The following is a 57,920-nucleotide window of genomic DNA, read 5'->3' as shown; positions in this document are numbered from 1 at the left end:
ATAAATAAATAAATAAAATTTTACATATATATATAAAAGTTTGAGAAATGTGATGAATTGCAGCTTCCAAAGATGGCCACAAGACTATCTCATGTCCCACAGGCTTTTCTATGATATATGACTTTGCCAATTTTCCCACGGAGGGAGGATAGGTATCCTGCAGCACCTCTGCCTGGGTCAGGGTGGGCTTCTGACTCATTAGTAACCAATGGAGTACAGCAGAAGTGAGACTGTGTCAGGAAAGGTTGCCCTCCGGTGACTTGGGATGGTCCTTTGGGAACTCTGAGCCGCTATGCGAGCAGCCATATTATGAGGAAGAGCAAGCCATCCAGAAAGTGTTCATGCCCACCGGTCCATGCAGCTGAGATCCCAGTCAACCGCCAGCACTGACTTACAGATGGACTTTTGAGTGAATAAGCCTCCAGATGATCCAGCCCCAAGCTTTCATATCAACTCCAACCACTGAGTCTTCCCAGCTAAGGCCCCTGACATTGAGAAGCAGAAACAAGCCATCTCTACTATACCCTATCTGCATTCCTCACTCATAGGATCCTTGAGCAAAAGGAAATGGTTATTTTAAGCTTCTAGGTTGGGAGTGATGTGCTAAACAACAATAGTGTGTAATGTGACTCCCTTCCTGAAATTCACTAGCAGCAGCCACTCCAGGGCAAACGGCACATCCTGGTGTGTGTCACACAGCTCTAGGCGCTTTATTGACACTCACCGTTTAGTTTTTCACTGTAATATTATCTAGTCTATGCAGTAGGGACCACAGTTACGCCTGATTTACCAACATAAAGAGAAAAGCAACAGTCTTCAGGAGATGCCGAGCCAAAAAAAAAAAAAAAAGATCTTGGACTTCTGGCCCTTAACCATTATGTTTTAAAGGAGTTTTAAAAAAATATTTTAATTAATTAGTTTGGCTGAGCTGAGTCTTAATTGTGGTACACAGAATCTACTTCCCTGACCAAGGATTGAACCAGGAATCCCTGCATTGGGAGCACAGGGTCTTAGCCACTGGACCACCATGTAAGTCCCTAAAGGATTTTTTAAAGGTGTAAATCCTCAGGGACAAAGAAAAGGAGAGAGAAGACAAGTTTAGGTGCTGAATACGTGGTAACTGAGACCCCAGAAATTGAATCCTAGGCCGGAGTTGGAAAAGTAGAGAAGAAACGCATTGAATTCAGAACTGCCGAACAGCCCAGCCCAGCCCAGGAATCCACGGCACCAGGTGCTTCTCCAGGACTAAAAATAGGAGGTTGAGAAGTGAGACCTGGGCAGAAAGAGAGCTACCTGGGGGCCTCAGCGACCTTTCCACCGAGGAGGAAAGAGAGGACTGGAGTAAAGGAAAGTTTCGGGCAAAATCTCCAAGAAAGTGAAACTGATGGAAAATGAGGTGCCTCTGAAAGTACTGAGGGCTTCCCCTGTGACTCAGAAGTAAAGAATCCTCCTGCAGTGAAGGAGACGCAGGAGACATGGGTTCGATCCCCAGGTCAGGAAGATCCCCTGGAGGAGGAAATGGCAACCCACTCCTGTATTCTCGCCTGGAAAACTCCACGGACAGAGAAGCCTGATGGGCTACAGTCCATGGGGTCGCAGAGTCGGACACGACTGAGCACACACGCACGCACAGAGAAAGCTAAACAAATGCAAAACAAGATGATCATTAATTCCAGGGAGAACATAAAGTTCTACACAAGGGAGAACCTTGACGCACACCACAGGGCTGGCTGGAGAATGGTGCCAACAGAGTCACACGAACGTGGACACTGAACACCGCTCTAGCCACAGTGGCTTAGTCCGTCTGCTGGTAAATGGGAAGAGGGACATGAACGCAGCAGCAGGGAGGAGGCGAGGGGAGGCAGGAGGGCTACATCCTCCTCCTCTTCGTGTGTGCCTGTTCAGTCGTTCAGTCGTGTCCGCCTCTCATCGAGCCCACGGACTGTAGCCCACCAGGCTTCTCTGTCCGTGGGATTTCCCAGGCAAGAATACTGGAGTGGGCTGCCGTTTCCTCCTCCAGGGGATCTTCTCCACCCAGGGACTAAACCAGTGTCCCCTGTGGCCCCTGAGTGGGAGTCAATATATAATGCCCCTACAGGAAGTCCAGAAGGAGCAATAAATAGATTATTTATTTATAATCTATTGTAAATAATGGATGGACCTAGGGAGTGATATACAAAGCGAAGAAAGAGAAAAACAAACATCATATGTTAGCACGTATACGAGGAATCTAGGAAAACGGTACAGGTGAACCTATTTGCAAAGCAGAAATAGAGACACAGATCTAGAGGACAAATGTGTGGACACCAAGTGGGCAAAGGGAGAGATTGGGAGAGAAATTGAGAGATTTGAGAGATTGGGACTGACATGTATACACTATTGATGCTATGTGTAAAACAGATAACCAACGAGAACCTACAGGATAGCACAGGGAACCCTACTCAGCGCTCCGTGGGGACCTAAATGGAAAGGAAATCCAAAAAAGAGGGGGTGTATGGAAACATAGAGCTGATTCACTATGCTGTACAGAGGCAACTAAGACATTTTAAAGCAACCAATTTTCGATAAAAATATAAGTAAATAGAGTAGCAATTGGCACACATCATATCCATATCCATTCAAATCATGTAAACATTTTAAAAAATTAAAAATCTTTAAAAAGAAATGAAGAGGCAGGTTTCACCAGGTTAGCTGAAGGGGCCCTAGGTTTTGGAGCCCTGGGCTTCCATGGAGGTAGTCTGGCTTCTCTAAGGATGCTTGGGCTTCCTAGGGAGGCTAAGTGCAGGTGGCCCAGATGATCCCAGCCTCTAGCACTAGACGTTGCCCAGACATCATGGACTAAGACAAGCCATTTCCATGTGCCCCATCCAAACTCTTGACCTACAGCAGCCAAGAGCACCACCCCACACACATACACAATGGTCATCTTAAGCTGCAAAGCTTTGGGGTAATCAGCTTCACAACCAAAGTAACTGGAACCCTGCGAAATGCAACAGCCACATTGCCATCCTGGATTGAGTCAAGAGTCTTTGACTAAGAAAGAAAGTGATAGGAATTCTCTGGCGGTCCAGTGATTAAGACTCGGAACTTTGACTGTGGAGATGGTGCAGTGAAGCCAAAAATAGAGATAAATAAATAAGGAAGGGAGGGAGGAAGTAAGGAAGAAAGAACGAACGAAAGATAATAGTGGATGGTCAACAGGTGCTCTCTGCTACAGTCGACCCCTTTGGCTATAATGAGATTCACATGGACTGTTTTTCCCCTACCCAGGCCTTTCACCTCCCTGTCCAGGGCAGACAAGTTTAAACTCCGTGTCCAGCACAGAGTCCAGGATTTTGGTGGAAGACATATTCCTCTTTGTCAAGCCCAGCTGAGTCTGGGCCCAGACACCCAATACACTAAGGTCCGGGAGGCTTCTTATTCAGAAACAGGGGAGCGTGGATACTTGCAGCAGACACTGGCCCATGGCATAGATCAAGCCCACTGGACATGAAGACCAAAGGCTGGCTCTGGTTCCTCCTCCAGGGAGGTTCTTCTTGTCTCCATTGCTCTCCAAGTCCTCTTCTGGGGATATTTAAAGTGAATATACATATGTGTGTGTGTGTGTGTGTGTGTGTGTTCAGTCGTGTCCGAATCTTTGCAGCCTCGTGGACTATAGCCCACCAGGTTCCTCTGTCCATGGGATTTTCTAGGCAAGAATACAGGAGTGGTTTACAACTTCCTACTCCAGGAGATCTTCCCTACCCAGGGATGGAACCCATGTCTCTTGCATCTCCTGCATTGGCGGGGGGATTCTCTACCACTAGTGCCGCTGAACTGTACATTAATTTTTTTAATTTACATTCTTCCACCCCTGCACGCCTGGCATGTGGGATCTTAGTTCCCCCAACCAGGGATGGAACCTGCATCCCAGGCATTGGGAGTGAGGAGTCTTATTTGCGAGACCACCAGGGAAGTCCAAACTGTATATTTAAAAAACCATTAATGACTCAGGGAACTCAAACCGAGGCTTCGTAACAACCTAGAGTGGTGGGATGCAGAGGGAGGTGGGAGGGAGGTTCAAGTGGGAGGGGACATGGGTAAACCTATGAGTGATTCATGTGATGTTTGGTAGAGGCCAACACAATACTGTAAAGCAATTATCCTTCAGTTAAAAATAAATACATTTTTAAAAAATGGTTGAAAGGGACGTCCCTGGTTAAGACTTTACCTTCCAATGCCGGGGCTGCTGGTTCAATCCCTAGTTGGGGAACTAAGATCCTGCAAGCTTAGCAGCCAGGAAAAAAAAAAAAAAACAAACAAACAGGTACATTCCATGGTTTTCTATTTTAACAGAATTTTTTTTTTAAATTGAAAGAACCCCCTTCAAAAAAACCCCAACTCATGAAATCATTAGTTCAAAAGGACACCTCTAATTCCAGTTCAGCATCATGGTGCATTTCTTTGGTCTGAATCTGTACCTGCCTCCATCCATGACATCCACAGGGCATTTCCTCCCCCCACTCTCGTCCAGACGCCCCCTCGTCTGGCACAGACACCTCCTCCCAGGTGGAGGAGGAGCTCCTCCCTTTATTCCTATCCTGAGGGTCAGCCTCTACTGAGCACCCTTCTCACGGTTTCCTTTTGATATCCCAGCTGATCCAGTCCTAGGGGAGCAGCGCCCCTCAGTTCCCTCCCCCTCCAACTATGACCGAAAATTCTCCTCCTTAGCAAGTGATTGGATTAGTACAACTCACTATCTTTATAAATAAAACTAAAAGGTATCCAATGGACTTAATTGCTTAAGGGTCAGATTTGGGAGCGTTCCCTGCATTCCCTGGAGGTCCAGTGGTTAAGACTTGGTTCTTTCACTGCCGAGGGTCCGAGGTCAGTTTCTGGTGGTGGAATAACATCTTGCAAGCAAGCGTGGCAGGGCTTTAAAAAAAGAAAAAGTCAGATTTTGAAAACATGTCACTTTCCTCATTGGTAAACTAATTTACAAAACCAAAGCAGCCCCTGAATTATCTTCACTGATATGAAGACTGACCTAAAGTCATCAAGAAGCTGACTTGGACAGAGCCTGGGATTGTCAATTGCTAAGACCACCATGGGTGCAATTAATATTTATTTTGTGCCCCAGTTATTTCTGAAGGAGAGGAAAGTCAGCATGCTCTGCCCACTGGGCATCCTTCTTTTATTTTCATGGCAAATGAACACGTTGGCTCCTAACTGCTGAGGAATGACGCTGTGTCATTCCCCTGTCACGGGGCAGGTGAAGGGGGTCAAGCTGCCTTGATTAAACCTTCACTGGGGTGGTGGTTGTCCAGGTTTGTATATTGTCAAGACTCAGGGAAGTATTCTATTAAAATCTGGGTAATTTATGAATGTGACATACAGCTTGGGAAAACAAAAACAAGTCTTGGGAAATAAGCACATTCACCACTTATTTGAAGTGAAGTGAAGTTGCTCAGTTGTGTATGACTCTTTGGACTCCTGGGAGAACTGTAGCCTACTAGGTTCCTCTGTCCATGGGATTTTCCAGGCAAGAGCACTGAAGTGGATTGCCATTTCCTACTCAGGGATCGAACCCGGGCCAGCCATATTGCAGGCAGACGCTTTACCATCTGAGCCACCAGGGAAGCCCAGCTTATTTAGAAATGAAAAAAAAAAAAAGTGTTCCCAAGTATATTATTCCAGAGCTGACAGAAGATAACATAAATGATTAAGAATGCATCCAGGGTGCCCATATCTGAGTTATGAGAAATGAACCAGCAATCAAACTGATAACAGATTGAATGCAAATATCTGACCAAACATCAAAAACAAGTCTGGACGTACAGGTCGGCAGCATGTGAAGAAACAGCCAGAGACAATGAAGAAATCAGGACGAAGATGAGCTACCAGGATTCACAGCAATGTGTGGAAGGAGGCCTACAAAGGGGACACGATTACGTATCAGAGTAATAGCACCCATCATTCTAGGAAACTCTCCACCCGAATAGATGCTGGTGTTACCACCTCAAACCCTACTATTCTCTCTAATTAAAATCACGATGTGGGGTGTCCTTGGCACACAGACCAGGTGCTGGCCCTACCCTTGCCATGAGGCCTTGGAGAAAGGCTGGCTCTCTCTAAGCCCATTTTGTTCTCTGCCAAATGGGGGTGCCTGCAGCCCCCACCTAAATGCAGCTGCCCACCCTTCCTACCTGAGACGCTTGCCACCCCCCACCCCCAGCTGTACCAACTGTGCGGTGATGGGGCTGGAGGGAGGCTGGCAGGCCTGAGAGGCTGAGGGCGGTGGGCCAGCTTCTGAGTTGTCTTTTCTCCACCCTAAGTCTCCCTTCTTGGATCTGCCCCGGCCTCTTCTCCCTCTGCTGGGTGGGGTACCAACTGGGAGGGTAGGTGGGGTGGGGAGAGGAACATGGAGTTGTGGGCTGCTAAGCTGCTAGAAGGGGTTTCTGCTCAGCTCCCCACCTCCCCTGTTCCCTGCCTTCCAGAACCTGATCTCGGGCGGCAATGGTTTGGAGCGGGGCTTGGGTTTCCAGCCAGAGACTGAAGCTGAAGTTGAGCACATCAGATCCTAGCCACGAGATCAGTGGTCAGTGACAAGGGCCCTGGCCCTTCGACTTTGCGGAAAAGAATTTCCACAAAGATGGAAAGTAGTGAAACAAGTAAAGTGTTTATTAAGAGGAAGAATACTACATGTATGGAAGGACACAAGGGCAGACTCAGAGAGAAAGTCCCTGATTGGCGCCCACATTGCATTTTGAGTCACTTATATGGGGCATTTCTGCTGGTTTTCCTTTGGCCAATCATTTTGATTTGCCAGGTTCACAGTCCATATTTGATAATCTCAGGATCCTTCGACGTGTGCGCACACATCTCTTGGTCAAGATGGATCCTACCACAAAGGCGTTTGGGTAGAGCATCCCTTGACATTGCTTCCCCATTGGCCTGCAAGGACCCTTTTCTGTGCATGCGTGGTTGGGGAGGTCTCCTGACCAGGAAGGAGAAATATCTGGTCTGAGCAGAGCCCAGCTTCCTCCCTTTATTGTCCTGCTATTCTCGTCTTGGAGTTTCAGTCAATAGAGAATGACTACTCTCCAATTGCTTTACCCTAGAGGGACCCATCTGCCTCTAGCCTCAAACCCTTTTCAGAATTCTCTTTCTCACCCCACCCTTCATACCTGCATTCCCCTCCTGGAGCCTTGGGCTGTGGGAACTGGAAATGGATCTGGGGTTCCCACGTTTTTATCTCCTTTGATCTGACTCTGGGTGGTCCTCTTCCCCCGCCCCCGTCCCTGGTCCTGAACACCAGGTGGGAGAGAAGAAGCAATTCTGGAAGGAGAGAGGCTCAAAGAGAAACAGACAGGAACACGTGAGACAGAGAGAGTGAGTCAGAGACAGGGGGAGACAGAGACACAGGACAGCCAGAGCGACTAGAGCATCCTGGAGACAGAATAAACCAGAAAGGAACTTCCAGAGATGAAGAAAGCCAGACACACGGTCCACGTGGTTCTGCTCAGCTGTGTTTCTTGGGCAAACTGCTTCTCCTTTCTGAGCCTCAGTTTCCTTATCTGTCAGATAAGGGTGATCAGTGGCCCTACGCTCTGTGGCCTGTCAGAGATCAGTGGTCACACCCACATGCAGACAAGCCCGAGGATTTGTCAGTGGCACTTCTCATTCTTTTCTTCTTTCTTTCTCCACATTTACTGAGCACTCACTCTGTGCCAGGCACTGCACTAGGCACCAAGGATACAGCTTTGACCACTGGGCAGAATATCCTGTCCCTCGTAGCCGCCTTTCCTATCATTATCCTTGTTGCCGTGGTTATTATTACATTACAGAAGCATCAACTGGAATTTCAGGGGAGACCCATCCTTAGCCCGAGGCAGCAGGTCCTAACCTGGAAGAGAGGCTGCAGAGTTTCAGCTCACACCTTCACCTCTCAGGACTCAGATTTTCCAAGATGAAATGGATGGGAGAGTCTTCTGTCTCCACCAGGCAGCAGGAAGGCAGGGCTGGAGGGATGGTGTCTCAACGAGCCTTCCATGCTGTGTGCTGTGCTGTTATGATGATTATTGTTAACTGTTCCTATCACTATTAGCTCAAAGGGGAGGGACCATACACCTGGGAATCCTCAGGATGGCAGGGGCATCAGAGGCCCTAGAGAGAGGGTGCTGGGCCAGCATGGCCTCAGGGCCAGGGTCTGTGCCAGCTGTGGGTGGTGGGTGTGGAAAGGGTGAGTCACCAGGGCCAGGCACACCCTGCTTTACTTAAGGTCCCAGCAGCCATACCCACCACCGCCACTGCCGTCCCGCTGTTCCAGCCATGGCCGGGAGCTTCGTGAGTGCTCAGCGGTGTGCGGGTTGGGGGGGTTTGGACCCAAGGCCGTGCTGGCAGAGGGGAGGGGCTGGGGCTTGGCTGAGGGCTCCTGTTTCAAGGAGAAAGTGGGTGTTCCGGGGTGCTGGGATGTTCTGGCTGTGGTTTCTGGGTTCATCCAACCCATCCCATGCTCTCAGCCCTCCCCCATTGGTGTCCCCTTCCTTTCTATCTTCCCATCCCTCTGAATGTCTTCCTGTTGGCTCTCTGTGTTCCTCTCTGGCCCTGGCTCTCTTTCCCGTGTCTCTGGGCCCCTTCTCTCTGATTCTGCTGCTCTGGGTCCTGGTCATGTTCTCCCCACAGCTGACCCACTTGTCTCTCTCCTCTGCCTCCCTGATCCACTCTGGCTGCTGCAGAACGTCCCCCACAGGACCTCGCTGCCCGAGGGCATCCGAGTGGGCACCGTGTTGAGAATTCGTGGTTTAGTCCCCGACAAGGCTGGCAGGTGAGACCACCCGAGCCTCAGCGCTAATGGGTGGGAGGTTTCCAGGCTTAGTGAACCCCACTTTTACAGCCCAGAGAACAAAGCCCCAGGCCAACTTTGCCCACCAGGATCTGAATCCTCAGGCTCTTCATGGCCTTCTGGAATCTGATGTCTTCACTTAACTGTCCCATGACTGTGTAGCTGGGGTCCCTACATCATTCTAAGAATCTGGGCATTCCAGGGCAATCATATGACTTCCAGTTTGAGTCCACGGCCACTCTGGAAATACGACCTGTGAATCAGAGGTGCCCTGGGCATATGGGAGGCCTAAGCAATCAATCCTACGACTACCTGGGTCGAATCTTCAGGATTTCTGAGACTCTACGGTGCCTGGGACTACTGGGGTGCCTCATCTTGTTCTCAGCCCTCTGGGAACTGGGAGCACCCTTGTCTTCAGGACCATGACTCTTTGGTCCTCTCAGGCTCTGGAAATGAGTAGGACCCAGGCCCTGGTCTAGGTGGATGTGTGTCCAGGTCCCCAGTTGGTTTTCAGGTGCCCTGCAGTCTGGGCCCCATGGCCTCCAGCCCACCACTTTTTCCCTGGTTGTGGCTCTCAGGTCCCTCTAAATATGCTCTTGGCAAAGGGTTAATTCTCTATCTGACGCCCCTCTCTTCCACCACCTGCCAGGTTCTATGTGAACCTGCTGTGCAGTGAGGAACCGGGCAGTGACGCCGCCCTGCATTTCAACCCCCGCCTCGACGAGTCCACGGTGGTCTTCAACTCCCTGGAGCGCGGCACCTGGGGCGCAGAGGAGCGGGGCTCAGGCATTCCCTTCCAGCGCGGGCAGCCCTTCGACGTGCTCCTCATCGCCACTGAAGACGGCTTCAAGGTGCGTCTCTTCCACAGGGGCGGGCTCCGACACCCACATCTCTTCCCTCGGCAAGGCCAGGAAGGCCCTTGGCAGAGGTTGAGAGCAAAGGCGTGGCCAAGGTGGGCAGGGCCTCCCCAGTCCCTCACCTCCCCCGGCGGGCGCGAGCGCACTAGAGTCAGAGAGCAGGCGCGTAGCAGTGCCAAGGACCAGAGAGGGAGAGCCAAGTGTCCCAAAGGTGGGTGTCCAGCCGGGAGGTGTAGACATCCTGGATCCTATTCCCTGTCCACTGACGACCGAGGTAGCGGCTCTGGGGCAAGAGAATGGATGGACTGGGAGACAGGGAAAGTGCAGGGTGTGGTCGCTGCAGTTCCTCTGCCTCCCAGGAAGTCTTCACGTGCAATCTGCAGGTCGAGGGAGGAATGAACCCGTGAAATGTGGCGACCACATCCACAGCTAAACCTTAAAAGCACTCAGGTGTCAACAATAAATTCATTAATCCTCAGAACAAGGGGTTACAGTGAACAGTAGCCATTTCCCCAAAGGGACCCTGGGGCCTGACGCGGTTCCCTGAGTGTCACGGTCACGCCACGTGGGTAGAGGCGGGAATGACCCAGCAGTTGCCTGGGGAACCTTAAGCCCTGTCCCCTTACAGGCGGTGATCGCAGACTCTGAATACCACCACTTCCGGTACCGGATTCCGCCAGGGCGCGTGCGCGCGTTGGAGGTGGGCGGGGACCTGCAGCTGGAGTTGGTGAAGATTTTCTGAGCCTTCCCAGGAGGGCGGGCGGAGACCCGGCGCAGGGGTCTTGGATGGAATAAAGTCTTCAGTCTCTCGTCTGTGCGCCTCCCTTGTGTCAGTGTCTCCTTCGTATAGACGAGAGTAGCAGGTTCAGAGAGGGGAAGACACTGATTAAAGGTCACACAGCAATGCCCTGGCGGGGGCGGCTCTGGTCCTAGATCTCCCAGAACAAGGCAGGTGCTTTCCCTAGAGCCTAGGGAGGGTCGCGATCTGGTGGGGGTGGGGCCTTGACTCGCCTTCCTGCTGCACTTTGCGGAGCAGCCAGGTGGGAGTGCGATGGGGGTGAGCTGATAGAGTTTAGAGGGTCCCTCCCTTATGGGCTTCCCTGATAACTCAGTAAAGAATTCGCCTCCAATGCAGGAAACCCCGGTTCGATTTCTGGGTCTGGAAGATCCACTGGAGAAGGAATAGGCTACCCACTGCAGTGTCCTTGGGCTTCCCTTGCGGCTCAGCTGGTGAAGAATCCGCCTGCAATGCGGGAGACCTGGGTTCGATCCCTGGGTTGGGAAGATCCCCTGGAGGAGGGAAATGCTACCCTCTTCAGTATACTTGCCTGGGATATCCCATGGACAGCTCGGACACGACCGAGCGATTGAGCACATACACACACCCATACACAAGCCTTCCCTTGGCGCCCTCCCCCGACCCCCAATCGGTTGGTCTGCAATCAGGTCCCTTGGGGACCTCGGGTGAGTGAATCTCAGGCTACCGCGCCGATCCCCAGCTTCCAGTCTGTCCCCAGCTTCCCCCACCTCCAGGCGGCTGCAGGTGGCTCGTGCGGGGAGGGGTTCGGAAGCAAATAGGACTTCTCCAGCCTCCCAGACTTCTGGCAGTCGGGTCGGGACAGGCTTCCGCCCTTCGTGCCCCGGGGCAGAAGCGCACTGGCGCGCCAGCCTCCCCGCGGAGGAGACGCGGGACGCGAAGGGCGGGTCTCCCACGTCGAGTAGGTCCACACACTTCGTCCTCCTGGGCTCACCCGAAGGCCGCGAGCGCCCCCATCTCCCCCCAACCAGGTCTTACCCTAGATTTTACGGGAAAGGGGGAGCTGGCTACCTGCAGACGCCCACTCTTCCCCCACTGCTCCCACCCAGCGACCTCCAGGTTGGGATTATCTGGATTCAGGGGTTCTCTGGGCCGCCACTGAAGGGCTCTGGTGGGAGGCGGGGGTAGCCAGGACCACACGATCACCCCCAACCCCCTCAGCGAGGCATTCGCAGCTGCCGGGGTTTTCACCTGCGGATGGAGCCGGGAGGGTGCGGCGTGCCAGCCGTGCGTGGAGGGCTGGGCCGGGTCCTGGGAAAGTCCGGGGCCGCGCCTCTGGCGGGATGCACCCAGCTTGGGTGTCCATGGAAGATGTAAGAGACGTGGGTTCTGATCCTTGGGTTGGGAAATTCCCCTGGCGTAGGAAATGGCAACCCACTCCAGTGTTCTTGCCTGGAAAATTCCATGTCGTCTGCAGAAGTTTAAAACTTGCTGAGCCTTGGCTTAAGAACAGAGGCTCAGCAAGCTGGGACTGGTTCCCGACTGAACCTGAAACATCTGGGGTGGTGGGAAGACCAAGCCCTGCCGCGCGGGGCTTAAGCCTTTTCTGGACCGATTTTTCTGCCCCTGAAGCCCTTCGGCTGAAGTCACCCAACCCCAGGTCCGGCTCTTGAGAGTGTGTCTCTGGATTAATCATGGAATGAAGGCTCCCATCTCCCAGTGGAAGACCCGGGAAAGTGTGAATTCCCTGGGTCCCCTGGGCTCCTTTTTTTTTTTTGCCTATTCAAGGATATATACCTGCTGTGCTTAGTCGTCAGACTCTGTGACCCCACGGACTGTAGGCCGCCAGACTCCTCTGTCCATGGGGATTCTCCAGGCAAGGATACTGGAGTGGGTTGCCATGCCCTCCTCCAGGGGATCTTCCCAACCCAGGGATCGAACTCAAGTCTCCTGCATTGCAGGCGAATTCTTTACCATCTGAGCTACCAGAGGCATGTACACACACACACACACACACACACACACACACACTCACATACACTCGCACACACATACATACACACACTCACACACACATACACACATACACACTCATACACACACTCACACACACACACACACATACACACACATAGTCACACACACACACACATACACACACACAGGAGATCTGCTGGCTCAGATGGTAAAGAATCTGCCTGCAACACAAAATACCCGGACTTGATCCCTGGGTCAGGAAGATATCCTGGAGGAGGAAATGGCAACCCACTCCAGTATTCTTGCCTGGAGAATCTGCATGGACAGAGGAGCCTGGTGGGCTACAGCCCATGGGGTCACAATGAGTCTGACACGACTGAGCAACTAAGCGCATATGTACACGCATACACTTAGGGTACAAATTTCCAAGTTTGCAGTGAAAAGGAGTCATTGGCACCATGGTAAATGTGGTTGGGGTCTTCAGAATAGATGGTAGTTTTCCATCCACGTAGATTTCCTGATTTTCACTGTGGCCTTACAGTGGACATAAAAGAGAATGTTCTTGTTTGTGTGGAAATACACAGTAAAGTATATGAAGGCGACCAGGCAGCATATTGGCAACTAACGCTCAAATACGTATAGGAAAAAAAAAATGTTTGTACTGTGCCTACAACTTTCTGTGTTTGTCATTTCAAAACAGAAAAATATAAATATATAAAGCATGCATATGAAAGTCCTCCTATTTAAGAAGAAACTTCTGTTACCAATGTCTTCATTTCTTGTGTTTCTTTCTAAAACTCTGTACTTCTTTTTTTTTAAAATATGTCTTATTATTTATTTACCTTTTTAATATATACAAATATTTTATTACTTGTTTACTTTTTTGGCTGTGCTGGGTCTTCATGGCTGCTCTCTAGTTGTGGTGAGTGGGGCTGTTCTCTAGTTGTGGGGCTCGGGCTACGCTAGTTGCGGCGGCTTCTCTTGTTGTGGACGGTGGGCTCTGGGGCGCGTGGGTTTCAGTAGTTGTGACACACCAGCCCGGTTGTCCCTCGGCACCTGGAATCTTCCCAGACCAGGGGTGGAACCAGTGTCCCCTGCATTACAAGGCAGTTTCTTAGCCACTGGAGCACCAAGGAAGGCCTTTCTATGCTCCTAAATGCAGGCATATGCAGTTTTTCTGCCCCTCCCTGCGTAAAATTGAGCATTCTCCACCTATTCACCTTGCTTTTGTCACTTAGCAATGTACATGTGTTTGGGGTTTTTTGGTTCTGTTTTTTGTTAGTTTGTCTTTTGCCATGCCTCTGGGCATTCAGGATCTTAGTTCCCCGACCATGGATAGAATCCATGCCCCGAGCGGTGAAATCGCCAAGTCCTAACCACTGGAGCAATAGGGAATTCCCTACATGAGTATCTTTGATGTATTGACCCTTTTATCATCATGAAATGTTCTTCTTTGTCTCTAGCAAAATGTTTTTAACATCTGTTGCATTGATACCAATTTTGTCCTTCTCACTCTCTTATGGTTACTGTTTGCATGGTATTTTTCTTATCCTTTTACTTTCAACTTTTTTATGTCTAGAAAGTTAGATCTAAAGTACAAATAGCATATGCTTGGGTCTGACTTTCTTATTGAGGCTGACAGAGTATTATTATCTATTGCTTCATGACAAATTATCCCATTAGCATCATAAAATAATTCATCCTTATTGTCTTACAGTTTCTGAAGTTTGGAGGCCAGGAGTGGCTTAACTAGGTGGTTGTGGTGCTGAGTTTTCATGAAGCTACAGTCAAACTATCAGTGAGGTTGCTATCATCTGAAAGAAGTTTTGGCAAACTATGGCAGTAGGCTAAATCCCCCAATGCCTGTTTTTGTAAGACTCACAATCTAAGAATAATTTCCACACTTTAAAATAGCTGGGAAAAAGTGTGTGTGTGGGGGGGAAGAACAATATTTCATAACACTGAAAATGATGTGAAATACACATTTCACTGTCCATAAATAGTTTTATTGGGACACAGTCATGCTCTTTCATTTATGTATTGCCTATTGGCTGCTTTTGTGCTTCACCAGTGGATTTCAGGAATTTTTCAGGTCACCCACAACTCCTAATGGGTTTACTATGTGGCTTGGCAGCTTAGCAGCAAAGAATCTGCCTGCCAGTGCAGGAGACTCCGGTTTGAATCTGGATTGGGAAGATCTCCTAGAGAGGGAAATGGCAACTCACTCCAGTGTTCTTGCCTGGAAAATCCCATGGACAGAGGAGCTTGGCCAGCTGCAGTCCATGGGGTGGCAAAGAGTTGGACATGACTTAATAACTAAACAACACAGCAACAACATTATAGGAGAAGTTTGCAACCCCTATCCTAAAGGCTTGACTGGGATTGGAGGAGCTTTACCCAAGAGGGCTCACACACGTGGGTGTTGGCAGGAGTTTCAGTCTCTCGTCACATGCACACTTGCCTAGGACTGTTCAAAAAGTTACTGACTCCTCCGAGAGCAGTGATGGATGGCAGCAATAGAGCAAGCCAAGACAGAAGCGGCAGTGTCTCATAACCCAGCTGGTATCACCACTTCTGCCATATTCTCTTAGTCTTACATAGCAACACTGGTGCAGTTTGGGAGGTGTTCACACAGGGTGTGAGCATCATTGGAGGCCACTTTGGAAGCTGACTACCACAGATGATCTCTGACTTTTGATTGGAAGGTTTATTTCACTCACACTTGATGTCATGATTGATACGGCTGGCTTTATGGCTGCCATTTTGTTGTCTGTTTTCACTCTCTGTGACTCCTTCACTACCTTCTCCTGTGTTAAACAACTTTTAGTATACTATTTAAATTCCTCTGTTGGTTTTTTTTAAAACTGTATATTTTGAAAGCTGGTTTTTAAATGGTCACTCTAGGGATGACAATATTTACACTGTAAATTATCACAGTCAACTTTTGGTTAACACATATTGAATTTCAGTAAAATATAGCAGCCTTGTTCCAACATATCTCCATTTCCCACCTTATTTTGTGCTACTGTTATTACATCACATCAATATATGTTATACACTCTACAGCATAGTGTTATAATTTTCACTTTTACAACCACATTTTTAAAAGAAAAAAACAAAGAAAAAAGAAAAACATTGATTTTTTAAAATGTTTGTCCACATATTTATAATTTCTAGGAGTCCTCACTTCTTTCTTCCTGTGGATTTGATGTCATTTTCTTTCAAAGTGAAGGACTTTCTTTAGTATTTCCAACAGGGTAGATCAGCTCACAATGAATTCTTGATTTTTGTCTGCCTGAGAATATCTTTCTTTTGCCTTCAGTTTTGTTCTTTAAATATTTATTTAGCTATTTTATTATTTTTGGCTGTGTTGGGTCTTAGCTGTGACATGCGGGATCTTCCTGTGGCCTGCAGGACCCTTTATTGCAGCCTGCTGGCGTCTCTCTAGTTGTGGCAAATGGGTTACAGAGTGCCCTGCAGTGTGGCCCGTGGGCTTAGCTGCCCTGGGGCATGTGGGAACTTAGTTCCCCAACCAGGGATCGAACTCTCAACCTCTGCATTGGCAGGAGGATTCTTAACCACTGCACCACCAGTGAAGTCCCTTGCCTTCAGTTTTAAAATGTAGTTTTGTTGAATATAGAATTATTGACAGTTTTCTTTTCTTTAGCACTCTGAATAAATCATTCAACTGCATTCTGGCCTCCATTGTTTCTGTGAACAGTTAGTTGTTTCTGTTAACACATGCTGTTCCCCTGTATGTGTTGAGCTGTTTTTCACTTGCAGCTTTCAAAACTGTCTTTGTCATTTTTCCTTCTTCCAGCAGTTTGACTATGTTGGGTCTAGGTATGGATCTCTTTGTATATATCCTACTTGCAGTACATTGAGCTTCTTGGATCTAGAAGCTAATGTCTTCCATAAGATTGGGTAAGTTTGCAGCCATTATTTCTTCAGACGTTTTGCAGAAGTGATACAAAATCAGACATGACCTCCCCAGCTCTTTGGGGGCCCCTCTCCCTAAGCCCCTCTAGGCTCATGTCTGATGTGTATCTCCATAGCCATTCCTGGGCAGTGACTGTTCAGTGAGACAAGAGAGTCCAGAAGGAGGAGCCTCAGACTAGAGGTTGCCCAGGTCATCCCTCCTCCCTTCCTGACTCCATTCAGGGTTTGGGGGGCCCCAGAACATCTTTTATCAGAATTTGACAAATCCATAGAATCATCTGGAGAACTAAATGAACATATTGATGCCTGGGACCTGCTACTGATATACCAGGCTGGAACATATGGAATGATTAATATGTAAGCACTTTTAAACCTACAAAAATGGTATTTTTATATAGGTTAATCTAATCATGGTCTGGGTTGGGATCAGATATCAATATTTTTTAAAAGCTCCCCAGGAGATTGCAATGTACAACTGTTTGAGAACTAGACTAGGTGAATGAATGAGACAATAAACTGAATGAGCAACTGAGTGGGCACCGACAAATAACTGGATATGTGAATAGGCGAGTGCGTGAAAGAATAAGAGGGAATAAATGGATGCATGAAAGTATAAATAAATGAATTACTAAATCAACACAAAGGTGATGATAAAGGGATGTCTGAATAAATGGCAGATGGTTAATGGACTTATGATGAGGTAAATGGGTGCATAAATAGTTGGGAATGGATCATGAAGAGATGAATCGATGACTGGATAGATAAAAATGGAGAAATGAATGGATGACTAGATGGAGAAGTGAATGGACAAATGGATGGATGGATGGATGTGCTGTAAGGCAGAGAACTGCATGGACAAAGGAAGGAGTGAAGAGATGAATGGATGAATGAAATTTGGATGTAAGGATGGCTGAATGGATAGACATATGGACTAATAAATGAGTAAATAGATGCTTGAATAGATGGATGGGTGAAAGATTGGATGATAGCTGAATGGATAAATGGAGAGGAAGATCGACTGATGAGTGAATGAATGATTGGATATTTAGGTGGATGGATGAACATATGCTTGCATGACTGTTTAGAAATATTGCTGGGTGATGACAGAGATAGATGGAGAGATGAATGGATGGGTGAATGGATGAAGGGTTGGATGAAAAGATGACTGAACAGATGGATAAATGGATTAGCGAGTGGCTAGATATTTGGAAGTTGAATAGGTATATGGACTTTGTTAGATGGATATAGGGGCGGATGGGACAACAGGTTATGTTGCCCTAATGGTCCAGGAGCAAACGACGAGAATGAAGACAGAACACGAAATCTGGTGCAGTGGGTCAGGGGACCTGCAGCCTCTACTGGACTGAGGTGCAGAGTCCACTCTGAGTCCAGCTTTTAGTCCTAATTGCAGACTACAAGACTTTCTCAGATCTTATCTTTCTCAAGACACATGTTGTGTTAATCACGTACTTCTAAATGTCATGGACTACACTGACATAGTCCAGATCTCCTTGTGTTTATCCCAGGCTGTTCCCTTCTGAGCTAGTCTCGGGAACAATTAGCAAGTGCAGCGTTCATTTCTGGTGCCAACCCAGGGCTCCAAGGTCCATTCTTTCATGATCCCAGTCATACTCCCTTTCTGGGTCTGGCCTTGGGGTTTGTAACAAGGTGATTATTCTTAAGAAAAACATGAAAGATAATCATTAACATAATTTCTTGATATATGCTGCTTTTCCAGGTGCTATTTCTGTGAAATTTCTCAAGGCTGTAAAATTACATTATTAGGAATTCCCACTACAAAACTACACAGTGGTTGAGGAGGTAGCCTTGGGAGCCGGACCACCTTGATGATTTGAATCCTGGTCCTGCCATTTGTGGACTCTGTGACCTCAGGCAGTAAACTTCATTTTTCTTTGCCTGTTTCCTCATCATTTACACATGAAAGATAGTAATAGTTCCTACCTACTGGCATTGTGAGAAGTGAATGAGTTGATACACTCAAAGGCCTAGATTTATATGATGAGAAGATGGATGACCAGATGACTGGATGGCTGAATGGACAGGCCATGACTGAATCAAAAAGAGAGACAATGAGGGAAGTGAATGGAGTCACATACACTCATGAGACACCCTCAGACATTTTATTAGGGGCTTAGAAAGGGTCCTACAGGATCTTCCCCTGTGTTCCCAAGGGTTATGGCCCCAGGAATAGATCAGATCTGGACATAGGACAAGGTGACATCACCGTGGATCTCCACCAAGTCTACCCTCTGGAAGGCTGAGAGGCGATGGGAGAAGTCGAAGAGGTGCTGGCCATTGGCATACACCTTGAAGCGATCTGCACCACAACGAATGGACAGCTGCAGGGAGAAGGGCAGGCATGAGGCCAGGGCCAGGACAGATGCCTTGGAGGGGAGCAGCGAAAGAGACCCCAGACTCACATCAAAGAACTGTCCAGGACCAAACGGGTTGTAGGAGACCTTCCTCTCCTCAGATCCCCAGGAGCCATTCACAAAGCTGTTCCGAACCACCGCACCCTCGGTCATGCGGGGGTTAATGTGCAGAGCCACGTCCCCCGAGGATCCCACCTTGAAGTTGATGACAAAGCTAGAGGCAGAGAGGAAGGCAGGAGTGAGATGGGGGTATGGGAGGGGGGTTGGGGGAGCACCTTACTCCCCAAGGAAGGAGGGAACTGGGGCCCGGACTCCCAGGTCTCCAATGGAGGAGGGGGTTGAGGGCTCAGACTCCTAGGTCTGAGCAATGAGGGGGGCACCTCAATCTAGATTCTGTACCTCTTGGCTGTGGGGGGTATGTAGCCCTTGATAATGATGGTTCTTCGAGCTATGAGCCCCCCCTGCAGTCTCCCATTAAATGGCACAGGCTGTGGAAAGAAAACATGACACCCCAACTTTTCTCAGGTCCCCAGAAACCAGAGGCAGGGATGAATTTTCAGAGAGGAGTGTTCACGTACCCTGGGAAATGCTCCAAACCTCCAACCCCCACCAACTCCGACCACCAATTCTACCCTCTCCCCACCCACCCCTGGTCCCAAATGTGCTCTGCCTGTTCTATTTCCAACCTTCTCAGGGCTCCCTATGGTTCAGGACCTCCCACTCCTGTTATCCCACAAACTGCCCACCACAGAACCCTAAACTCCCACCGGAGACCTTACCGGGTTGAAGGCTGGGGGTCCCTCCATGGTCTGTGAAATGAGGAAGAGGAGATATTATTCTGTAATATTCAACAAAAATCAGGGCACACCTATGGCATACAGGGGCCGTCCCTGATGGCTCAGAGGTAAAGAATCCACCTGCCAATGCAGGAGATGTGAGTTCAGTCCCTGAGTTGGGAAGTTCACCCAGAGAAGGAAATGGCAACCTACTCTGGTATTCTTGCCTGGAGAATTCCATGGACAGAGGAGCCTGGCGGGCTACAGTCTATGGGGTCACAAACAGTCAGACAAGACTGAGTGATTAAACAACTACTACTAGATGCAGGCATATCTCTAGGTGCTGGATTAATACAACTGGGGATCCAATCTGACCACCCCCCAACTCTTACCACCCAACACCCAAATGACCATACACCGTCCCACTTACAGGCAGTCTACTTTGTTGTTGATAGTACTGTCCAGGACTCTACATGGAGAGAAGGAAGACATAAATGGCGAGAGGCTGGGGGCCCCAGTGCCTCCTCAGCCACTGAACCCCCACCTCGAGGGGAAGTCCATCACCCACCAGCAGGTACTTACTGAGTGCGCCTGAGCAGGCATGGGCATCTGTGGGCACAGAGGAGAAGGAGGCAATGAGGGGGACCCCAAACTAGGGCCTGGAAGGTGTCAAGGATGCCTGCCCCAGGGCAGCCCACCACCACGGTCCATGGGAACGCTGGATGTACCCAGACAGCTCATTCATGGCGAGGAACTCATCAAGTTTAGGGGTCTTCAGTGCACCTCACCCCACCCCTTTAGGACAAGGCTGACAAATTCTCTTCTTGTACCTGCCCCGGCCTGGCTTCCTGCTGTCCCAGGACCCTCATCCACTCCTCTCCTCCCTCCTCAATCCAGGAGCCCCTCAATAAAGTGAGCACCCTCAAAACACCTCCCAAGCCCACACAATGCTCACTTCATCGCCAACCACGATTTGCCCCTCACTCTACGTGACCACCCTGGGGCAACCAGGGGTGCTTTTACCAGCCAAGTTCCTGCTCTGCCCTGTCTGCCTCAGGCTTTTTCAGTCTGTGTGGGACTCTGGCTCTCCCTGTCTCTGATTCTCTCTCACTCACCCTCACCTTCACATCTGTGGCTCCTTGTGCCCGGAAAACCTTTTCCCCCATCTAGACAATTTTTCTTTACCCTTTCTCTCTGTTTCTAACGAACTCCTTTCTGCCTTGACTTCTGTGTTAAGCCAGCTATTGTGAAGGTCCTTTTAAAAATAACTTCATTTTTTTTCTTCTCCTGCCTGTATTGTGCATTTGGTGGGATCTTAGTTCTCCGACCAGGGATTGAACCCAAGTGCTCAGCAGTGAAAGAACAGAGTCATAATCCCTGGACCACCAGGGAATTCCCATATTGTTATTTATTTTTAAGATACACTGATGAGGGAATTCCCTCATTTTTGGCAGTGAGGCCCAAAGTAAACAAATAATAAAATACATTGATGGAGCACAAGAGTAAAATGAGGTTACCATAGGCCCGAGGTTACCTTAAGGATGAAGACATTCCTCACTGGGGAGGCAGAGGAGCGAGTGGTTTGATCTGTGTCTCTGCCGATTACAAGCTCCATGACCTTGGGCAGGTTACTTAAGTGCTCCATGCCTCAGTTTCCACATCTGTAGAATGGGGCTGCTGATTGTCAGAGAGGACTTTCCCCTGGGAGGGGCTGGGGGACTCACAGGTTGAGAAGGGGACAGCCCTCAGCTGAAGGACAAGCCAGGGGTGTGGAGTCTGAGCTGCTCCAAGTTGTGCTGCTCTGGCGGTTCTAGGGCCTGTGTTTTGGTGTCCGATCGTTCACTGTGGACCTGGGAGTGGGTTTCATGGTCACTGGGTCTGTGCTTTCCTACTCAGCTCACACACCTATTTCTCCTCCAGAAAGTCCTTCCTTAAGACTCTGCAGGGAATTCCCTGATGGTCCAGAGGTTGGGACTCTGCACTTTCACTACCAAGGGCCAAGGTTCAATCTCTGGTCAGGGAACAAGGATCTTGTAAGCCAAGTGGCACAGCCAAACAATAAGTAAAAATAAATATAACAAAATGATGGTGGAGAAAATGGCAAATGCCTTAGAAAAAGAAATAAAGACTCTTCAAACCTCCTGTATAACCCCCACCCTGGCACTGATCACCTGTGGCCACCACCATCTGGTAACACAGCCCTCTTCCTAGTAGATTGTCTTGGTTGCCGCTGGGTCCATGGAATCACCCAGCTGTGGGCCTGGCACAGAGAAAGTGCCCAGGAAATAAGTAAACATGGGCATTACTTAAGGAAGGAAACAAGCAGACAGGAGAGACTCCACACACCTGGTTTGAGGGGGGCTGGCCTCCAATGAAGTTAATTGATTGAAGCATCAAGTCGCCATCCACATGCAGGTGGGTGACCATCTGCAGTGGGATCCGGTGCTTAAACTCATGGAAAGGAGTCCCATTCACCACCACCTGGAGGGCAGGGGTAAGGTCAGAGTAGGCACCTGGGGAAGGTAGAAACACGAAGCAGGCAACAGGGAGCTTTTAGACATGGGGTCAAAAGTCTTGAGGGTGAGCTGACACAGTCTTAGAGTCAGGAATCTTAAGTCCACTGGTCAAAGGTCAAACTGAGGTCAAAAGTCAGCTCACAGATTGGTGGGTGGATAAGCATGGAGAATTCAGACTGAGGATGGAGATTGGGAGAGAATTGAATCAGAGTCCTAGTTTTGGCGCCAAATGATTGGGTTTGAGGTCTAGCCCTAATGTGTCTTGGCTGTGTGACCTCAGGTAAGTCACTAGCTTCTCTGAGCCTTTGTTTTTCCTATTGGTAAAATGAGATCTTGCTCTGGGATTGTTGGGAAGGCATGTCAAAGGCACTGTGGAAAATCTCGTGCAGACGGTTAGCACATCTCGGAGTACTTTGAGCCATCAAGGTTCTATTTATAGAGCTAAGCTCCCCAGGACAGAGAGCTTCCTACATGCCAAATGCTTGACCCGCTGACATCAATACGGTGACTGGTCCAACAGCTCCTGGAGGCAGGACCAGGCACTGTCTCTGTTGTTCAGGAGAGCAGAGGCTCCAGGTGGTAGGGAGACCAATTCAAAGTCACATGCTGGGGAATGGCAAAGCTCAGACTTGAACTGGTGTCAGTGTCTGAACTCAAGCAGTGATGTTAAACTCTGGTGATGAGCTTAGAAATCTAGTGCCTATAAGAGGGCAGATAAGGTCCAGGTAGGTTTCCCCCTGAGGAGACTCCCCTCCCAGGCCAGGCAGGGACAGATGTTCACCAGCTCCACCACATGTCATTTATGGGGAGCCAGAGGCAGGGGATGGAGAGAACTCAGAGGTAGACACAGGGAGTACTGGACAGCCATCGAAAGGGCCAGATGAAGTGAGACAGAGCAACACGGGGAGCCTCTGTCTCTCTCACACAAACACACACACACACACACACACACACACACACACACACAACCAGTGAGGAAAGTAGAGGGGAATACATAGCATGGGTGCATGCACGCTTAAAAAAACAAAGTCACAGAAACAGATCAGATCACAGAATCAGGATAAAGGTCACCCCTGGGGCTGAGGGCACCAGGAGGGATCTGTTTCTCCATATAGGAGCTGGTTACATGTATGTTCGCTTTGTGAACAACCAGTCAGCTGTCTACGCAGTTTTCTGTACCTGGATCACACTTCAATAAATATTTTTTAAAATTCCCATAATAGTAATCAATCACAATATGTGGGCCTTTTTTGGATGCTGATTCAAATGAAATGTAGGCAACATCAAACATTACGGCATTCATGAGTTGACGGGATCACTGGGTGTGTGATGACCCTAAGGAAGAACTGAACATTTTTTTAGGTCTGATAGTGGCAGCCTGCCTGTGTTTTTAAAAACAAAAATATTATGAATGAAATTATATGATATCTAGGATTTGCTGTTAAATAATAGGGGAGGGGAGGTGGCAGGTAGAGATGGGAGCAGACAGACCTGGAGTTGACAGCTGTCAGCCCTGGCCCAGGAGAGGAGGGTTTCCCAGAATTTGGTGCTTCCTTTTGTGTGTGTTTGGGCTTCCCTAGAGGCTCAGAAGGTAGAGTCTGCCTGCAATGTGGGAAACCTGGGTTCGATGCCTGGGTCAGGAAGATCCCCTGAGGAGAAGGGCAATCCACTCCAGTATTCTTGCCTGGAGAATTTCAGGCACAGAGGAGCCTGGCGGGCTGCAGTCCATGGGGTGGCAAAGAGTTGGACACAAATCTGAATCTCGCAAGAACACAGAGGGGCAAGATTATAAACGCGAAACATGTCAGAAGGCTCTCCAAGGTGGAGGAATGGGAATAAGAAAAAGAGATGAGAAAAAAAAAAAAGAAAAAGAGATGAGAGAATTTATATTTAAAAAATTTTTAATGAAAAAAAAAGAATTAAAAGAAAAAGAGAGAATTGTTTAATAGGCAGGAAAGGAGGAAAAGAAAAGAAAAAAGGGAGGAGGGAGGGAGAAAGGAGAGAGGGGAAAAGAAGAAAGAAACGGAGAGTGGAGGGAGTAGTGGAAGAAACGCAGGCAGGCAAACAAGAAGGAAGGAAGAAAGAGAGGGAGGGAGGAGCGGGGAGGGGAGGCCCCGCCCCCAGGGAGGGAGGGAGGAGCGGGGAGGAGAGGCCCCGCCCCTAGGGAGGGAGGGAGGGGCAGGTGGGTGGGAGGCCCCGCCCCCACGGCTCTGACCTTGAAGTGCTCTGTCATGACCATGAACACCAGCTCGAAGGCCGCGCCCTTGCGGAAGGGCATGCTCGTTTTCCTCTCCTCGTTGCCCCACGAGCCGTTCTGCTTCGAGTTGAAGACCACCTTATCCCAGCCATCAAAGCGAGGATTGAAGTGGAAGGCGACGTCTGCCCCTTGGCCCTGCCCCACCTCGAAGTTCACGAAGAACCTGGCGGAACACGGAGGGCTCTACCCCTGGCCGCACTCCAAGGGGCAGTTTCCCACTGCTACCCCTTCGCTCACTCTCTGTCCTTTTGAGAAACCCTTCCCCCACCCAGCTTCAAATAGGAGCGCCCCTGGGACTCCTGCGTTTGCCCCGGCAAACTTGAATCTATAAGTTCAAGTCTCAGTTCCTGCCCCAGTTCCTGAAGCCCATTCCCCACGTGCAGACAGAGGGACTGTTCAGTTCAGTTCAGTCGCTCAGTCCTGTCTTTGACTCTTTGCGCCTCCATGGACTGCTGCATGCCAGGCTTCCCTGTCCATCACCAACTCCTGGAGCTTGTTCAAACTCATGTCCATGGAGTCAGTGATGCCATCCAACCATCTCATTCTCTGTCGTTCGGAAGACCCAAATCCGAGCACTTTCCACAGCTCCCTTCACATGAACATCCCACAGATTACTGCAAGGGGGCAGGCACACACCTGCCTCAGGACCTTTGCACTGGCTGTTCTCTCTGCCTGGAATGCTCTTCCCTCCCATACACTCTAGACTCCCTCCCTCATCTCCTTCAGGTCTTTGCTGAAAAGTTCCCTTTCCTGGCCATCTTATTTAATGGGACAATGCCACATCCTCTCCCCACATCTGTTTCCCATCTCTCTTCTCTCCTTATTTGTCTCCATAGCATTTATCACCATTTGCCAAATTGTATATTTAATTTAAGTTTATTTTTTATCCATCTCCTCTACTAGGATGTCAGCTCCAGGGATCTTTGTCCTGTTGACTGCTCTGTTCCCAGCGCCTAGGCACAGAGTGGGCGTTCAGTGGATGTATAAAAAATGAACAAAGAAACAACGATCCTATTTTAAAGCCATAAAAAAATCTAAGGACTTCTCTGATAGCCCAGTGGTTGGGACTTTGCTTGCCAGTGAAAGGGACACAGGTTCAACCCCTGGTCTGGGAAGATTCCACATGTGCCAGGGCAACTAAGCTTGTGAGCAGCAACTACTGCGCCCATGCGTCACAAGTATTGAAGCCCGAGCTCTAGAGCCTGTGCTTCACATCAAGCTAAGCCACCACAACAAGAAGCCTGCGCACTGCCCCTAGAGAGTGGTCCCCACTCGCTGCAACTAGAGAAGAGCCTGCGAGCAGCAATGAAGACCCAGCACAGCCAAAAGTAAAGAAATTAATAGCATTTTTTAAAAAGCTAAGTTATTGTAGCACTGACTATACTACCTTACACGTTTTACACATTGAATCCTCAAAACCCATTTTACAGATGAGCAAGTAAAGCACACAGAGCTTTCCCAGTCACACTGTTGGTAAGTGACAGATCTGGGATGTGAACTCAGGTGGACCCGTTCTGAGCACATGATCTTAATTCATGCTGTCATACCCATCAATTCCAATCCAGTGTCCCAAGTTTGGGGTCACCTGTCATGGTGAGTCTCCCTGACACCTCCCAGCCCCCAGGGTCCCCCTCCTGATCTGATCACCACGCCCTGGACTCTCCAGACCAGGGCTGGTCTTTGGCCATCCGAGGCAGTGACATAGAGTCCACTTCTCAGCCAGGGTGGAGGAAGGGAAATGGGCCTGCTGCATTTGGGCTGGAAGCCCCCTGTTTGTAGTCACCCCCTCCCCTCCCCCCTTCCTCCTTTGCTCGCCTGGCACAGGGGAGGGTCTTACCTCTTCATGTGCTCACTAGCCACTCCTTGGATGTAAATGGACATTCCAACTCTGAGACCTCCTGGGATGGGGTTGCGGTAGGGCAGCGTCTGCAGATGGGGTTGGATGAGGGGTCTCAAAGGCCATCTGCCTATTGCAGCCCTTACCATTTATTCAGAAGCCCCTTCAGCCCCACTCCATTAAGCAAGAGAGAGGAAACCAAAGCATAAGGGATCAGTGAGATGAAGAGAGTTGAGTTACAGATGGAAGCAAATAGCCTGAGAGTCAGAGTGGGAGTAAATCAGGCTCCAGGGTCAGTGTTGGGTAAATCAGAACTGAGGGTCACAGATGGGTGCCTCTGAGGCTCAGGATGAGGATAAATTGGTGCGTGGAGATCCGGGTAGAGCTAAGCCCGGGGTTAGGGTATCTCACCGGGTTGTAGGTGGGCTGGTAGCCTGGTGCAGGGATAAAGGCCATCTTGAGTGGCTGGGCTGGTGACTTCTCCTGTGAGAAAAGCTGCAGGAGTTGTGAATGGTGGCAGCTAGCAGGTAGTGGGTGGCTCTTATACCTGAGGATAAGGGTGTGGTTGGCAGGGCAGGGTCCGTGGGGCCCCTCTTCTGCGCATCCCAGGCTCCCTTCTCTTACCAGCCTCACTAGTGACCAACCAGCATCCAGATCACTGGGGCCACACCTGGCACGACTCAGGTCAGAGCCCCTCTAGCCTCTTTTGCAAAGAGGAAGTGCTGGTGAACTTTGGCCCTTATCAGAGTCCATAAAACCTGACTGGACCTTTGTTAGCAGAGGGAGGGTGAGGCCAGGAAGGTTGGGCAGGGCAAGGCTAAAAGGAGTGGCCCAGAACAGATGGGCAATGAAAAAAGTGAAAGCAGGGAGGAACTGGGTACTCTTGGTACTCCCAGGAGCTGTGAAAAGACCTAAATTTATTGCTTGCCCACTGCATGGCTCTACTATGTACATTGTATTGTATATGTAGTGCTTTAGATCACTGACTTCCAGAGCCAGAAGCTCTGGGTTGAATTCCTTCCTCTGACATTTCTTGGCTGTTTGATCTTGGGTCAGTGTCTTCACCTCAATTTGCCCATTTGTTAAATGGGAGAATATTAATAGTATCAACCTCATAGGGTCTTTGAAAAGAATCACTAAATTAATAAATATTCAGAATAGGATGTGGCATATACAAGACACCAAATTAATGCTAAAAACTAAAAAGGCGGAAAATAATACTTTGCTCTCATTCCAAACATAAATCCAGGAGGTTAGTTTTTTTAATTAATTTTTTTGGTGGTGCCACCAGGCTTGTGTGATCTTAGCTCCCCAACCAATGATTGAACCCTGGGCCACCGCAGTGAAAGCGCCTAGTCCTAATTCCCCAGGAGGTTGGGAGGGCAAGAGTGGGTAGCAGTTGACTCCTGGCCACACTCCAGCACCGGATCACACTATCTTCTGCAGTGAGTGGGTACCAGGCAGGGTAGACTCTGCCCTTAAGCATGAAGCAGGCAGGGAGACCATCTGTAGCCTTGTCAACCTAAAGGGAGTCACGTGACTTTCTACCAGGCCTGTCCTGCCCACCAACACTCTGAATGGTCATCACCTGCACAGCTCCCATTCCCATTGGTCAAATCTCTATTCCCAACATTCAACACAACCGTGGTCCTTAGAGCCCCCAGGGTCATTGTGTGACCTACTCTTTCTGCCTCGCCTCTCTTGCCAACAAGGACACCGGGTTCTTTACATTGCTTTATTGTTCGTGGGGCAAAGATAAGGCAGGGAGAAATGTGTCATAAAGGTATAAACTGGGAGACTTGAGAAGACAGCAAGTTGGACCATCTTTATGAATCCTCCCTTTCTGTGAACGAGAGCACGCAGGCAGGAGGCCAGGCAAAGCCAGACCTGCGCCAAGACCTGGGACGACAGGCCTCTCAGAGCTTGGAGAAGGTGACGGTCTTCAGATCCTTCTTCTCTATTGCGGCCTGGACAGACTTCATGATGTCCTTTGTTTGTAGCATGCTCATGTTCCAGGATTTCTGGATAAAGATGGCAGCCGGTAATAGAAAGGATACAGGAATATTTTCGTTGGACCAATGAAAAATGGGAGGGAGATAGCAGCCAGCCAATCAAAGGACAAGGCCTGTAAAGGGCCGCTGTTCCCTGATTGGTCACTCAGGGAATCAGAGATGGGTGTGATTGGTTGGATGGAAAGTCTCACCATGTAGTTGAGGCTCTCCGTCACCGAATGGTCGCGGGAGTAGATCAGGTTGATTTTTGTGCCCTGCACCGCCACGGGGCTCTTGCTGGAAATCTCAGCTGCCAAGGTGAAAGCCGCATCAAGCATGCTCTCCTTGTCTGGGAAGAGACGGCTAAGGATGAAAGGAATTGGAAATCAGGCAATCTGAGAAGAGTTCTCCTCTCCCTCCCATGGATGAAGAAGTGGCCAATCGAAGTAGAAAGTGGAAGACAGCGCTGGTGAAATGGGCCAATCGGAGCAGGGCAGTAGACTCCAGACCACCCACAGAGAGGAGGCCACTTGAAATCCGTGATTAGGGTGCATGGCAATCCAGGGAGCCCCACCAAAGTCTGGCTGCCCCTTAATTCTTAGCCAGCACAGGCCTCAGCCCCTACCTGACCAGTCCACTCCCCAGGGCTTCGTCAGCCATCATCTTGCGGGCAGTGTAGGCCAGCTCGTTGACCAGGCTGCAAGAGGGCAGGACATGCGAGAGGATGGTATCTGGTTTAGGCGATGCCCTGCTGTCCCCTTCCCCAGGCTCCTCTCACCCACCTCTGGTTCCCGATGACTTTGGGCAGTCGCTGCAAGGTTCCCACATCTGCTGCCAAACCTATGTCCACCTCCTAGGGGAAGCGACAGTGTCAGTTCTTGGATTCTGCCCAGTATTGTCCCCACTGCAGCTTCAATGCCAGCGAAGCCCTGCATTTACCTCAGAGTCTCACCACACTCTAACCTCGGAGACGCCCCTCCCAAACACCCCTTTTCATTCCCATCCACATACTTTTGCCCACATAGGTTCCTTTGCTCTAGAATATAGCCCACCTTCCAATGCTTCTGTCCTCCCAACTCTGAAGTCAGCTGCATCTATCTCCAGGAAAAGCCTTGCCTTGACCCCCTCCATCCATGAGCTCCATCCTGCCTCCCACCCGCTCCAGAGCTGCCTCAGGCAAAGCCCCCACCTTCTTCCCCTCCCCTAAACCTTGACTCACTCTTGACCTCACACTGACTGCGTGACCTCCCCCTGATGTCCCCCACGGCCAAGTTTTACTTTTCAAGATTCAATTCTAACTCTTCCATGAAGCCATCTAGGCTCACTCCCACCCCCGTAGCTTGCTCCATCCCTGCCCTGACCTGGCTCTGCCACTCATTTCCCAGCCCTCAGTAGGACCCAAGGGAGCAGAAACATGGGAGAATGGCTCGCCTTCACTTGGTAGTAAGAATCCTGGGTGCCGTATCGGATGTCACAGGCAGTGATGAGATCCACTCCTGGGAAATAGAGGCCAGAGACACTAAAGCACCACAGGACTGACCCACCCCCACTCCCAGACCATGGGCTTGCACCCTGGGGCAAAGTCTAACTAGCAACAGATCTGGGGTGGGTGGGTTCAGACTCACCTGCACCAATGCAGCCTCCATGGATGGCTGCGATCACCGGCTTAGGGCACTGGGAAGGGACAGAAGGGGCAGCGTCAAGGCTGGTCCGGGAGCAGCATGTGGGGGGGACACCCTGCTAGACTCCCAGAGTCACCTTCTCGATGACGCTGAAGGTCTCTTGGTATCTGGTGAGGAGACTACGGAGGAACCAGCTGATGCGAGCCGTGTCGTCACTTGGGGGCTGAAGGAGCTCTGAAGCCATGTCCGTGAGGTCGATACCTGGTGGGGAGATGTGGGGAGGCTCACCTAGCCTCCCAGGCCCTACCCATTGCCCTGACTAGAGGTCATAGGCCAGGCAAACCACCACAATGGAGAAAGCAACCCACACAGGACTTCTGGAGGGGTCGCATTTGGCGTGTGAAGGCAATGCAAGTTAACACGTATTGAGTCTCTGCTCACTTTAGCCTCACAGTGATCCTTTGAGGTAGGTTCTATTACAATCTCCATTTTATCAGGGAAGAAACTGAGGCACAGGGAGCTTAAGTCGCTTGCCCAAGGTCACCCTGGCTTGTGAGCAGTGGAACTGAGGTTTCAAACCCAGAAACATGCAGCCAGCTCTGGGCGGTAAAGAATCTGCCTGCAATGCAGGAGACCCAGGTTCGATCCCTGGGTCAGGAAGATCCCCTGGAGAAGGAAATGGCAACCCACTCCAGTATTCTTGCTGGAAAATGCCATGGACAGAGGGGCTGGCTCCTCTGTGGACTGGGCTACAGTCCATGGGGTCTCAAAGAGTCAGACATGACTTGAGCAACTAACACTAATTTCGTCAAAGGTGGTAATGTTTCCTGAGATGGGAAGGTGAGAAATGGAGCAATCTTTGTCACTCCAACCTTAAGACATTCCCAAGTCCAACCTTTTCCTCCACCGACCTGCCCCCACAGTCTGTTCCCCGCACGCAGCCGCAGGGCCCTTGTAATCACCTCAGGGCCCTCTCTTCTTCCCATCCATCCCTCTCATATAGAATAAAATGCGAGATCTTACACCAGGACCTCGGCACAAGCACCATTTCTAACCTATTCCACTGGGCACGCAGGCCTTCACCAGCTGTTACAACAATGCGACACATTCCCCTCCTGGGGCCTTCATGCCTATTCCTCGCTCTGCCTAGAGCAGCCTCTCCCCAGCAGTGGTCTCAAGACTGACTCCATCACACTGTTCAAGCCACAGGGCAAAGTCCACCTCCTCAGGGAGGCCCCCCTCCCCACCAGCCTGTCACCCTTCACCTCCTTTCTCTGCCATGCCTTCCACACTGCCCGCTTGTTATCACATAATTGCGTGCCTGTCTCCCTCTCTAGGATGTGAGATCCACGAGCAGAGGAGCTTGTATGCTACACACACACACACACACACACACACACACACACATGCATGGGCACTTGCGTACGCAGCAAGGAGTTTGGCTTTTTCCCTACCACTCTATCCCCGTGTCTAACACAAGCTTAGTACACAGCAGGTGCTCAATAAGTGAAGAACACAGACAACAACCTCTGCCCCCAGGGGGTTGCTCTTCTATGGGGGAAACAAACAAATAAGAAAATTCATTTTGTCCAGTGGAGAAAAGTACTGAAAAAATTAAAGGAGGGAAATGGAATGGAGTGTGTGTGTGCAGTGAAGGCTGTTGCAGTATTAACTGGGGCGGTCAGGGACCCTCTCACTGAAACGGTGGCATATGAGTAAAGATCTGAAGGGCCAGAGGGAGGGAACTGCACAGATATCTGGGATAAGAGAGTTCTAAATGTTAGGCACAGCCGGTGCAGAGGCCCTACGGTAGGAACGCCCCTGGTGTCTGCGTGAGGGCCACGGAGGAGGCCGGCGAAGCGGAGCAGATTGAGCAAGCGGAGAGCAGGAGGCGCCAAGGTCAGAGAGGTGACAGAGGCAGACTCTGCCGGGCCCTGTGGGCCAAAAGGAGGACTTGGCTCTGACTCTGAGTGAGGGGGAGCTACAGGATGGTTCTGAGCAGAATTGTCTTCTTCCTGAGGTTAATCATTCTCATCCTTTCGCTTGTTTGAACAGCGCAATTTGGCAAAGCTGGAAAAATCTGTCCCACATTCGGCCACACCCCTGACCCTCTATGGCTCTGCGGCCTCTGGAGCTGGTTTAAATGAGCGAGAACAGAGGAGTGTTGACTCAGGGTAGGTAGAGCTGAGTTTGTGCAAGTTAAATATGGGTAGGATATAACCCCAGTTATCCTTCAAGTAAAAATAAAGTAGGGCTTCCCTGGTGGCTCAGTGGTAAAGAATCCGTCTGCAGGTGACACAGGTTCAATCCCTGGGCCAGGAAAACCCCACATGCTGTGGAGTGACTAAGCCCGGGCACCCCCAACTACTGAACCTGCACTCTAGGACTCAGGAGCCGAAATTACTGAAGCCCTTGCACCCCAGAGCCCAGGCTCCACAACAAGAGAAGCCAGCACGATGACAGGCCCTCATACAACAGCTAGAGAGTGGGCCCTGCTCGGCACAACAAGAGAAAAGCCTTTGCAGCAATGAAGACCCAGAACAGCCAAAAATAAATAAATACAATAAAATTATTTTTAAAAAAGAAAAAAAAAAAGAACTCCTCTGTGTGACCTCAACCAGGTCACTCCATCCTCTGGGTCTTGGGTTTCTGCTCTGAAAATTGAGGCTAAAATCCTCCCGAGAGTTCACGGGGCTGCAAGGATTCAAGAGGCAGAGCTCATGGCACTTTGAGCAGTGCCTGGCATGTAATGGCATCACAATAGTTCCTATTATTATACACTCCATCTCTGCCAAGGTCAGAACCGCCTGCATCAGTCTGCAGGCATCTGCTGGCTTCCACACCAGGTCTGAGAAGCTTGTATGACTCAGTGGGAGCCACGCTTACTCCCAGAACAAGCTCAGCTCGGCGACTTGCAACACCTCCTCCCACTGGCTTTGCTGGTTTATCTGCCCTACCTGGATCTGCAGACATGGGTGGTTGTCTGCAACCCCTTGGAATAAAGGGCCCCAGATCATGGCACAAGGCCTTTCCCCTCCAGAGCCAGAACTCATTCTTGAAGAGTCCCCCATCTCGTTCCCTGGGAACCTCTAAATGTTTCAGATCTCATTCACCATCACAATTAAGTTATTCATCATCATCAAGAATAACAGCTACATCAATAAAAGTTTCACATGAATTAACATTTGGTGCCTGTTAACTCGTTTAATCCTCGATGCACTGATGAGGGGGGTGATGAGTTGCTAAATTGTGTCTGACTCTGCAACCCCATGGACTGTAGCCTGCCAGGCTCCTCTGTTTATGGGATTTCTCAGGCAAGAACACTGGAGTGGGTTGCCATGTCCTTCTCCAGGGGATCTTCCTGACACAGGGATCGAACCTGTCTCTTGCCTGGCAGGTGGATTCTTTATCACTGCGCCCATGGGTGCTCATAGCATCTCCCTTGTCTTCAGATCAGAAGCTCACAGAGAGGTGACAGTGTGTGGAGGTGGCAGGGGTGGAAGTTGGCTGGCTACTGGGCCAGGAGTACTCTGAATCAGCTTGCCACACACCTGGGCCATAGTCACTTAGTGGTGAAGGGCAAGGATTCTGCAGCCAGGCAGCCCACGTTCAAAAATCCCAACAGTGAAGACTGGGCACACTTCCTCTCTGTGGGTCTCAGTTTCCTCATCTATCAAATGGGGATGATAACTGAGCTTGTTTCACAGGGCTGTGGTGAGAATTAATTAACATGTGTAAAGTGCTTGGAGACACTCCACAAATGAAAATAAGTCTGGACTGTTTTTTTTTTTTTAATTAGTAGTTTCATTCAATCTTTAAAACTGCTAATTAAACTGCATGTCTTCTTTCTGGCCTTCAGGTTGAAAATGGGACGAAATGGGCACAACCAATGGAAAGCTGAAAGATGAGGACCCCAGGCCTGGCACAGCTAGAGATGAACCCTCATCCTGAACTTCATCAGGATGAGGGGTCAGAAAACAGGCTGCTTCCTATTTCAAGGTCAGTGTCACCCAGGAAGGGGTCGCTGAATGCTGAATGGATGAACAAAGAAATGAAGGAGAACAGAAAAAGAAAAGACACGCGAAGATGTTACAGAGGAACAGAAAGAACAGAGGAAACAGAAGGAAAGAGAGGAAACACAAAGAAAAACATTGTTTTTTTGTTTTGTTTTTTGTTTTTAGAAATACATTGTTTAATGTCCAGTCTTCCCCACTGAATTAGGGGCAGGGCCTGGAGCCATCTCAGTCACCACTGGGTTCCCAGCACTGGGCTGGGCCCTGTGCAGAAATCAGTGTATGTGACCCTTCACTTCTGACATGGAGCCTCCCACAGATGCCAGCTATGTGCCCTAGGTGAACAAGGTCCAATTACCTGAAGGCACCAAGCAGATTCTAGAAGAAGGAACCAGCCAAGTGACTGACCTGTTTTTTTTTTTTAATTTAACTTGAGTACAGGGTGAAGTTGTGCCTGAAGAACCATAGGACAAGAGCCCAGGGGGACCTCAATTGATGGAAAATGAGGGGGGAAAATTCCAGAAAGTAGACAGCCAGAGAAGGGAGCCCCAGATTCTGTGTATGAGCTCTGCCTAAGTCTCTATAACAAGAGACCCATGAACCAGACCTACAGCCCAGCAAAGAGATTTAAAAACTGACATCAACTTAGCTGCTAAAACAGGAAATTCAGCACTCTGGAATTACATAATAGGATCTAGAATTTCCACATTATTTTCTCCCATAGTCCAACTTCCAGGATACATGCAACCCAACCTTATTCCAAAAACAAAGAAACAGGAAAATGAGACTCATTTTTTTTAGGAGAAAAGGTAATAAACAGAAATTGACCCTAAGGCGGCCCTGATGTTGGGGATCAGGAGACAAGATTTTAAAAACAGCCATTGGAACCATGCTCAGTGATGCAAAGAAAAATATGACTGTGATGAATAAAAAGATATGAAACTTCAGCAGAAAAATGCAAACTATAAAAAAAATTGGAAATTTGAGAACCGGAAACTATAATACAGGCATATCTCATGTTACTGTACTCTGCAACTCTTGGTTTTTTTACACTTGAAAAATTTTTTAAAAAATCACTAGATGGGTTTAATAGAAGAAGAGAGATGACAAAAGAGACAATGAACCTGATCAATGGAAATTATCTAACCTGAAGAACAGACTTGTGGGACAAGCAAAAGATCCAATAGACGTTAACAGAAAATCAGTTCATGTAGGTTCAAAATTAATTGCACAAAAGCATGTATTTTTTTAAAAAAAGGTTTTGGCCACTTCATGTGCAGCTGGCAGGATCTTAGTTCCCCAACCAGGGACTGAACCTGGGCCCCTGCAGTGAAAGCACCAAATCCTAACCACTAGACTGCTAGGGAATTCCCAGAAAGCATGTAATTATCACAACACATTTTATTGACATACAAAAAAAGACTGAGAGGTTAAGAGGTCAAGGCCATAGATTCAGGGAGAAAACCCAGACTTTAGAGCCCGTGATCCTGTCTTTTGTTGGACTAACTTCTACAACTGAAAATGATTTAAGTAGAACTTCCCTGAGTAAAAGGTGGAGCTAATGGTAAAGAACCCGCCTGCCAATGCTGGAGACATATGAGACATGGGTTCGATCCCTGGGTCAGGAAGATCCCCTGGAGAAGGGCACAGCCACCCACTCCAGTATTCTTTCCTGGAGAATCCCTATGGACAGAGGAGCCTGGTGGGCTACAGTCTATGGGGTTGCAAAGAGTCAGACAACCGAGGAGACTTAGCATGAACATAAAGTAGAATTTAGAAGCTGCTTAAAACCCTAATTACGAAGCATTATTCTATTCCCATGAGCAGGGGAGACTGGCAGGGGTGGGTGTGGAGAGCACCTGGTACCTGAAGTGAACATGTTTCCTGCACCAGAGATCACCACCACACGACAGTCAGCATCTTCTGCAATCTTGTTGAAGCATACCACCATCTCTCTGCGGAGGGGGAGAGGAGGGAGGGCTCTGTCTGGGTGGGAATCCCCTGCCCTCAGGCCCTCCCTTGCCCAGTCCCTCAGCCCCTGCCTCCTCGTGCAGGCCAGACCTCCAGAAGGCCTTGTTCATGGCATTTCTCTTCTCAGGCCGGTTTAGTTGCACATGCAGAATGTGTTTCTGGGCAGCTGTCACCCGAAGGGACTCATAGCTGTGGCCTGGAGCTTCCTCTGGGGCTGCTTTGGAGGCTTCCTCTTGTGCAAAGCCACTCATTGGGCGAAGGTTGAGACCCAGGTTGGTGGAGGGGGTCAATCCTGGGGAGACAGAGGTAGGAAGAGCCTTTGATGACCCCGAATAGGGGGCACAGCACCTTCAAGAGTAGAGGGTACACATCTCAGCTGACACTAGGTTGGGGGACACAAGCCTGTGAGAGGCCTCAGTTTAGGGGATGCAGACTTTAAGATGGGCTTCCCTGGTGGCTCAATCAGTAAAGAATCTGCCTGCAATGCAGGAGGACCGGGTTCGACTGCCCTGATTAGGAAGATCCCCTGGAAAAGAAAATGGCAACCCACTCCTGTATTCTTGCCTGGGAAATCCCATGGACAGAGGAGCCTGGAGGCCTACAGTCCATGGTGTCACAAGAGTCAGACGCCACGGAGTGACTAAAGCACCACCACCACCAGACTTTAAGATTCAGGTGCACTTATCAGTGGCCTCAGCCTGAGGATCACTTCAGACCCATGATTGTGGTGCATGCTAAATTGCTTCAGTCGTGCCTGACTCTTCGCAACCCTCTGGGCCATAGCCCGTTAGGCTCCTCTGTCCATGGGATTCTCTAGGCAGGAATACTGGAGGGGGTTGCCCAGCCCTTCTTCAGGGGATCTTCCCGGCCCGGGAATCAAACCCGTGTCTCTTAATCTCCCGGATTGGCAGGCAGATTCTTTACCACTAGCGCCACCCAGAAAGCCCTGTGATCGTGGTACTCACCCCAGAAGAGTACACTGAGCTGTCAGCGAGCCAACTGTAAGACAGAAGCCCTTTGGATGGGGGCACATAGACCCGAAAGTTTAATAGGGGGTTCGAACCCTGCGTGACCCTGGACAGGCCTCCCCGTTCGATTGTCGCGATGACAGCACGACAGCTCAACGGAAGCCCAGAGATCAAGAGGTAACTCACGCCGGGTAAGCAAGTCGCCAAATCGCCGAAAGGCCGCAAACGCTGCCGCCATCGCTACTGACTGCTGGGTGTAAGGCGACGTGAGTAAGCTATGGGGGCGGGCACAAAAGGCCGCCATGTTTGGTGAGGGCATCGAAGCCGCAGGCTGACCGCGGAGATGGTCCCCCTTCCCGCCATCTTTATCAAGGGCAACCGGAAACAGTCTTCTAAATTCGCCGGCCGTTAGAGTGATTCGGCTGAAACCTTTAACCGAGTAGGAACCTGGACTAAGAAAATAGTTCACACTGCTTTTGAATATTCTGTACAAAGTTCACCACAGCTGTTTCATAAAGGAGAACCTGGAGACAACTGAATGTCCACGGGCATAATGGCATAATAACTGCCGACCTCCAAGTTTGCAATCATGCATTTGTACCATATTAACTAAAAAGGAAAAAGTAGTTTCCACCGAGATTATTCACATAAGGGAATGGGAATACAGACGGGCCAGCGTTAAACTCCGTGTAATCTGAATTGCCACACACCACCCAAAGAACCCGGTTCTCCTGCATTGCCGGAGGATTCTTCACCGACTGAGCCACCAGGGAAGCCCATCTTCAAGTCTGTATCTCCCTAAACCAAGGCCTCTAGTAGGCTTGTCAGGTTGGGGGTGGGGATCTTTCTGTTACCTCTACCTCCACTAGCTCAGGGTCGTACTATTTTACATTTGTATGCAGAGGAAACCGGCTGGGGAGAAGTCACTAGTTTAAGGTCTCCGGCCTTCAGGAGTGCTAAAGAGGGGGTTTATATATACAGTAAGTACACGTCAAAGTTTCTTTCAAAAATAAAACGACTTTGGAAAAAGCTAGTAAGCCCTAGAGTATTTTAAAAAAAAAAAAAAACTGAGGCTTCCCTGGTGGTCCAGTGGTAAAGAATCCGCCCTGCTATGCAGGGGACAAGTTGGATCCGTGGTCGGGTTCGATTCCACATGCCATGGAGCAACCAAGCCCCTGGCCACTATTTCTGAGTCAGTACGCTAGAGCCTGTTTTAAGTGCTATTAAAATGCTTAAGTATGCTCTTGTAGGAGGTGAACAGGTGTCCCTGACACATGGGATTGAAATGAGTCTTGCTTTTTTTTTTCTCCCCTTTTGGCTGCACCCTTGACTTGCTAGGCAAGTCCTACTTTGTCTTCTTCATACGTCAGATTGTAAAGCTCTTTTGGAAGGCAGAGAACTGTTTGGTTATCTGGAACCACTAAGCAGCTACCAAGATTTGAGATAAATTTAAAGAGGTAGTCCATTTAGTTAGGTTGTTATAAAAAGATGGTTGTGAAATGATTCAAGGCAGAAGAGGGTTAACAGGATGAGATGATTGGATGGCATCACTGACTCAATGGACATGAGTTTGAGTAAACTTATGCACAGGCTACCTAGGAAATATAACTGTTAACATGGGATGAAAGCTGAGTGCTGGGAGTCAAGAGTGGGTAAATTTACTTTTTACCCAATTAGCTTAAAACCTAGTAGATTTTGTAAGTTACGGCTGCAAAGTGACTGTTGTGTCTCCTTGTTTAAAGGTTCTGTCTGAAGTTTCAACCCTGATGAAGCAGTTTATCTGATGTCACTTGACTTCAATAGATAGTTTAAAAACTCTACAGGAAATCCCCAAAGTGGAAATACAAACACATACAAGTGGGGGATACACATACTCAAGGCACTGGACTTTGTTCCTGCTCACCACTATCAGGGAATATCAAGTAGTAATTGAACATACCCTTTAATCCAGCAATTCCACTGCTAGGAATTTGCTTCTAGATCAGTTATCAGGGAAGTTGGCTAAGAAGTTTGTGTAAAGATATGCATCACAGTACTGTCTGCAGTACCAAATCATCGGAAATTACCTTCAGGACAAACTATGACTCATCCACACATTAGAAGTACAGATAAGGAGGTTGCTCTGCATGTGATATGAGATCACTGTACACAGTACAATGCATTTTGTTAAAAGACACACAAATTGGAAAACTTCCCTTGTAGACAAAAAAAAAATCACAAACTGTTTTAAAGGGAATGGGAAGACTTTCATTTTTATCTGAGGTTTTATTTTCCAACCTTATAGAAAGGCAGGTATTTACTTTGTAAGATTTAGGCTTTCTTCTTTCACCTATATTCAGCTGGCTTGGGTAGGTAGGGTCCACGAGGGATGCCGCCAGGTCTCCCAGATTTTCCTCAAAAGACTTAGAATTCCCAGCATCACCCCCAACCCACAGCTCTGGCCCACACTGCTCCTCAGAGCTGGGTTCGTCCCTCTGGAGAGGCTGCAGCTGTTCCTAGCCACCCTGCCCACCTTCAGAAAACTGAGTGGGAGGGAAACAGACACACCCCAGAATCCCAGAAAGTGACCTTTATTTTCCAAACAATTTTATTGAATTGTGCCAAGAGTACATGGGCAGCACAAATGTATGAACAGGAAAAAAAAAAAATCACATGTACAGTAATTTTTAAAAAGTGAAGGTTAATCTTGGGAGATATCAGTTCCCCTTCCCCTCCCCCTTTAGACTTCCAGCCATTCCATTATGGTTAAAGCCTCTACTAAACTAGCATTTAAAAAAAGGAATACAGGAACATTTGCAGAAAAAAAAAAAAAAACAGCATAAAAGAAAGAAATGTTTTCCTGCTCAGATGGGACTCTTCTTAGGCACCTAATTAGGAGGCGTGCTGAGCAGTGGAGAAACACAACTTCAGAGTGTACGGGTATGGCCCATCTGTAAGAGAGGAGAGAGATGTGACTGGGCCCCTTTCCCGAGGCTCCGCACCCCGTTTCCCTGGTTTTGCACACATCTTTTTCTGCAATTCAGGGGTCTAACTCATCCTTGCCAGTTTTGAGATTCAAAAACAAGCCAAATACACAAGGCATTCCTCCTTCTCTTCCGTAACTGCAAGAAGGATCCCATCCCCAGCTCTTTAGCTGGCGCACGAGGACAGGCCTGCCCAGGAACTGGGTACGGGGATTTTACCTGCTGGCTAGTACAGCTCCCTTTCCCCTGGGTATTATGTGAGCCAGCCTCTGACGCACATAGAATGCCAGCTCCCTGGAGGACAAGCCTAAGCAACTCCCAAGCTGGCAGAGTGGGTGGCAGCAAGCAGCTAGGCTGGCCCTCTCATGTGGAACAGCAGGCTGCTCTCCTGGCGACCAAGTCCCACCTGCCCGTGTCAGTGACAAGAAGGAAATCTCTGGGGCCCTGTCTTGACGGCAAGAAGGACGGCTCTGGCCGGAGGCCAGCCAACCCACTAGGCCACAAGGGGGATGACTGCAGGACACACAGATACTCACTTGGGTTTTTCATCTGGTAATGGTTCAGGAAGCCCAGAGTCTCCAGGGCATCACTCTTGGATTCCCACTCCAGCAGTCCAGAGGAGCTGCGTTCACCTGATGGGAAAACGCAGGTTTTAGGCTGACCTAAGCAGAAGCCAGGGAGCTGCCTGTGTACCACCAGGGAACGGTGGAGGTAGGCGAGGCAGTAAACTCACTTTTGCCTGAGAATACTTTCACAGAAGATGGCCGCTTCACTCCCAACTCATCGCAGATCTGCAACAGAGAGAGAAAACAGACTCAGGAACACAAGAAGTGCCACATGGTGGAATGCAAGCACACAACCAAATACCTGAATTTTTCTGGACAAGGAGTTAGCTTTTCTCACACACTCTTAAGGTGTCCCTATGATCCCCCTCCCCAAAGACTGAAGTACACCACTCAATTATGTTGCCAAACACTGGAAAAGGGCTTTTAAATTCCCATCTTCAGCTGTAATTTGGGTGTGTTGCAGGTACTGGGTAAATGTTTGCTGAACTGAATAGCAACACCTCAGGCCAGAATAAGGCCTAAAGTCCAACTCAGCAGTCAGACTCCCACCCTTCCCTGAAGCTGCCTGGTTTCCTCTGAGGGCATTGTAATGGGACCCTCCCTTCTAATGTCATCTAGGCCCCAAAGGGGGGCCAAGATTGGGCTCCAATCACCAACCTACCATCTAGACAAGAATGAATCTTTCACAGCAGATGAGCAGCCACTCTAGCTTGCCAAAGATGCAAAGAGCATAGCAAACTCCACTGCTGCTGGATGTTTTGTGCCATTCTGAGCCTTTCTTGGTCCCTGCCATGTTCCCAGCACTCAACCCAGAGCCCAGGAGAGTGGCAGCTCAATAGATATTTGTTAAAAGAAAACGGACGACCTCCTCAGATGGCTGTGCTGAGGGGCCAACTCCACAGCACCCACCTCAAAGAAGTTCTCTTCAGTCACCTCCAGAGGGGCGTTGAAGAAGTGCAGCACATTGCTAGGGTGCTGGATGCGGTTCTTGGCTGCCTGCTCTGGAGTGGAGAACCGATTGTTCCTTGACTCACTGAAGTCTTTGTAACTGCAGGACCCGTCTTCTAGCCCATATGACTGACCGGGCATGATGGCTGGTTGCTTGGAGACACTGTCGGAGGGAAGGGGAGCCCCCTGTCAGACCTCAAGCTGTCCCCCTCCTTCTACTGTGGCTTTCCCAATCTGACAGCACTGTGTGCCTTGCAGGGCCCTGCTCCACAGCGAAGAGAGGCCGACACATCCACCACATCCAGTGCCAACCCGGCTAAGCACTTGGCTGCTCTGTGCGCCTAAGCCCTGTCCAGAGTGGGCTCCACCGCCCTCCCCCTCTCCTCAGTCCCTCTCCACACTGCCCAAGACCACGGAGACTGGGCACCTACCAGACGTTCAGCTTCTGCCCAAACATGAAGTTGTTGTTGAGGTGAGTGATGGCCCGGTCCACAGCGTAGCCATCCGCCATCTCCACCATGGCAGCCCCCGGCTTGCTTTTCATGAATTTCACCTTGAGAAGAGCAGTCCCAGTCAGCACCACTGGCCAGGCGCCAGAGACCCTTCTCCTGACCCTGCTCTGGATCTATGCTTCTATCTCCTCACTTGTTAAGACAGAGGGGCTGGCCTGGCTCACAGCAAGTGCTGAGCCCAGGTCGGGCAGCAGAGACTCACTTGGCAGTGTTTCCCGAATGGCAGGACCCAACCCATGGATGGCTCATTTAATGAAGCACAACAGAAAAGCGGCCACAGGGGGGGAAAAGCACCTACTCCCATCAGCAGAGTATGTACAAATACTGAGTTGTGGTTGTTACACAAACACTGAAAACAGTAGAGTCAGCTAGGAGCCTTGCTTCCATATAAAGGCATGTGAAACTGGACAAGTTATTTGCTCCCCCCCATGCTTTCAATGCCCCTGGCTTGTCTCATTAAGGATTCTTATATAACGAATTTAAGCAACTTACAGCACCTTTAACAGCGTCCTGATACAGCAAGAACACCTGACACGTGCTAGCTGCTATTATCGTCAACAAGCTAGGTCAGTGGGTGCAAAGTAAAAGGCTTTCAGGACTCAGATGGGCTTGACATCAGGACCAACCTGGTCTCAGGTCGGCAGTCACCAGGCAGCCCCAGTCAACTGTTACCCCTGGTAAGGCAGAGGGCTCAGTGTTGCTGTTATCACCTGAAGCATTCCAGAGAAAAGCCTTATTACCCTCCCTGGACCTGCTTGCTTCTAAAGAGGCTCCTGCCTGCTCTTTGCTCACTGAGGGGTCAGAAGATCAGGGCCTCCCCTGGGCCTGTTAGCTCTATTAGGAAAGCAGTGGACCTAGCAGAAGCTCACCTTCTCCACATTGCCATACAAGCAGAAGACATTGAAGACCCGGTCACAGTTCATCTTAGATTGATCCAAGCCATAGACCATGAGCACAGGGCTGTCGGCGTGGGGGCCATACTCGGGTGGTGGGGGAGGGGGTGGGGGGTGCCCATACTGGGGGCCGTAGCGACTTGGGCCCCGGCGGTGACCCCCCACTGGTGGGCCCATCCTTCTCCCTTCGTAGTGAGGTGGGGGGGGCCCGTAGCCCTCATCATGGTAATGGCTGTGGTACCCACCGTGGGGCCCTCCTGGGGGGTGGGAAGGAAAGAGAGGGAGGACGGGTGAGAATTTGCGTGTCGGGCGGCGGGCAGGGGCACATGAGCCACGGGAGTCCACGGAGGGGAACCCCCTGCCCTCACCATATTCTGCGGGGTGATCTCCCAGTAGAGGGGGCTGCCTCTGGCGTTTGTTAGGGTTGCTGCCAGGGTCACCTGTAGACAGAGAAAACAGTTAGAGGCTGACTCGGAAATGGGCATCTCCCTCCCTCCTGACTGCAGGGGATAGATGGTCTGTGTCCCTTGGCTCCTGAGGGCCCGGGCACCAGCCTTTCCTTCCTCAATAGGGTTACTGGGGCGTCCTTCCCAGGGCCGGACCCAGGGTTGGCATGAAGCCCAGGTCTCAAGGCTGGAGCCCACCGTCCCTCCCCCACCCCTGCCCACTGCAAGCAGGTTGCTTTCCTTTCTCAGTGAAGGATGAAGCCAGATTCTGGACCTCTCACTTCCCAGAGCTTTGACAGGAAGGTCAGCTCTTGGGCCCTCTAGGGAACTTGCAGCCACTATGGAAGCTGATTGGGGGCCAGGAACAGCTTTCTAAAGTAACTCCCAAAGAAGGGAAAGGAGTTAAGTGCTGCAAAATAACTCAGGGAAGAGCAGAAAGGTAAAATCAGGCCCTTGAAACCCCAAGGTTCTAGGAGCGCTAGGGCCCACTCTCTAGAGATGATTTTCTCAATTCTGGTCCCAGTCACCGCGCGCCACCACCCCCCCATCATGTTCACCCCAAGGAGAGGGACTGTAGGCAAGGACAAACAGGGCATCATCAGAACCAGTTCAAATGAGCATCGTGTACAAGGCATCAACATTCTCAAGACAATGGCGCAGATCCACCCTGCCCCACCCCCAGCTACAGTTAATAATCGCTACCTTAACTTAGCACTTGAAATGGCAGACACGGTGCTAAGCACTTTACAGACAGACATCATTGTTTCTTAAATTCCTCACAACAACCCTATGAGGTAGGTACTAATATATTTGCCCCATTTCACAGATAAGGATAATAAGCACTTAATTTTTAACTGAGCAGTTAAGACACTTTGGCCCAAGGTCACAAAGCAAGTTAGTGGCTGAGCCGGGATTTGAACCCAGGCCTGGCTGACTCCAAAAACCCAGGGCTTGGGGCCACTGCCCTTTCCTGCCACCCGGCCTGGGTTTTGTTTTCCAACAGTCATTACAAAGATGGAAAAAGGCTACTTACAGCAGAAGTACAGAGTACAATGTCCATTTGTCACAAAAAACAAATCTGTATTTTCTCTTACCATTGGACGCTTCAACAGTGAGTTAGCACAGTTCTGAAAGATGGCGTCCCACCAAACATACACTGCGACCCTGCATCACATGGTTTTACAGTCATAAATACAAGTTACGGTACACATCCGCTACAATTTTTTTTAAAAAGAATTGTTTTAAAAGTCAATGTCTCGATTAAGTCAAAAAATGGCTCACAGATGTTCTGTCCTCAGAAGATACCAGAAAAGTGGAAAATAAAGGTGTATGCAGTGGGTAGTGTCCCTCCGTGTTGTCACCTCCTCACATTGTGTGCTGCAGTGCGGTGCTTCTGGCTGTGTAGCGCTCCGTGTGCGTGTCTCCTGGTTGTAAGGTGTGCCAGTGGCCCCACTATGCCCGCACTGTTGGCCTTGGGAGCACGCCTGGTTACCCGCCAGCAGGTAACTGTGTACCTCTGAGCTGTTTGGTTTTAGGTCTGTTTTGGCTTTTTGATTTTTTTTTTTTGCTGTTGTTGTGGTTTTTTTTGGTTTCTGATCTCCAGCTGGTGCAGATTATGTTGGCAGCCGATGACTGCAGAAAAAAAAATATCAAAACACAAAAGAAAAAAAAAAGAAGGCCCTCCCCAAACCAAAGGACTTAAAAAACAAACAAACAAAAAAAAACCAAACCCACATGGCGAGGAATGGAGAGGATCCTATTGTCTTGGAGGCCCATGGAATCTACTTCAGTCTATGAATCGTTCTCCGAAAAGAGCGCCGCTGGCTGTTCTCTGTGTTTCCTACTTCTGTGTACATTTTCGGGTTCAAGTTTGCTTGGATTTTGACTTTTTTTTTTAATGTTTAGTAAAAAAGCAGTGTCTGCTGCCATGTTGCGTCTCTTTCTTTGTCTCTGTCTGCCTCTGTCTCTGTGCTTGTAGCTGTTCCTTGGAGCGCGGTGTGGTGGTGTTCTTGATGTAGTGAGCTCAAGTCTGCGGCTGTTTCTGGGGACGTGGTGGAGGCTGCGTGTTCTGTTCTCTCCAGGAAGAGCTAGTGGTTTCTACCCTGTGTGTTGGTGAGCAATGTGCAGAGGCAGAGCCGCTGAAGTCTGGTTCCCAAGGGGGTGGCGAAGCACCGCCCTCACTCCAGGTCACCTCATCAGCTCTCGTTTTTTTTTTTTTTTTGACCCCGGGCCTGGGGGCGGCCAAAGCTGAGAGGCATCAAAACCAATGCACAGCCAGCCCCTGCCACTAGCCCCTGCCGGTCTGCACATCTTCTATTTATGTTCCTTGGAGAAGAAATGGTTGGTTGCCGTGTTTCTGTTAGCAGTCATGTAATGCCATTGCCCGCTCTGGTACATTCACTTGGTCACCAATTTGCCTCTGATCTCTGGAGGGGCAGCCTGCCCCACAGCGCCCATTGTGAGGGTCCTGGGGAAGAGTCTAGCCCACCCGGCCCACGGCTTCGGCCTGCCTAGGAACAGGAGCCTCTGGCTTCCCAGGGCCGGTGAGATGTCAGCGACCAGCCACCTCCCTCAGCCCATGGTCTAGTCCAAACAATCAGAACAAAACAGAAACAGACGGGTGGTTTGGCTGAGGGGGTGCTGCTGTTTTTCAAAGGCAATGCTCCACCTCTCCCTCCTATCCAAGGCAAACCATTCTTGAGAGATTCTAGGAAGAGGGTTGTCCATTTGGGCCCCCTGCAGAGATGTTGCGTCCCCTCTACAAGTGAGGCAAGGCATGTCTGCCCCTCTCCAATCCTGGGCGTCTGAACTCCACAAGGTCAATTTGCTCAAAGGCTCTGCTGCAAAGGCCTGGGAGCCCTCATCACCTTCCCCATCTCTCTCCCCACAGGCAGACCCTGTCAATCGTGGACAGCAAGGGGGCCGTTCCTGGCCCAGTGAGAACAGAGTCAGTGACCCTAAGCAGGCTCCAAGAAGGCAGGCAGCAGAACCGTCTGGGAGCTGCTACTGGTCTGTAAGCCATTGCCAGGGCCTGTGCTCTGTTCCCCACCCCACCCAGGCCTCTGCCTTGACCCTGCACCCTCAGTTGCATCAAAGGGCCGCAAGCAGCAGCTAGGACCTAGAGGCCCCTTATTCACCCTCTTCCACAGGAGTGCATCCTCCAAGAGCTGATCCTTAAGGCCCTCCCATGTCCACAGGGAGCCCAATGGCATTACATAACCCTGAGCCCAGGTCTATGAAGTGCGCTAGTCAAGTGAAGGCAGGGCGGGTGTGTTTAGAATAAAGCGGCCATCAGGATTACCTTGTCCACTGAGATTGGGGTTTGTGTAGTCCCAGGTATCCTGATCATTCTTGAACACGTTTAAGCGTGTAGGCTGCAGGGACAAAACAAAGCCTGAGGTCAGCCGGGCCCTAGACTCCCCTGAGAGCGGGCCAGGGCAGCCGTTCCCCAGACCTACCTTTGCGTACTCTATCTTCAGAGTGCAACAACCTGAGTAGATGTCAGCCCCATTGAGGGAGGCCTTAGCTCGCTGGGCACTCTGCACAGAGTCAAACGTGAATCAAGTTAAGGCAAAGTCCCATCCCAAGAGCTTTTCAGAAAGAGCTCAAGTTGGGCCAAAGAGGAATGAGAGCAAGACAGCTCCAAGTGGGCTCTGGGGTGAGCTCACTGCTCAGAGTCACTCCTACAGAGACAGGTAAGAGTGCTGCACTGATGCCCAGACACTGGCTAGAGTTCTTCTATGACTTATACTCCATCCCACCCTGCCACCGGCCACTCAGATATTAGCATCAACCTTCTCTGTCACCATCAAAGGTCAAACCACCTTCTTCCTCAGCCCAAACCTCCCCTCTCATGCTACATGTCTTGACTAAGCCTGAACATCTGAAATGTCAATGAGATTATGTTCCCGTCCTGAAAAACCCATCAGTGAGCTCCCTCTGCACCCTGATCCAGGCTTTACCCCACTGCCTGGCAACCCTAACTTCCGATGTCGTAAAGAACCCTGTTAGCTACTCAGCTGTCAGGTTGTCTGCTTTCTCCAACACTAAGCGCCTGCCCACCTGCAGACCTCTGCAGAGGTGGTGTCCTCGGTGGTGCACATGTCAGTTCCCACCTCCACATGAAAACAGGATGTCACTTCCTCAGACCTTCCCAGAAGTTCTGTAAATTCCTTCCCCTTATAGCTCATAGCATGTTCTTCTTTCCCTTCACACTTTAAACTCTGCACTGCACTTTCACACTACACAATTAACCCTTAAATGTGGGTGTGTTTTAGAGACATCTATCTCTGTGCAGTTGAAAACCAACATATTTAACCAACTACAGATAACCTACTACTGGAGTATGCACTTAGTAAATGAAATACACCTTAAGAGGATCCACAGAGTTCAAGCCTGTGCTGTTCAAGGGTCATCTGTTTACATGTGGTTGTTTATTAACTAACCCTCCCAGGAGACCATGGGCTCTATGAAGGCATCTGGCACAAGGCAGGTATTCAGCAGACACACGCTGCTTGAAAACACGGACTCCTGTGAGCTCAAATCTCAAGGAGCACCCATTTCCCAGCAAAGGATATTCCACCATGGCCTGGACGCCATTCTTCCGGAAAATCACAATTCTCTGGACAGGACCACAAGGATTACAGATAGTATAAAGAACATCCTGTAAAAACCAAAGATAGGCAAGATGAAAAGGCACCAGCCAATCAGTCTGACTCGCGGGAGAGGGAACAGGGAGAAACTGCAGGAGAGAGGCTGTATAGAAGGAGAACCTCAACAAATAACTGCTGGCACGCACCGTGGTAATGGAATAGATGGGGTTCAGGATGGTAAAGAGAAGCACACTGTTGACGCTCCGGGAGTCATCTGAGTCCCCAGGACGAGAGATTTTCTGGCTGGTAGAGTAATTGACAAAAGCTGGGTGGCCTGCAATGTAGATCTGGTTGTCGGCTGCGTAGTTCACGGCGTTGCAAGCCCCCAACACATCTTCAAACTCCACCAATGCCTGTCTCTTTTTAGGCATCACCACCACATAGCTGGCAGAGAGAACACAGGTTGCAATCTTCTTAAGGGGATGGAGACGATGAGAGTCAGAGGACAGCCTCAACCTTCTGTCAGCTGGTTGCTCCCTGGCCTCTTGAGTGCTCTGCACCCTGTCATGGCATCCTGACCTGTACCTTACACCCCTTGCCATAAATGGCATGACAAGCAAAAGGTGTCTGAAGCTTTGGCATTCTTTGGCACAGAACTTGCTATAACTTATCCAAAGTACAATGGCTAACCCCAGGAGTAGTGGAGCCCCAGGACCTAGCTAAAGGAACCTGGACTGAAATTGAAATAGTCAGGTTACTTCCAACCAGAAACCCGGTGACACATAGGACACCAAGGAGTTAACTCATCTGAATACCCAACCCCAACCCCTGTCTCTGACTGAGTACCTGATAGGTCCAAACTCCTGCAAGGCCTCCACAAGGTCAGCTTCCACCACGCCGTCAATCAGGCCCCTGATGTGAACAACTGGGGAGGCAGGGGTTTTATGCGGGTCATCGTAGTTCTCCTGAGAAAGAAAGCAAAACCAAGACTTTCCTTTCTGCTGTACAAGATGGTGGCCTACTGGCTTCTGCACTGTTGGGGACTCGGATAAAACATTTGCGTGTCACCCAGGAAGAACATACATGGCAGACAACAAGGAACAATTCAACCAATCATCCCAAAAGGATTCTGGGTCGGCAGAGCAGGCCCAAGTGGATGGCCACTTGCCTAATGGCTTCACTGTAACTTCTGAAGACAAAATGGAAGATGAAGCAAATCTCAAGCCCCATCTTATTAATATATTCTTCCCAGAACCAATCTCTTTCAACTGACCAAAGAAATGTGGGAAGAGTGGCTTGGAAAGGGGACTCTTCTGCTGCAGCCTGAACCAGGACATTCCCTTTCCATTCACCCCAGCTTCTTTGCCCATCCTCTATAGGAGGAAGCTGCCATCACCACACAGCCAAACACTGCTGATCCCCATCATTCATCCCAAGTCCAGCAGGTACTTCAGACGCTGTGGCATCCAGGCCAATCTTGACTGCCTCTAGTCTTTACTCTCCCACCAAAATCTGTATTGAAAACTACTACCTAGACCAAACTAAGGAAAAAGAGGGTGAGGAAAGTTTAAAAGAAAAAACAAACAAACAAAAAAAAACCAACAAAACGTCAATCTGTATCACTAAAAACCAGGACACTTCCCTTCCCAGGGGAAGTATTTTTCCACCCACAGACAAAAGTCTCTGAGAATCAAGAGGAAAGTTAAGCTTCTCCACCTCCCCTGGGCTCTGGGCCCACCCTCCCTTCTGAAAACCACTAGGCAGAAGCCCATGTAACAGGGGCAGAATTGGATTCTATTTCAGGAATGAACCACACAAACCACAGGCACCACACCCGCCTGAGGTTACCCGGCTCAGCGATTTGGAGTTCCACAGCCCTCATCAGTTCTAATCCCAGCTGCTCCCTAGTTTAGCTACAAGATCAAATGTGTAACAGTAATACCATTCTTTATCTCATAGGAGAGTGTTAAGTATTAAGATACCTTTATTACGCATGCAATGAAGCTTTTCGCAGGGTTTAAATGCCTGTAAATCAGTTACAGAGCACCACTGAACTCTGGAAAACCCTGCAAATGGCTGAACCGGACAGGATCTCATGAACTTCCAGGAAAGAAAAAATGGGCTTCAAGCCAGGAGTAACAACTGGTTGTTTTTTCAACGTAGGAGACTGAAGAGGACGAATCCCTTCCAAAGTGCCCACCCCTCAGAGAACATTTTCGTTCATCAAACCTACCGCACCCACTTAACCCCAGAAACTGTAAGCAAACTTGTGATGACTCCAAAGCATGGTTCAACTTCCAAATATCTAAAAAAGATCTTTCACAACTTTTTTCTTCCGGTTTTCAATGTCCACAAAATGAGGCATACTTTGGTTTGGGTAAATACTCTCAAGTAAATAAATTTCTGTATTGAGGCAAACCATAACGCTACAAAAACTAAACAGCATTCAGGCATAATACCCAACTCAGGCGCGTAAAAGGCCACCACCCACCAGTTCCCGCTCAGGCGGTCACCCCCCCCCATCCCCCCCGCACAACCGCCCACGAGGCCTGGACAGAAGTGCGCCTGCGCATAGGGCCAGAGACTAGAATGATAAAAGAAAAAAACGGCCCGGCCGCGTGCCTGGCCCCCACATGCCAGCCCGCGACGCCTGCGCACTGCGCCACCTGCAGCGCGAGCAGTTTCCCCCGCCCCCCCCCCACCTCGCTCTGTAGAGCGCGCACGCGCAAGCGCTTGTCCTCGCGCAAACCCCGCCGTTTGCCCAACGCCTGCCCCTCCCCCACCCCTTCTACAGAGCGAGGGCCTGGGCGCGTGCGCACAGCCCCCCAACAGATAAATGCCCTCAAAGTGAGAAAATTTCCCTCCCTTCCCGGCCGTCTCCGGCGTCCAGGACCCTGGCCTCACCCCGCCGCCACCGCCCGCCGCCCCGGCTCCTCCGCCACCGCCGCCGCCGCCTCCATGCTGGTCGCCGGCGTTGTCAGTCTTGAGCCGTTTGGGGGCCCGGCCGCCCTCACTGCCGCCGCCGTAGTAACGGCCACCGCCGCCTCCGCCGCCCGCCGCCGCCATCTTCACCATCGCTCCGGACCGCCGCCTCTGCTCGTCCGGCTGCTGCCTCTGCTCCAGCCGCCGACGCCGCTTCTCCGCCCGGGGCAGCAGCCTCCGCGACATGGCGGCGCAGAACCCGCCTCCCCCCGCCTCTCATTGGGGGAGGGACACGCCCGTCACTCGCCGCCCCCACCCGATAGGGGGAGCCACTGGTCCCGCCGCGGGGGGAGGGGAAGCCTCTATACGCCTTGCGCGCCTAGTGGATAAAGCGCACGCCCTTCTGCAGGAGTGCCCGCCCTCGTTTGTCTGGGACACTCCTTATAGGCGAGAGCTTTCTGCCAGTCATTTCTCTGGCCCCGCCGCCTTAAAATAAACTCTAACTTGATTGGTTGGATTTCTGGCACGGCATGGCCTCCTTAGGAGTACCTGATAGGAGCAGCACACCCTCACTGTCAAAAGCCCCGCCTCCTTCCCACTTTCATTGGCTTTTCTCGCTAATCCATCAAACCAAAAGCCCCCTCAGTCTTCCAGTCACGGTTACTACCTCCCCGCGCCTCTCCGCAAGGAGACAAGACGGCTCCTCCCTTGGCCTCTCTCCAATGGCTACTGCAGACGCCGATCTTCTGCTAGACGCCCGATTAGTCAATTGAGAGTGGAAAGAGCCCTCTCACTAGATGTTAGGCCCACTGGTGACCCCTGATTGGGTGAAAAAGGGGAACCCACTTTGGCGCAGTCTACGAAAGGATCGGGGCAGAGGACGCATGCGCGAATCGCGCTCAGGTACCTCCGGAGGCGGGGCGACCCTCCAGAGGAGGGACGACCCTCCAGAGGAGGGAAGGCCTGGAGCACCAAAAGTGTGTGTTGAGTCCTTTGAGCAGCACCGGCAGGGTAGACTCTTAGAAGGGCAATTGCCAGTGCAGCTCTGTACCGATCCCTATCTCCTGTTCCTCTCCATTGCTAACCTTCACAATGCCAGACGGAAAAAATTTTTTAAACTCAATCTGACCCTTTCCCTCAGTATTAAACCATTTGCTGCTGCCGTCTGTCTTATGACCCTGTCCAATTCGCCCGCGTCCTTTCACCACTTCACTTCTAAATTCAACCACAAATAACTCCTTTTAGTTGGCAGAAAGGGAAGAATCTTTCTCGCACCTCTCAATCTATGCCCGAGCAGTTTCTTCGAACTAGAACACTTTCATCCACTATCCCTCCTGCCAGAATTAGGGGTTAAAATTCTAAAATTTCTCCTGTTCGTGCTCTGTTCTCTCTGAAAAGCGTTCTTGGCCCTACCATCCCAGACCCTCGGTTTCCCTCATGATAACCCCTGATCCCTCAGGCCAACGGTTTTCACTCGACAGTCCTTACTATTCTGGGTTGTCAGTTTTGGGAATGCCCTTTTTTCTTAGCATGAAAGTGCTTGTGTGGTCTGTGTGTTGGTCTTAGTGAAGCTGCCCCCCACCCCGCCCGCCACCAAGCGCCAGGCACAGCACCTGGCACAGTGCTAGCTAGCTACTCGGCAAAGGCGAGCAGTTGCAGTGTTCTAAGTGTCCGACGGGCCTCATTTCCTCTGGGGCTACCCCCGCAGAGAACACCCTGGGGTTGACCCTAGGATCCCGCCCAAAGTACTCTTTAACCTTAGGGGGCTGTCTGCGGGGGGCGGGGGGGGAGGGGTGGATGGGGAGGGAAGGGGAGAAGGGAAGGAGAGTGGAGGAGGGGACAGTCGTGGGAAATGCGGGAGACTTCCCCCAAAGAAGATACGGAACCTTTCCACTCGGGCGAAAGGGGCTTCCCGAAATAGGATGTCCTCGTGGAAACTAAGTTTGAAATGGGGTCCAGTGGCACTAAGAGAGTGGGATCGGCTTGGTAGCTCTGTGAGTTTGGGGAGGTGAAAGTTGGGGTAGGCTGATCCGGATTTAAGTCAGCTCTCAATCACCCCGGAAAGATCTAAAGGGGCCGGCCAAAAGGAGACGGGGAGCTGCGCAGCGCCTCCGACACGTGACCCGAGCGACGGAATTAAGGCGGGGCGGGTCTGACTGAAGGGCGGGGTCGCCGAGGTCCGGACGTCAGAGGAATGCGGTGGGGGGAGGGGGAGAGAAGGGGCCCCTCCCCTCCCCGCCCCCGCGCCTTGCCCGGACGCCCCTCGCGCCGGCGCGCGCCGACGGGACGCGGCGGAACCGTCCCCCGCGCGACACGTTCCAGGCCGCTCGCCCCCTCGAGCGCGTCCACGGCGAGCGACCGAGCGGCCGCGTTATCTGCACCCCGGAGCTCCCAGTCTCCGCCCCTCCCCCACCCGTTGCACGCGGACCGCGGCTGCGGGCCCGGGGCGGCGCCTCCCTCGGATCCCCCCGCACCCCTCCCAGACCCCTCGCCCCCAGCCCCTACCAGTTCGGCGGCGAGCCTGGCCGGCCGTCCGAGATCGAAAAGAGAGCAGACACTGGGAAGTTTTGGGGGAGGGAGGGGCGGGCCTTAAAGGGACCACGACCTTTTTCCAGCCGGGGGAAAAAAACGTCGGGGGGGTTGTTGCGGGGGGAGACCGAGAGTTGCCCTGAAATTGAATGGAGGAAACAACGCAAAAAGAGGATGGGAAGCCTCCGCGTCCCTTTTCCCCAAACAACCCCAACCTCTCAACACCCGCCCCACATCCCTCACAGAAAGTGGCACTGTTGTTTGGGAATCAATGCCTCATTGCTCTTGGTCAGCCAAGTGTTGTGTTGGGTGAGGTGAATGTTGGGGTGCTCATTATACAGACGGGGAAATGAGCTCAGGGGACGCTAGTAAATAACCCGGGATCCCACAGCTTGTAAGTGGCATATATAGAAGAATTTGCCGCAAAGACGCGTAACTACTGCAGTGCCTGTTACGGTTATGGCGTGGGGGTGAGGTGGGGCTGCAATATACCCTGGAGATTAAGAGCATGGGTTCCGGGGTCAGACTGTCAGCTTTCAGATGTGGACGGTGAACCTGCTAGCTCTGTGGCGTTGGAAAAGTGATTTCGCATTCTGGGGCCTCTGTTCAGTTTGGGTGCAAATGCACCCAACCTGCATCGTTGGGTGGTCTTGAGAGGTGCTGAGAATATCGAAACAGGGGACCTCAGATCTACCTCCAGTTCAGAGACTGAGGCCAGGAGACGGGAAAGACCAGCTGAAGATTCACTAGCCTCTGAAAAACAGGTCCTCCCCTACTTAGCACCCCCAGGGCATAATCTAACCTTTGTGGGCCCATTAGATCCATGCCTAACCTTTTCCCCTTGTCCTCCACATGGCATGAACACTGGTTTTCCTTTTGTTCATCAAATACCCAAAGCTCATTCCTAGTCTGTATAGAGAACACTTTTCTCCCAAATCTTTGCTCCTCATTTGACAGGCCTTGGCTCAAATGTCACTTGCTGAGCACCCTGCCTAGTTAGCCCTGATACATAATCATGGTTTCCCATCTTTGCTCATATTGCCATGTGAAAATATCTGATTATTTTTTTGTCACCTCACTAGCATCTTGGCTCTTTGGGAGCTGGAAGTAGGTATGTTTTAATTCTTCCAAGGACCATTCATTCATATAACATGTTTATTGAGCTCACACTATTTGGGGCATCTGGGATAAAATGATGAACAAGATATGGAAAAACTTCCTCCTTCCTGGAGTTTACAATCTAGTGTAAAAGATGCACAATTCTCAAGTAAAACGTATCAGATGATGATAACTGCTATGAAGATAGTAAAATAGGGAAGGAGGGTGAGACATGCATGAGGGCAGTTTGCTCAGAAGGTGTTCAGGGGAAGCCTCGCTGAGAAGGTGATATTTATTTTATTATTGTATTTAAAAAATTTTTGGCTATGCCACACTTAGTTCCCCAACTAGGGATTGAACCTGAGCCCCCTGCATTGGAAGCACAAAACCTTAACCACTGGACACCAGGGAAGTCTCTATGTTATTATTACTATTATTTACAAGATGACACTTTAGCAAAGCCCTAAAGTGGAGAGAGAGGAGGTCATGTGGATGCTGGGGGAAGAGCATTCCAAGGGAACATCCAGTGCAAAGGCCCTGAGGTGACAGTGTGCCTGATGTGTTCCAGAAATTGGGGCTTCCCTGTTGGCTCAGGTGGTAAAGAATCTGTCCACGATGCAGGAGATCAAGATTCGATCCCTGGGTCAGAAAGATCCCCTGGAGAAGGGAATGGCTACCAGTATTCTACAATATTCTTACCTGGAGAATCCCATGGACAGAGGAGGCTCCAGGCTACAGTCCATGGGGTCACAAAGAATCAGACACTGCTAAGCGACTGACTCTTTGTGGTGGGAGAAAAGGGAGGAAGGGGTAAATGGTAAGTGATGACATCAGGGAACAGGGAGAGGGCAGCTTGTGAGTGTCCTCTTGGGCCACAGGGAGGAGAGGACTTTGAGATGAGTTCTCAGAATGGTTATGAGCAGGGGAGGGCCCTGATCCAGGTCGGGTGTTCATGGGAGCCCTGCGGCTGTGGGCTGTGGGTGTGGGAAAGTGACTGTGGGAGGTGAGACGGGAGCAGGAAGACAGTGCGGAGGCTGAGTCAATGGGAACGGCTGGAGAAGATGGAAGAGATCAGGATGGGAGCCGTGGAGGGATTGAAGTGAGCAGGTAATGATTGTGTTTTGAACGCTGAGCTCACAGGATGGGCTGAAGGGTCAAAATTCTTCATGATTCAAAACTACCCCAACTGCAGGGCTCGTGGTGGTTTAGTCACTAAGTCGTGTCCAACTCTTGCAACCCCATGAACTGTACCCGGCCAGGTTCCTCTGTCCATGGGATTTTCCAGGCAAAAATTCTGGAGTGGGTTGCTATTTCCTTCTCCAGGGGATCTTCCTGACCCAGGAATCGAAGCGCATCTCCAGCATTGCAAGTTGATTCTTTACCACTGAGGCACAAATAATGCCTGCAGGGCTCATAGCAGTGGCCAACATCCCCAGCTATTTTTGGTCTTCTATCCACTAAGAGATGCTGCATTTTTAAGGAGAATCTCTTCTCTCTCTCCGTTTGACAAAGACCTGTTTCATGGCCTCCCAGGACCAGCTCTCCTGGGAGTGTGTCCATGTCAGTGTTGGGGGTGTGCATAACCACTCTAGAACACTTATAGCAAAACCCAATCCAGAGGGAGGTGGGGGTTCCTCTGGCTTGTAACCTTAAAAAAAAAAACACAATTCTTTTTTGTTTTAAAATTTCATTCATGTATTTACTTTTTGACCGCTGCATGGCTTATGGGATCTGAGTTCCCAGACCAGGGATCAAACCCATGCCCCCTGTAGTAGAATCACCGATTCTTAACCACCGGACCACCAGGGAAGTCCCAATAATTTTTAAAATTGAAGTATAGTGGATTTATGATACTGTGTGTCCCTCCCAGGGCCATACTTAGACCTTGTCTCACTAACCACAACCTCTTTAGAACCTCAATTTCATGTGTGTTACTCTGTACCTGTTGCCCATCTGTTTCATTCCTTTCAGAAGCTCAACTCCAATAATTCATTAGCCCTACCATGTTTCCATGACCGCTCAGCTCCCTCGTACCTTCACACAGACTAAATTCCTTGATCAACCACTGCAATCACCGCACCCGACCTTATGCACATTCTCTATACACTCCACTGTACTCATCTCGCAAAACCACAATCCTTGTTAAATCTAAGCCTCCATCTATCACATGCCTGCATCTGTGCAGGTGAATGTGGGTGGAGGAAAATACACAATCATGTTAACCGGTCTCACCTTAAATTCATTCCCATGGACTTGGAATGGATGCACAATGGTGTGTAATAAATTTTCCTCTGTCCCCAGTCCCTTGGGCTTCCCTGGTGCCTAAGATGGTAAAGAATTCGCCTGCCATGTGGGAGACCTGGTTCGATTCCTGGGTTGGGAAGATCCCCCGGAGGAGGGCACGGCAACCCACTCCAGTATTCTTGCCTGTAGAATCCCCTTGGACAGAGGTGCCTGGCAGGCTACAGTCCATGGTGTGGCAAAGAGTCGGACATGACTGAGCAACTAAGCATGCATGCACGTGTGCATACACGCGTGCACACACTCACACATACACACGTTCCTCGACTCTCCCAGAGGATATATCAGATCGTCTCCTCAAATCTCTACCAGCGGGTCTTCCCTGGCTGTCCAGAGGCTGAGACTCCATGCTCCCAATGCATGGGGACCGGGTTCCATCCTGATCAGGAACTAGATCCCACATGCCACAACGAAGGCTGAAGATCCCACGTGCTGCTACTAAGACCCAGAACAGCCAAATAAATAAAATAAAATAATCAAACCCTCTAACAGCATCTTCCTCTGCACAGTGTCTTTCTTCTTGCTTCCTGAGAGAACCACAGCCACCCTCCCCCCACATCCCCTCTCCTGCATCTTCACCGCCCACTCCACCTCCCCACTTCTAAGTGGGGTAACTAGCCATGTTCCCATCTGCTGAGCTGCTTTTTTCTCCCCATGCATATTCTTATTTTTTTTTCCTCACCTATTCAAGAAATTGGTCTCCTGTGGGCTCAGGGTCTCAGGAGAGAAATGTGATAAGCCCCAAAGCAGGAATAGGTCAGCTTTCTTTTCTTTTTTTAAAGCCTCTTCAGGGTTTTGAACGGAAATAGCTTCATGGTCTATTGGGCCTCAAATTGAAAACTCAGATGCCTTTAGGGGTTAATGGGTAAAGCTGGCCTGGTAGGGGAAAAAGTCTCAGTTGCATTACACAGTTGCGACTTAATTTTCCTCAAGCTTTATTGAGATATGCCTGACTTTCAAGAAACCATACATATTCAAAGTATGGGGATGGGGACTTCCCTGGCAGTCCAGTAGTTGAGACTCCTAAGGTCCAGTGCAGGGGGTGCAAGTTCGATACCTGGTCAAGGAATTAAGATCCCACATGCCACATGGTGCAGACAAAAATTTTAAAAAATAAAATTAAAACTATAAAGTATACAGTTGATGAGTTTTGACTTACATATAAACCTGTGAAAATGCCACCACGGTCAAGATAATGACCAAAAGAAACAAAAGACCTACTCTTGTACAGCACAGGGAACTATACTCAATATTTCATGATAACCTATATGGGAAAAGAATCTGAAAAAGAGTATACACACACACACACACACACACACACACACACACACACAGAGACAGACTTCTCGGGTGACACTAGCAGTAAAGAACCCACCTGCCAATGCAGGAGTTTGATCCCTGGGTCAGGAAGATCCCCTGGAGAAGGAAATGGCAACCCAGTCCAATATTTTT

General features: G+C 50.0%; 4 protein-coding genes and 1 long non-coding RNA gene across 9 annotated transcripts; 1 reads left to right on the top strand and 4 right to left on the bottom strand.

Moving 5' to 3' along the window:
* The first annotated feature begins 8,217 nt into the window (after positions 1-8,217).
* On the top strand, positions 8,218-10,494 carry LOC110122799 (galectin-7-like). The gene is made up of 4 exons (XM_020870352.2): positions 8,218-8,325; positions 8,718-8,806; positions 9,474-9,675; positions 10,310-10,494. Exons 1-4 carry the CDS (start codon positions 8,311-8,313, stop codon positions 10,421-10,423), a joined length of 420 nt encoding a protein of 139 aa, XP_020726011.1. The 5' UTR covers positions 8,218-8,310; the 3' UTR covers positions 10,424-10,494.
* Positions 10,128-11,889, bottom strand: LOC139029868 (uncharacterized). The gene is made up of 2 exons (XR_011482121.1): positions 11,690-11,889; positions 10,128-10,521 (listed from the first exon to the last, which is right to left on the bottom strand). It is a non-coding gene; the product is annotated as an uncharacterized lncRNA (long non-coding RNA).
* Positions 11,890-18,473: 6,584 nt separating this feature from the next.
* LGALS4 (galectin 4) lies at positions 18,474-27,760 on the bottom strand. Of its 2 annotated transcripts, XM_020870350.2 has the most exons (10): positions 26,545-27,760; positions 26,134-26,222; positions 24,255-24,459; positions 21,870-22,004; positions 20,106-20,132; positions 19,954-19,992; positions 19,527-19,556; positions 19,147-19,235; positions 18,796-18,961; positions 18,474-18,714 (listed from the first exon to the last, which is right to left on the bottom strand). In XM_020870350.2, exons 1-10 carry the CDS (start codon positions 26,587-26,589, stop codon positions 18,568-18,570), a joined length of 972 nt encoding a protein of 323 aa, XP_020726009.1. In that variant the 5' UTR covers positions 26,590-27,760; the 3' UTR covers positions 18,474-18,567. The 2 variants fall into 2 exon arrangements, with proteins under 2 accessions (XP_020726009.1, XP_020726008.1); XM_020870349.2 differs by having other exon boundaries at positions 26,134-27,760.
* A 94-nt stretch (positions 27,761-27,854) lies between these two features.
* On the bottom strand, positions 27,855-36,994 carry ECH1 (enoyl-CoA hydratase 1). 2 transcript variants are annotated; one of them, XM_020870347.2, is made up of 10 exons: positions 36,885-36,994; positions 35,821-36,022; positions 35,626-35,714; positions 29,883-30,007; positions 29,750-29,798; positions 29,556-29,620; positions 28,907-28,977; positions 28,750-28,821; positions 28,337-28,487; positions 27,855-28,154 (listed from the first exon to the last, which is right to left on the bottom strand). In XM_020870347.2, the coding sequence occupies exons 1-10, from the start codon at positions 36,934-36,936 to the stop codon at positions 28,050-28,052; spliced, it is 981 nt and encodes a 326-aa protein (XP_020726006.2). In that variant the 5' UTR covers positions 36,937-36,994; the 3' UTR covers positions 27,855-28,049. The 2 variants fall into 2 exon arrangements, with proteins under 2 accessions (XP_020726006.2, XP_020726007.2); XM_020870348.2 differs by lacking the exon at positions 36,885-36,994 and adding an exon at positions 36,696-36,834.
* Positions 36,995-39,252: 2,258 nt separating this feature from the next.
* On the bottom strand, positions 39,253-53,128 carry HNRNPL (heterogeneous nuclear ribonucleoprotein L). Of its 3 annotated transcripts, none has more exons than XM_020870344.2 (13): positions 53,046-53,128; positions 48,465-48,583; positions 47,825-48,062; positions 47,604-47,689; positions 46,485-46,581; positions 46,328-46,400; positions 42,949-43,020; positions 42,557-42,837; positions 41,607-41,728; positions 41,137-41,338; positions 40,395-40,452; positions 40,198-40,293; positions 39,253-39,628 (listed from the first exon to the last, which is right to left on the bottom strand). In XM_020870344.2, the coding sequence occupies exons 3-13, from the start codon at positions 48,047-48,049 to the stop codon at positions 39,570-39,572; spliced, it is 1,371 nt and encodes a 456-aa protein (XP_020726003.1). In that variant the 5' UTR covers positions 48,050-48,062; positions 48,465-48,583; positions 53,046-53,128; the 3' UTR covers positions 39,253-39,569. The 3 variants fall into 3 exon arrangements, with proteins under 3 accessions (XP_020726003.1, XP_020726001.1, XP_020726000.1); XM_020870342.2 differs by lacking the exon at positions 53,046-53,128 and adding an exon at positions 50,523-50,801; XM_020870341.2 differs by lacking the exon at positions 53,046-53,128 and adding an exon at positions 50,523-50,801 and having other exon boundaries at positions 42,557-43,020.
* Between the last annotated feature and the right edge of the window lie 4,792 nt (positions 53,129-57,920).

This window comes from Odocoileus virginianus, chromosome 20, assembly GCF_023699985.2.
Source record: "Odocoileus virginianus isolate 20LAN1187 ecotype Illinois chromosome 20, Ovbor_1.2, whole genome shotgun sequence".
Lineage (NCBI taxonomy): Eukaryota > Metazoa > Chordata > Mammalia > Artiodactyla > Cervidae > Odocoileus > Odocoileus virginianus.
Note: the sequence above shows the minus strand (reverse complement) of the source record. Positions and strands in the feature narration are given on the sequence as shown.

What these genes read in the sequence shown, in the direction of transcription:
- LOC110122799 (XM_020870352.2), top strand. An exon ending in GTCCCCGACAAGGCTGGCAG is followed by an intron (nt 8,807 to 9,473) that starts GTGAGACCACCC and finishes ACCACCTGCCAG; the next exon opens with GTTCTATGTGAACCTGCTGT. An exon ending in CCACTGAAGACGGCTTCAAG is followed by an intron (nt 9,676 to 10,309) that starts GTGCGTCTCTTC and finishes GTCCCCTTACAG; the next exon opens with GCGGTGATCGCAGACTCTGA.
- LGALS4 (XM_020870349.2), bottom strand. Translation starts at nt 26,282, where the DNA reads ATGGTAAGGGCTGCAATAGGCAGATGGCCTTTGAGACCCCTCATCCAA. An exon ending in TCATGACAGAGCACTTCAAG is followed by an intron (nt 22,005 to 24,254) that starts GTCAGAGCCGTG and finishes CCTGCCCTCCAG; the next exon opens with GTGGTGGTGAATGGGACTCC. An exon ending in GTCCTGGACAGTTCTTTGAT is followed by an intron (nt 18,715 to 18,795) that starts GTGAGTCTGGGG and finishes TTCTCCCTGCAG; the next exon opens with CTGTCCATTCGTTGTGGTGC.
- ECH1 (XM_020870347.2), bottom strand. Translation starts at nt 36,936, where the DNA reads ATGGCGGCAGCGTTTGCGGCCTTTCGGCGATTTGGCGACTTGCTTACC. An exon ending in AGGAAACATGTTCACTTCAG is followed by an intron (nt 30,008 to 35,625) that starts GTACCAGGTGCT and finishes TCTCCCCACCAG; the next exon opens with GTATCGACCTCACGGACATG. An exon ending in CGGAGAGCCTCAACTACATG is followed by an intron (nt 28,155 to 28,336) that starts GTGAGACTTTCC and finishes ATCTTTATCCAG; the next exon opens with AAATCCTGGAACATGAGCAT.
- HNRNPL (XM_020870341.2), bottom strand. Translation starts at nt 50,786, where the DNA reads ATGTCGCGGAGGCTGCTGCCCCGGGCGGAGAAGCGGCGTCGGCGGCTG. An exon ending in CCATCTATTCCATTACCACG is followed by an intron (nt 47,690 to 47,824) that starts GTGCGTGCCAGC and finishes TGGTTTTTACAG; the next exon opens with GATGTTCTTTATACTATCTG. An exon ending in TGTATGGCAATGTGGAGAAG is followed by an intron (nt 41,729 to 42,556) that starts GTGAGCTTCTGC and finishes GCTCTTCTCAAG; the next exon opens with GTGAAATTCATGAAAAGCAA.